The following is a 72,089-nucleotide window of genomic DNA, read 5'->3' on the forward strand; positions in this document are numbered from 1 at the left end:
GTTGATATTAAAAAAGTCTCTAATGCAGATATTCTCAACCATTTAGAAAGCAAAGATATTATACAATTTATTATCATACTTATTTAAAAATAGATTTTTTTCTTCTTAATTATTGATTAATATATGCATGCTTCTTAGGTCAAAGACTGAAGATGTTGCAAACCGAAGCAGTCGACGGTACCACGATCAACGCATTTGATCTATTTGGAATCACCTTATGGTGGAGAGGGTACAGAAGAAATTCTTGAGACTTCTTTACTTAAGGTTGTATGAATAGTATCCGTGGCTTTATCCAACTGACTTTCAATTAGGCATGCTTACATACTGCAGTCTGCAATTTAGAAGAAATCTTTATTTAGCTACGTATTTTTTTCGACTTATACGAAGTATAAATGAGAACTCTGCCATTCTGGGCAGCGTTGACCTGTGTGTCCCTGATAACTATCTTAGAAATAGATTTATTCTCCCAAGGTGCAGAACCAACCTGCCACTGGTAATGCCAATTGGGAGGGCAATAACTATGTTCAACGAAATTGCTTCAGGTGTTGATATATTCCACCTACGTGAGAATGAGTTTAGGTGGACGCTGTTTTATAAATTCACAAAATAGGGTCTGCTTAACTCATTCGGTGTACTTCCTTGTACCTATCTAATTTATCTACTGATGTATCTCTTTTTTATGTAATACTGTTATATTTATATATCTTTGTTTCTAAATGTCATGTTGTGAACGTCTTAAACTTATATTTTGTAATGTCCACAATATGTTAAAAAAATAAATAAATTGAAATGTGCTGCGCCAAAAATCTAAAGTAATTAAAATTTTCACCTTGCATTTGGTACAAATTGATCTATTGTTGCACGATTTTCCTACATAGAATCGTAGTTCATGCTATTATCTCAAAATTCAAAGGCCTTTTTGATGACATACTCATGGCGTAGTTAGTCTACCTCTTCCCGAGTATCTTTTCTTCCTTTGGAGTAGTCATACTCTTCATTGCTCTGCCTTCTGATATTTTCTCAATATAATTGGTTTAGTTAACTACATGGAGTCAAATAATGATACAATACAATATGGAAAATATTGTTTTAGTGCTAATGTTAAATAACGCTAAATAATATAATATGTACTTCAGAGCCAGTGTGTATCATACCAAAGTATTTACCGATTGCGTACATATCATATTATCTTTCAGAGACAATTTACGAGGGTGGGTCAATAAGTCCTTAGAAAAGCCGACAGGTGGCGCGACTAGTACTGTAAGCGGTTTGTTTTCATGCAGCGGCACTACCGATTCAGTATGCTGAGAAGTTTCAATCAGATTGGTCGGGTTGTTGTGTGTTTCTCGTACATTTAAAAAAAAAATTGTGGAAAATGGAAAAATGGAAAATGGAGAAAATTGAGGTTAGAGCTGTTATTAAAAATTTTAATATAAAAGGGTTAACAGCAAAGAAAATAAAAAATGAGTTGGATTTAGTTCACGGCATATCTGCTCCTTCACTTGCAACTATTTATAACTGGTTAAATGAATTTAAACGTGGTCGTACATCAACAAAGGATGAACCACGCTCAGGACGTCCTGTAGAGGTGACTACACCAGAAATGATCAATAAAATCCACGATATGGTGTTAAGTGACCGAAGATTAAAGTTGAGTGAGATAATTGAGGTTACAGGGATCTCAAAAGGTAGCGTCATTTCTATTTTACATGACAAATTGGGCATGAAAAATATTTCTGCAAGATGGGTGCCGCGTTTGCTTACAGTCGACAATAAACGCAATAGGGTGGTGGCCTCTAAAGCCCTGTTGTCGCTCATGCAACGCAATCCGGATGAATTTTTTCGTCGCTTTGTGACTGTAGATGAAACATGGATACACCACTATACTCCCGAGACGAAAGAACAGTCAAAGCAGTGGATTGCAAAGGCAAACCATGTCCAAAGAAGGCGAAAACCGTAAAATCAGCTGGTAAGGTTATGGCTACTGTATTTTGGGATGCACGTGAAATTATTTTCGTTGACTATTTGGAAAAAGGAAAAAAAATAACAGGGGATTATTATGCATCTTTATTGGACCAGCTAAAAAACGAAATTGAAGAAAAACGGCCTCATTTAAACAGGAAAAAAATCCTCTTTCATCAGGACAATGCCCGTGTTCACACATGTTTACGATCAATGGCTAAAATTGAAGAATTGAAGTTCGAATTGGTCGACCACCCACCGTATTCGCCAGATTTAGCCCCCAGTGATTTTTTCCTTTTCCCAAACTTAAAAAAATGGCTAAGTGGACAACGTTTTTTTTCAAATGAAGAAGTCATCGATCGGACAAATGCTTATTTTGAGGACCTTCCGAAAACTTATTTTTCTGACGGTTCAAAAAATATTGAGAAACGTCTAACCAAGTGTATTGAGCTCCAAGGAGATTATGTTGAGAAATAAAAAAAAATACAAAAATAAAAACTGTTTTAATGCTTTTTTCTAAGGAATTATTGACCCACCCTCGTACCTTTTGATCTATTCATAACATAAGTCTGAAATTCCTGAAAGGGTTTTTTTAGGACTAGCTCTCATGTGCAGATATATATTGTATACATATCTTATGTAGTGACATCAATTGGCAAAAATAATAAATGAAAGCTCGAGCGGTAATGCAGTTTACTGCATTTTTATTTGTTTAAAAAACGAATAGTCATGCTTTCAATTTTTATTATTTTCATTTGTTTTGAAACAAGTCACTTGTTCCTTTTGATCCTATCATTAAACGTCAATAATTAAAAATAGTTCTATCTTTTTATTATTTGCAAATATTCTTCAACACAATAAAAGTTATAATTAGTTGTAACTGAACACTAAACGTCATCTCAATACTACAACTGGGTGAGTTGATAATTAATGCAATATTTGAGAACCTAAAAACTACTAAATCTGATATATTATTTCGTCCCAATTCATCGTCGTATAACTTACGAGGAACCGTTCATACGAGGGATATCTAGTTATAACCATTGTAATATTTGAATGTGACATGAGAACTAATTAATTACAGTTGTATGCACTGTACTTTTAAACTCAATCCCCTAACAATGTCAAGAACTAAATATAAATAGAAAGTTCTCTAATTATTATTTGATTTCTTCTTTTTCTTCATTCGATCATGTCCGATCCTAATAGGATCATATGGACCTTCACAGAGTGGAGGTTTGTATTGACAGATTTTGTTTTTACGAGAAATGGATGTCAGCCACTTGCTCAAGCTATTAGGTCCATACTCTGACTCATACACAAATTGAAAAACAATATGTGTAGGTACTTGTCAGACCCAGGATTCGAACCTGGGACCCACGACGCAATAGGCCAACGCTTAAGCCGCGCGGCCAACGTGGGTGTGATGGAATATTATTATTATAAATTTAATTGAAATTTAAGTTTTATACTTTTCCATTTGAAATATTTTTACAGCCTGGACTTACATCTTTTGGCATTTTCAGATACCTACGTATTTTGCACATTCAAAAATGGAAAACGTACAACTGAAAGAAAATAGTTGTGTATTGTTTATATACGTAAGAAAGCACAATGGAAATACACAATTCATAAGTAGAGAACTTACCCAATGCATTTAAAAATCTGAAGTCTTAGTACATTAGAATGCTTACTATTTTTATAAACTGTCATAAAAAATAAAAATTAATAATTCTAAAAAAAATAATAATAAATGACAATATTATTATTGTGACGCCAGATTAAAGGGTGGCAGTGCCAACTGTCAACATTCTGGGATTTGGGCAAAATGCTTGTACCAAATATTAAACTATTATGAGAGTATTGTTTTCTTTCACGACCTGGTTAAAATAAACGATTACTTTATTTGCTTGTCAGTTTTTTTTTCAAATTTGGAATTTGCATTTACTTCTATGTTTTATCTTACCTTACTACTTTCAAAACGTCTTCTTCATGTCTTGCTTTCTATCTTATACATTTAAATATTATTTTTTCTCTCATGCTTTACAAACAGACGGAAAAAATAAATCGCGATAGATATATATTGTAATAAATAAACACGGACAAAACATACCGCAATTAGCTGATCTAGTCTCGTTGGGTATAAATAATTTTCTAACGTTTTGAGGTGTCCCAAATAATGTGTATATTACCACGTCGTATTAAATGGATATGAAGTAATTTTATGGTACATTTTTTAGATTGTTTTCAATGAAAAAAAGTCTATCTTTGTTCCGAATGTTGAGCGAAAAATATAATAGCGCAAATAAAAAAAAGATCCAAAATTAGGGCTAATAGACTCGGAATGCGGCGATGGTATTTAACGACTTGGATTCTCAGCCCTCAAATGTCACTATTACACAGTTTTACAATAATTTATCGCTCAATTCTGAACAATAAAAAGTAAATGCGACCCGATTGAAATAATTCGCCCTCCCCTGGCGAGAGGGTGCGGGACGGATGCGCGTCGGCGAGAGAGACGGCGCTATCGGGACGGTGGCGTGGGGCAGGGGCGGAGGGTGACCGATCAATTTATTCAAGGCTGTCGGCTTTAATGCCCGCAGGGGTTGTTAAGATTATTACCGCCGCGAAGTTATTAATTAGATATTATTGTGTTGAATTAAAAATCAATTTTGACTGTTTTCCACATCGAGTTTGTACAGCGTGTTCGGAAATTATTGATTAATGACATTTTGATGACTCGCAATGGTTGTTCAGGTTTTCGAATTACTCCTTTTTATTTGTTAACCATTTTAGTGTCCATAAACCAGACCGAATAATAATGTCTGCAGCTGTTATTGTAGTTTGAAATAGATACTTGAGTAAATTTAATTACTAAATTAAAAAGTAAATTACCATTTTCGCTACTATTATATTGTTTCCCAAAAAATAGAAGCTTTATTAACATAGGTTTTTTAGATTCTAATAGATTTAAGTTTTGTACGATTCCATTTGAGTGGAATGGAATAGTACAAAACTTAAATCCATTTAATTTTAATTCAAATTCCATCAAGTATCTTCGGTAGCTAGTATTAATATAGTTTTTTAAACGATTAATGGTTATTAGTCATTTGCCCTATCAATGCTCTGGGTTAAACGCACTGTGATAAATAGCACACGGTTTCTGCCAGACCACTGCATTATATGAGTATTTTAGCTAACTATTTATGTTATCAAAGATAAAATTTTTCATTAATACACTGCGATCATTTTAAGTTATTATCATCTTGCAAGACGTTACTAGTGTACCGTGTATTCATCATTGTAGATAAAGTATATATATTTAGTTAGAAAAACAGCGTTTATGGTGGGATGAGCTGTTATAGCGGTTTCAGTGTACATTTGATCGATGGTGAAAGTCGTCTGTAGAAGACCAGTGACTAATAGAAGAATCAGAGTAAATGAATCTCGATTCTATCTTTTCCAGTAATTTATCTAATACTATTTTTATCTTAATTTTCTTTTGACAAATATTACATTGTGTAAAATAAAATAAATAACATTTTATAATACGTAGATAGCTACTTGATTTCATATCAAGTATGGGCAGTTTCGTTGGCATAAAATAATCATCTACAACAAAAAATAATTAGATCGATTTTTCTTGTAATTATTAATGTATGTATGTATGTTATGAAGTATGTGTAGATAAGTGTCAGTACCTATTATTTATTTATTCACGCAAATAATATAATATATAAAATTACATCAAACAACGGTTATACGTTTGAGTTGCGCACGCCGCTCACGCCCCGCCGAACGCTGTCCACTCAGGTCGTACACTTAAGAAATGTATTAAAAACCAGGTATATTGATAATATATATATACATATTATATAAGATGTACATGCAAAATACTTTTAGACAAAAATAAAATAAAAACGCCACGCATATATCTTCGGGCAGTGCGTTAATGAATCGAATAAATAGTTGAAAGTGAAGAAAAGGTCATAGCATCGACCATGTGGATATTTATATGCTCCTAAAAATATTGGGATTAAAAAAACTACCCCTGAAAAAAATAAAAAATATTTTAAAAGAAGAAATTTCGAGATTTAACGAATATAATGAAAAGCACACCCTGAAGAAATTTAGTTGGATATTAAAAAAAATGGGGAAATATAGAATTAAGTATAATGGCTTTCAATCAAGTATGCTAGTTGATAATATTGTAGTAATAAGAATTGTGTCTGTAGTATGTTATAAGTAGGTAAGTATTTATAACTTAACAGCATGTTTGAATAAATTTCCGAGTCGATACATAATATGTTATTGAATTTCGTGTAATTTTCATTTTCAAAATGCTACTCGAAAACAATACAGCGCTAGTAGGTAATTTGAAATAATTAACTGTCTAATACCAAAGCTCTGCTAAATTATTTATTTTGTGTAGGTAGGTATTTAAAAATGACAAAAAATGTTTATATGTACATTCTGTTTCATTCAACTTTTTATTCGATGTTAGAAAAAACCAGTTGACGCCAAAAAATGGACAGGCAATAATAAATGTTTTAATAAAAAACTTTTTTTATGCATTGTATGGTACTCGTAGTAAGAATAATATTATATTCTAAGAAGTCTGTCTATGATAAGCTAAGTACTAAATATGTATATTGGTGACACTTGCACAGATTATATACATTGTAGACACCAATTTAATACAGTTTCATTTCGATACTTGAAAAAATACCAAAGTGAAAATAAAACTTTTCGAGAATAATGCAATTATTGGTAAAGTGGTCAGATAGGTCGGTTTTTGAATTTTTTAATGTCACATTTAAAATCGTGTTATTGATGAATATTTGGAAAGCAAATGTATGGTAAAAATACTTAAACAAAGTACAGAAAAACTTGCTGAAATTGTTTATTTTATATGGAATTTACGATCAAAATAAATCCGTAAATAGTAATATTAAATATGATTTTAATATTGCTGTAATATAAGCCAAGAAGACGCAAAAGGGTAATAAAATATTCTCTCAACATTAAAAAAGTTTCTTATCTTAGAAACACGTGCAAGCGATGATGCGATGACCGATAAAAACTCGAGCAACTTTCTTCAAGGCAGTTGAAAATTCCTGAAAATGACGCCCCCGCCCCCCACAACGCCACCCCTTGGTGCTGATGAATCGTGTCTATGGTAGGCAGGCCACGTGTTCGCCGATCAAATGCCCCATCAAGCGAGCGCCGATTATTTTGCGATACTCTATGGCTATGGTCAGGATCTCGCCCGGCCCGGGATTGATTCGACAATAATTTGTACGGAAGACAGCCGGATGGATGCGCGAAGACTAGACGGGAAATAATAGAGATTTCGATATTTATTACTGCCGAAAAGCTTAGAATATAACTATGTAGGTATATATTATATATATAATATAATATATGGGGAGTATTGTTGGAAGTACTCATGTCAGATTTAGGGTATGTCAGCATAGGTATCATAAATAAGCTACTTTAAAATGTTACTTATTTTAATGCTAACAATACTCTTTGTCATCAAATGTAATATGAATAAAATATGTAGGTACATAAATAGGACGAAAAGGGCGATTTATTTGACGCAGATGACAGAAACAATTCGTCTAAGGATTTAAAAAGGGCCTCGAAACAGTTCAAATAAAAAAATTGGAAAATAAGCATTAATACCTTTGACATATTCTGCTATCGTGCCCGCTTTAGGTAATATTGATATATTGTATGTATGTGAGAGTGGCCTGGTATGCAAGTAAATGATTACAACACTAGATGGCGAGTCATAAAAGTTTTTAATGTGGCCATTGGTATCCATAACAAAATTTATATTCTATACGTTGGCGCATTCAAAATGCGAATAGAAAATATTGTTTATAATATGTATATGACAAACAGTGTCATACATATTATTATGTTTTTTATACTTATGCAAATATATTCTATTACTGAGATATTTGTATTTTCTCTGTTGTAAATTTATTTATTTGCGGCTAATAATAAAATTTAAGATTAATCCTAAGTAATTGAAGACGCGGGTTATAAGAGAATCCTACGTATGGTTCGATAAACTAATAGTGAAGGCTATGTTTTATCTGTGATTTGAAATAATTAATCAACGAATATAGTTCCTAGTTGTTCGCAGTAGATGTTTACTTAAAGTTGGTAAAAATAGCGGTTTGCTATTTTATCGGGTAATGACTATATTAATTTAAAAAAAGCAATTAAATATTTAATTATTTTATTAATTAAGTAATTAATTAACTATTTAATTAATTTATTGATTATTTAATTAAACAGTATATTAGTTATTTAACTAAATAATTAGTAATATTATTTATAAATGGGGCATCCACCTAAGAAGGAAAATTTATGCAAAATATTTAGAGACAAATGAATATGACTATAAATTTATAGAAATAAAAAAAATACAATAAAACAGAGTCCATAATCCAAAAAAAATAATAAAAGTGAAGGTTAAAAAATCGTTTATTTTTCAAATTTATACATACACATACGACGTGATAGTATAATCGTATTTCATTAATGCTATTTTACGAAATAATATTTTTCACGTACAAAAATATGTTTTCATATTCTACGTAGAATTTCTACAATATAGTATATCTGAGCCAGTGGTGTCCGGACCATTGTCAGGATCTTTGGCGGGCCCCCCTACCTATCGCTAAGTATAAAGGCAGTATGACGCTATACAGTAGCGTTTTCCAAATGTGTATATTTAGTGTTTTTTGGCAAATTTTAATACGTCCATTTGAATTATGGAGTTGTCTAGTATCGATACATAATTATTAAAAATTTGTTGCACAACCACATATTTTTTAAATAATAACATTAATGAAGGAAAATAGCGCCTGACCTATTGTAACCTAACCGAATTTTTTTTTTATTTTTTTTAAACGGTACATGTTCAAACACGCGCGTCAATAATATCATTTTACTCCCTACTTCAATTATTGTTTGTCAATTTATGGCTACGGCCGTATGTTGTAGCTTAACCACTGGGGAATGCCAAAAGAAATGGCGTATTTAAAAAAACACTACCTTATTCTTAGGTCAATAATTATTATAAAGCAATCATTATTCATAAGATGTTTATCACACTTAAATGGTCAAAGACATAGCTTATAATAAATATCTTTAGAATCATCTTCAAATGTGTAAATCTTACCGATTTTTTGAATAATAAAATGTCTAATTCTTGTCAAATTTGGGATCACAGAGATTATCAATATAATTTTTTATCGTGTATATTTTACAAAAATTATCTCGTAATAAATTATACTAATAATTTTATAAATGCGTTTAAAAATTAATAAATGTAAAAAATCTTAACACCACTGCACAGTTATGTACCGAAATATGACTATATTCTAAAACATTAGAGCGAGAGGTTTAAAAGAATACTATTTTATGTAACAAAAATACTTTATGCAGTCATCAAATGTTTAAAATAACTATAAAGAATAATAAGGCTTTAATATTATATAAATAGATTATCTACAACGTTTAAGGAGTGTCCAGGATCATGGTTTGAAAATACAATAAAAACTCAATTTTGACCTTCGACGAGCACGTGGGCCGTTAAACGATCAAAAAAATGTGTACTTGATAGAAATAATACTGAAATGTCATATTGATTTCCATAGTAACGCACGTATATATTAATAATTTAGTTGCTAGGACCCCAGACCCCTAGCAACCAATAATGGTGTCAAAATAGCTTTTCATACAAAACAGAATTAACTGAAAATGAATTCAATTCTACTTAAAGATGGCTAAAAGTATTAAAAAAATGCATTGGCATCGTGTTCTGATAAATTCTAAAAGTTTCAAATCTCAAGCTAGTCGGGAAGTTAAAAATCGATTGCAAGATTTGTACCGGACAAAGAACCACCGGACAAATAAGAATACGAGCTAAGAAAAACGTTGTTATAGGTAATGTTGATTTTTTTCTCGCCTATTGTCAAATTGGTTTCTGTGAATTCTAGTAGAGCCCCTGACAGCACGTGGAGTCCTGGTTGCGAGTCGCTGATCTGATGTCTGCGATTTTATCAGTTTCTTCTGAATGATCCACACTAGGTAAATTTCTGACTATAGTTTTAATGTCTCAATTTATGACTGGTAGACACTACAAATATATACCTTTATGGTATTATTTACAGTAAGTAAGGCTGTATCTTGTAATACATACATACGTGTGCCTACTCATGCATTAATCCATAAAAATCGTGTTCGTCTCTCATTAGTGTCACCGGTTGTGTTATATGTAGGTACACACATATATATATATATTGATAATACATACACAATTGTTCTGTTATGTGTACCCAAATACAACACCACATCGACTGTTGCGTGATTTCATTTTTTATTATAAAATACACGACGTGTTAACTTTGGGTAGGTTTATTTAAAAATGCCATCCCACATATTTTCGATATGGTTGTTATATATTTTTTTCACGTCTTAAATGAAAAGATTACTCGATTTAAAATTCTGATTGCGTTCCAAATTTAATATGTTTACTCTACTGAAATGCTAGCAATAGTCATCGATGTAATAAATTGAAGATATCTCCATTTCATTCTAGCTATAAATTTATAATTAACCTCGAAATTGCAGTCAAATTTAATTGCCTAAGTTATAAAAAAATATCTGACATATGTAACAGATTTATAATAAAATTATGAATGAGTTAAAAAACGAATTTACTGGCACAATACAGAAGAGAATTTTTCCTCCGGTGTTTTATTTTATATATAGAAAGAAAGCATTTATTAATAAAGTAACAAAGATACGAATAATGAGGATTTTACGACCAAGTAGTATTTATTATCCGGAATGAAAAAAAACATAAATGAGTATAAAATTGTGTTACTGTAACGCGATTAACTTTTTCTGACTGACAACCTGTGAGATAAAACACGCGCACGGCATTAGAAAATTAAATTTTAATTATATTACTCTCCCTTGTTTTATACAGAATTATGTTAGTTTCCAAAAAAATATAAGAACAGGCTGTAGACAATAAGTATACTACGCTAAATCAAAATTTATGAAATTGAAATTAAATTTTTCGTGATCAATAATAGCGTAATGACTCCAACGTTTTAAATAACATTTTTTTTATTGTTTAATTTTAATTAACAAACTTAAGATAGTTTTAGGCATTAAACAGACTAAAACTTAACAAAGCATTTTAAATTTGAAATAATTTTAAACGATAAGTGTCACGTAGACGACACCGACCTCAGTTTTGGGTATCTTTTCCTGAGATATTCTCAGGCGTAAACAACTGCTGATGCTTCACGACCAAACGTAGGGCCTCGTGATACGCTTGATTAAGACTGAGTGTAGTGCGGGGCGGGTTAGTTTGGAAGGAACTATTAGGTGCTAAGACTTATTCCGTGATGAAGTTACAAGTATTTTCAGTAGGGTAGTTAGTATCAAATATTTAAAATTGCTCTAATATAATACATGCTTAGCAATCTCGAATATATATTTTTTTATTTATTATTTTATAAGTAAGTACCTACCTATCTCTAGAAATGGGGTTGAATTTAATATCGTATTGTCTTCAATATATTTTTATATTCGATATTTTAGTCACAAATATGTATTTCCGTAGATAAAAAAATGAATGTGGGTATATACGTATATAACATAACAAATGAAAACTTTCTAAAGTCTAAGTTTTTGGAGGCATAAAAAGCATTTTCATGCAAAATGCATCGTGTTTTCCGCACCTTTGGCGTAATTTGGCAGATTCCAATGCGAGCGCCCCCGCACGGCCTGAAAAAAGATGGCCCACTTAAAGAATAGAGGTAATACTGTACAAAAGGATTGGATAGGTTTTTACATAGAGCCAAGGTATTTCAGCGAGGGGTAGGTTGTTATAAGGGTCGCGTCTTTGAATCGCTTTCCGTGAGCTTTAGGCTTGATTTGGAAAACACACCCCTAAGAGAATCCTTTTTGTTGAAATGGATTATAGAGATGGCGCAAAAGTGGGCTCGTGGCTTAGAAGTTAAGCACTTTTCTGTATTGTCTGGGTTTTATGCTTCGTATAAATGAGAGGGTCTGGGTATAATTAAATGCTTGAATTAAATAAAGCGCTCTGCGATGAAATAGTGGAGAGCAGAGATATTTGAAGCGAAGCTATATTTTTAATACTAGTTTTGACTACACTGAGGCAATATAAATATTATATATTTACATAAGCTATCTGTGCTAAAAATGTATACGGCTATATTATGTAGAGTTGAACTTTCAGAGACTTGAAATTTAGTACACATATGCTAAAGTGATGACAATATATATTTATTACAATTTCAGGGCGGTTCGGTGCACTAAACACGTGATCCTCAAAAAACAACATTTTTTGTTATTGATGCTATTGATCTGAAACAATATTAATGGGACTTGTCATGGTTGATAAATTAAAAAATCCCTCTTTTATTACGATACCGTAGTTATGATGCATTTATATCTACATTTATTGTGTACATTAATCTTTATTTAACATAATATACTGTGATAATAATCGTACAAATTGATTCACTGAGAAATGGTAACTTTCAGTTCAACATCTGTCTAGTCTACGATGGTTTCATTATGAAATGAGTGGTTTGAAAATTATAATTATGTTTATACTAAAAACTACATATTGTTATATAGGTACTTACGTAGATATGTGACCGTAATGAATCTAGAGTCGAAAAAAATAAAAAAGATGACATTTTTATTTAAATTAAATTAGGTATACAATAGATCAAAACTGTAACTTCTTTAAGGCTTTAAAAAAATCTTTAAGGCCTTCCGAAGAACTTGTTAAACTTAATTTTATGATTAAAATAACAATAGAATAATCTTTAATAAGACGATGAAATCCTTTGAAGAACGCATATTTTATAACTTAAAAAAAATCATAATTAGTTTTTCTTTCACTTTAAAAATATGTAATTTTCTTTTTAATGTTTCATAAACGTACGGATTAATCAAAACACGTAAATGTAAATTATCGATTCATTCTATTAAATTGCGTGCTACGTATTCTACGGCCAGATAGCCCCAGTATTCATAACTACTTATTTTCCTTAGGGGTGACTGATAAAGTGTGCACAATCCTTTTCGGATACCAATTGTTTACCTATCTCCTGTAGGCAATCTTCATTATTGTATCTGTATTACTAAATAAGTTATATTGATACTTATAAGTGAAAAAATACACAACTATATTATTAATATTTTTAGCACAAAATAAATTACTTGAAAAACAAAAAGGAATATAAATTTTAATCAAATTATTGGTATAAAAAATATAATAATTCACTTCTTTAATAATATACTAAACGTAAGCTTTCAGTCTGATTGATATCGTAATATTTATTTATAAAATAGAATAAGAAATAATTCGAATAATTGGCAAGATAACGGGAAATAGGTCAAGTTTACCCAGATGCCTTCTTCAATGTTTTGTTTGTTTTTTTCAAACTAAAACACAAAATGCATTTAATATTAGTTACTATAATAATATACCCACTTTACTCCAGCATCGGAGCATAACACGAGTACAAAATCACGCCACCTTCCGCATATCTTACTATGTGAGACTTGCAGTGCGGAGAGGTTCGATAACAGGCACGAAATCCGTGCAGCTGTGCCACAGCATCTGGAGTACATACAGTCATAGTCTAGTCACGTGAAGCACCTCTTCGTTGTCACTTCCGTCACTAAAGAGTGACGTGTCAGCTCATGAACTTGAATTGAATCAGGAATCGGCAACGGATATCGATTTTCAAAGCTCTTATCTGACTCTTGTATCTAGGTGTGATACTACCAATGGTGTAACGCTAAACAAAATAGTTCCGAGTTACCGTTTTCAAAAACCCCAATCGTACCTTTTTTAAATAATATTTTTAGATATTTCAACGGATAGGTACAGAATTTTACCGATCTTTCTTGATAAATAAAACAATGGAAGCCACGATAAGAAGCTAAAGATTAATTTTTGTCACTCTAATTTAAATAGGCAATTTATTTTTACTTTGGACTGACTAATCGTTTCTTATGTTTTTTTTGAAGACTTTACTGTGTATTTATATTCTTAGTTTAATTATTTTTTAGTGGGTACTTGTTATACATTTGATTTTATATTTTGCAATTTCCACTGCTTTTAATAAGCATATATTCATTCAGTCATTCATAATGGAATAACCGCAAAGTGATTCAAAGTATATTTTCATAAATGATTGAGAATCATGAACCTTCAGTAAAACCCTTCAGGAACTTGGTTGTGGAATACAGAAGTACTTTAGTGGAAATAGAAAAAAACATATAGGTCGAGGTAGAGATAATTGTCAAGATAATCAGTCATTTAGCGATACCTGATACATGTGAAATATATACTTAGATGTAGTTGAATTGACAGTTATATAGTATAATAAAATAATATCAGATGGGTCTTCATCCAGGCAGTTGAACCACAAAGTAGGGAAGTTGGATCTATTCAAGAGTGAGAAAGATAAAATTTACATATAAAAGGAAATTTACGACAAGAAAAGTTTTATTATTCATATAATCACGGTGACAATGTAATACAGTGAAAGCTTGCAATCGGGAGCTCCTATACAATGAATAAATTACGAGTCCGCATTCACTGAACTGAACACAGCAATTATCTACGGGGAAATCCAATAACACATATTTTCTTCGTTGAAAAGTAGAGCAGTGGGACAAACCTCCTTTATAGCCTCACCCCTTGTGCGGATTGCCACTCTACCTTTTCCACTCACCCCCGTAGTGAAGGGGTGTGCCTAGTTGTGGGTTAGAGGTCATTTAACTTCCTCTAAATATTACAAGTAACCTTTTTATATTATATTCCATATTATAGTTCCAAATATTTTCTACCGCTTCTTTGGGAATTAATGAAGGCGGCTATATTCTTTATACCAGACAGAGGTAGGCAACATAGTATTATCAAATAAGTCGAGATTCGTCAAACGATGTAAAAATAATGTTGCTAAATATGAATACTAAAATTTAAAATAAATCAAGTGAAACTATAAAAATAATCAAGTGGATGATGACTAAATGTGTATATTTGGCATATGAGTAAAAATTAAATCAGAAGTACTTTTAAAATCACCTAAATGCTACATTAGAAAAGTTAAATGAACGCTTGTGTATAAAATGAACATATTTATTATTTTCATAACAACGTAAGTATGAACCAAACCTCATTTATAGAACCTCACATTATAAAACAGTTAGGTAGAATTTATAATAAACTTGAAATAGATGTACTAAAGTTGGATTTATTTAATCCTCAGTTCGATATTATGAATTATGCATTATTTATTTCAATGCACATACAATACGCTTTGACGGGTAGATGGAAAATTTTGTTTTTATTTTTTTGTAATGTTTTGGTGATTTCAATTAGGTACATAGCAGGCATTTATTATGAATTGGCAAAAACCCATTAGAAATATATGTAAAGGGGATACTTATTTTTGTAGAATCAACAATAAGACTTGTAAACGGTATGTGGTGTTGCGTAAACGGTCAAGCGCTACATTACTGTTCAAGTAAAATACGCATATATACGAGCAGTTACTGTTCATATGTTATTCCATGGGTATTTTTTTACTAACCATGCTTTAGAGCAGTGCTGCATAACCTATTTTATCGGTGATGCCAATTTATTATATTGATAATTGTTCACGGGTTGTATTATTTGATGTTTTTACATTCATTTTTCATACTGAAAGAGTGTATCCGTAATATGTATTTTCAGTATGTATTTTTTTGAGTCTTAATTACTAAAACTTTTTTTTCATATTTAGGTTCCTCAATTGGAGTAATTTATTTAGTTTCCAACCCCTGTGCTAATGTGGAACGCGGGTTGTATACAATTGATTTAGATTTTAGATTAACCAGTTATAACAGATGTTATATAATATCATGTAGAGAGGTAAAGATATTAAAAACTGAACAATATTTTATTTTCGATTTGTTTATTTATTCTATACAATAACATTATAATAACACCACATCTTTAACTTAATCAGGACACATCAAACCAATCGGACGTTGTGTATTGCTAGGATTTAATATGAAATTATACATAAATATCATCATACCTAATAAAAATAATAACATTCATAATATTATGTTCTTTAAATTAAAAAAAGGGCGAAGTATTTTTCTTGAATAGTGTAAGTAGTCACACAGCTTGTAGTAATAAATAAGGAGAATGTTATACATGGATTACAACGACTGAAACATAATAATTGTGGTGTCTAATAACAAAAATCGATAAGTTCACAATTTAATATTAATGGGAAATTACATTTTTGTGCGGCAGTCGTAATAATTAATTTGGTTTTAATATTAGTTTATTTGGTCTATCGTATTTTATTTTAAAACTTGATCGAAATGCACATTATTTATATTAACTGATTAACTTCTTGCAATGTATACATAAAAAATAAAATCGGACGTGCACTTAAATAATTGGTTTATGTAAACATTTTTTTCGGTTGATTTTAGGGGATGGAATTATTGACTTATTAAAATATATTGTGTAAAATTGGACAAAGAATATCGACGTATCGGTTTTTGTTATTTGACGCTTTAATTTCAAAACGCTTTTATAATTTAATCAAAATACTTTTACAATCAATTACCACACATTTTCGGAAAAATTAAAATGGTTCATCTTAGAAAAACTCTTTCTTTTCACTTATTGTTTGTAATACAAGTTGCAAGAGAATTTTCGATGCGAAAGGAATTGAAGATATTAGTTTTGAGTTGGTCTTAGAATTATCATTATCAGCTTCATTTTATATTAAGCGACCGTCTATGTAGAACAATATAATATTGATTTAATATTATTAAAAAAAATGTGTTTCAAAAGTACAGTTGGTACGTACATGTTTTATGTTATGAAACCTGCTGAAATGCAAATTACAGGAATAACGAATTGTTAAAATATTACTATCACCAAGAAATAAATATTAAAAATAATCAATCATTAATGGTAATCAAACATTAAGGTTGTCGTTGTTTTGGATTATAAATAATACATAAAAATATCACGTCATAATTATAGTCATAATAAATAAATATATTATATTTAAATTATATATGTAGGTACTTAACTAATTCATTGAAGCAATGCATCCGGTCAACGATTGGTTGTGAAGAGATCTTGATATTAATAATGTATAATATTATACTCTTTAAAAATAATCAAAATAAATATTTTAAATATAACACAAAAATGTTAGGACAGTTAAAACAAAGTAAATGATTAGTCATCACAAAAAATATACAAGTATCATTTGTTGGGTCAACATAACAATTATAATAATAAAATTATGTTTCAATATAATATAATACTTGCTAAAAAGATAATATAAAATAGTAAACTCTAAAACGGAATTACAAGAAATGTAGGTATTATAGAGAAAAGAAAAATAAACCGAACTAATGTTTTAACACTAATCTCACTATCAAAATAATTTTACAATAGATAAACTCTATTGGTCATTTTCAGTTCTCGTTTTTAATAAGATAACATATTATTTACTACTTGGAGTATTATATTTTAAATTAAAAAAAATGTACTCAGTGAAGATTGATGAAATTTAGTGCATATTTATACTGATGAGACAATTTTTTTAATACCTACCCACTTGTATGAAATATAGTATAAGTAATAGGTTGACTTTCAAGTGACCAATTAATTTTAATCTATTGTAAAAATAATATTTTTTTAATTTAGTAATTCAATAATAATTTAGTAACCATGTATAGAAGATGTTGCTTAATTAATAAACTATCACCACACAACTAACACAAGTAAGAATATAATAGTACGTCTATTTTATCTAGTAGGCATCTGTAAATAATATATAATAATATATCTTCAAATATATATTATTATCATAAATTGGAGAGCTGCGTAGAAGGAGGGCGCACGTACTGAACTATAGTTTGAAAAATATATATGATATTTTGATGCTGTTATATTATAAGGCCTGGTGTTAGAATTTGACTACTAGTTAAACTACACGTAGTCCTCAAGTTTCATAATACCGGGTCCTTCATCTGAATAGCTCGTCATTTTATGTATTACTGTATTTTTTTTAAATTCATTAAAATAAATAGGTTTTCAAAAAAAAAAAACATAATAATTTATTAATAGTAAATATATTTTGTATAATATTTTTTGCAACATATCCTAATAAGCATATTTTCAATATTATATATTTTTCGTCAAAATATTTAAAATGATTTAGGCCAGCTAAATCAAAATGGCTAATAGTAAATTTATTCATAAAAAATTATAAACTTATTTGTATGAATAATTAGTAATTTTAACTCTTGTGCAGATGAAATTCATAAATCCTCAAAATTATTTTTATCCCGCAAAAGCTAACGATTAAGTTATTTAAAATAAAATTAAAACACTATTATTATACTTTAATCAAAGTAATAAGATAAACTACATTTATATTCTATTTTACTTTCGGCAGTATTAACGAAAAAACTAAACACGTTTTACATTATTTTTAAGTTATTTTTTAAACGAAATTTTTTCACTATTCCGATTTTAAGTTAAGATTCAGTCTACAAGAAAGCATATCATAGACATTTTATTATTTATTAATGTTTTAAAGTCGTAGACAATTTAACATAGAGTGAAATGTTCCTGTATTAAATCGTTAATATATATTACATTTCTTTAATGCTAAGTGAATTGATTTGAAAATGTGGTTAAATGAAATTTAATATAAGATAGAGTAACAGTATTTATTTTATAAATATTAAGCTCGTGTCTGTGTAGGCTGTTCTAATTATTTTTTTGAGCCCATTTTTGACATTTTCTAAAAAGAATAGTTTTTATAATATTATTTATTTATGATGGAGTAAGTTGAAAAACCTAACCCGATCATAATAGTTTGTGCTCTGTTTTAAACATTTCTTTAGGAAGTATTTATTGATAGTCCATTAAGGGTACAACTTAAAGGCTATGAAAAAATATTACGAATATTCTGTCACGCGTGATTGATATGAATCAAAAGTCATCGATACAAATGAAGTTTCAATTTTGCATACCGCAATAATATATTTATAAACGTTTCTATAAAATTCAAATATCACTCATTCAAATGTGCATCTATAAAATATACAACTTGTTGGAAAGTTTTTTTTCAAATCGGGATTGATCTCTAAAAGTCTATCAAAAACTACACGACGCAAGACAATTAATAAAGTGTCAAAAATCATTTTCAAATCCATACACATTTTTAGTTTTTTTTTTCAGTTTTTAAAAGACATTACATTTGAATATTTTGAAAAATTAAACAGGGTGCAAATAATATGCATTCACGTTATGAATTTTGTAAAAAGAACTTTCTCCGACTATAATGTTACAACTCAGTGTAAGTAGATATATAATGGAATTTGTTGTCGGGATTTTTACTGATTATATTTAAAACCATAAGTATATTATATTTCAATTAGATTGCAAATGATTCCAAAATGATATTTTTTCTAATTCATTTCTAATACTTGTCGTTTGAATTTTAAGTATTATTTATTATTACAGTACAACACGATACTTATTTTTTTCTGATCTAATAAATCTGTTGTGGATTTTAAATCTGTACATTAAGATTTTTTATGTAGTTTAGTTTCGTTAATACATTCTCCTTAAAAATATAGTTTTTACGAAAATGTCATGCAAAGAATACGCGTTGAGTTTTTTTTTTACAAATATTTTGGTATGCATCGACTGTAGTATAAATATATGTTTTTCTGGCTGTACCTAACTACACCTGCGGAATTTCGGCGCGGAAAGCTTTTTGTGAAACACGGTTACAAAACCCCATAGCCGCACCAAAAAATATTCATTTGCAGTCCGTTGTCACTTTTGTGTGACATAAAAATCATATTCTACCATTTGAATACTCAAACACTAGATATTATTTGCACCCTGAATTAATGAATATGACACTGTTAATATATTTATTTCATAAATAATTCATAAAATACTTTTACTGCTAGTTCTAAAACAGATAAAAGGTACATAATGAAATTATGTATGTACCTACGTCTAAATTTTAAAAATTTCTTTTGGCGCATAATTGCAGTGTATAAATATCTACTTAACTAAATAATATGCTGTGACTTTTTTAATTTGTAATATTGTCTTGTGCACTGAAATATATGCATATAAATCTTAAATAATTATTTCAATAAGAATATTTTTACACCGACGTACATAGGACATATTTATATTATCTAAGAGGAATGACCGATATAATATTATTTTTTTGAGTAAGTACAACCAAGCTCACGTAAGATGACCGATATAAAGTTGTGACGGTAAATCGATTAATCAAAAATTCAAATTGAAAATAATATATAATATAGTAAGTATAAAGTATATGTCGATGATATCGCTTAAATGTTTGTCACCAAAGTACAACGGAAATTAAAAGAAAAAATATTAAAGACAGAAATATAAAATTTTCACAACCCTTACTCATGTAACAGAAACATTAAAAATATTAATTAGTTGGTAAAATAAAAATAAAAAAGTATATTGATATTAGCTATGAATTTCAAAAAATATTTAGGCTCTATTTTCAATGATTTAAAAATATAATCATCTAACCAGAAATATCAGTAGATACAAGAGTAGAGTATAATATTAGGCTTACATTAAGAGAAAACCGAGCAGCAAATTGTAAAATACTTCGGTTGTCGTCCTTAGGAAGACTGAAGACCAGATTACGATCAGAATTGAGATGGTATGATGGAATTTTGAAAAAAATTACACAATTTTACATCACCATAGGCAGTCGAATCCTGGAAGTTAAAGAGCAGTCTATATTATGTTTTTGCGATGTGGCTGTATCAGCATGTGATGAGAATTTACTGGGATGATCATGTCTCAAATATGGAGTTTTTAAGCCAATAAGCCAAAAAACTTATTCCTACCGCGAAATACGGAAAAACCTGTGTACTTTGGCCATGCCAATGAGAAATGTTATGTACTTTTTATCTCACATTGCAGGACAAGGTAGAGGGCAGAAAACAACTAAGTAGAAAGAGGTTTTCTGATATGATATTGATACAGAATAAGGAGATTATTTACTGTAAGTTATATATACCAACCTTTAAAAAAAGAATTAATAACAGACAAAAAAGACGTAGTTCGATGGATTGGTGATGTTAGAATATATCACTCAGTCAACGTGTATTTCTGGATACAAATCATCCGTGTGAGGAATTGGTCATGGCCACATGCTCTGTGGAGCTCTATACGATTCATCTGGACAGGATAGGATGACTATAAAAAATGGGTGTAGTGAAATGATAATTAGCTTCTCCATATAAGTGTATCGACTATAGATATAGTAAATAAACAAATGGAGTGTTTATATACAGAAATGCTATGAAATATTTAACCTTGAAATTTAAGTTAATCCAAGAGTCATAATGGTTGAGAACGTCGGAAGACGTCAACGTGGTATTTTTTTCATAAAAGTCAATTCGTCACACTACTGTCACCAGTCAATACAATCGTCAAACTAACACTAACTTGCTTAATTTTCAACCGATGTATGTTCCATGCTAGTACTTAACAAAAAAAATATTACATCAAGAGTGGATTTTGGTGATTGATTATTTACAAAAAAATATATTAGTTTATATACATTATTGTATACAATCGGTTTGGAGTTTTTTTCGGCAAGCATTATATTTATGAGCTTGATTAATTTACTCTTTTAAAATACTGGAACCTCTTTAAGATAATATACGAGTACATAATATACTTGTCTACAAGCCAACCTATCTATTAAGTCTTTATATAGAAAACACGAAATGAAAATCTATTTCCTATATTCGTATTTATGTGTTAAGTAAATAATAATTATCAATTTTCCAGCATGCACACAGCCCTATTTATTTGAATAATCTTTGTTAAAAATGAAGAGGATTTTTCTGTTAATTTTAAAATAACAGTGTTTTAAAAAAATCTTATGGCTTGTTTGTTTTTCACAAATGACATTTTATGCATTCTGTATAGGTACGATATTTTTTTCGAATAATTTTTTTCATATATTGCCAAAAGAAAATTGTTTTGTGTTGTTTACGTACAATCATAAAAGAAAATTCAATTACAATATCGATTGAAAACATTTCATGTTTGAGTATAAAAATATTAATTAAAATATGTTATTATAAGGATTCCTTTGTTTGCGTTTAACAATATTATGAAGCTTCTATAAATAAATTAAGTATATTCATAAAATAAACTTCATCCCTCCATAGGCGTAATAAGACAGTATTTAAAAAAAATATTATTTATTCAAATGTACTGTAATAGAAATCCGAAATATTCGTTTTTTATATGTTATTTTTAAATACCTACAGATTATCGTGATTATTCAAAGAAACAGTGAGATTATTTTTTCAAAATTTCAGTGCTGGTAACTTGGAACCATCTGTCCAATAATTACTCAGTCTATTTTATAATTATTGACAGAAATAATTTATAAATTACTTAACTGCCAATTCTTGGTAGAAAAACATTATTTTAATTAAAATAAAACACAATTCACGGACGGTACTTAATTCATATGATTTAATAAACAGCAGAATCAGATTTTTCGCTTAAAGGAACATCATCAACTGATACAAAAATACTATAGATTATTGAATGATTTTATTTTTCACCATTTATAAGTATTTTTTGTAAAAATAACTGTGAATACAGTTGACACTGTTCATTTATTTGTGTGAACCAAACGGGTAATGATTTTTATTAAATTATATGAAATAAAAGTACTGTTATATCTTGATTAAGGTAAATATTATTATTTTCTGAAGTTTTAATCAAGTTAACATTAGATAATAATAACCTTTTATCATTAAAATAGCCGTAGATATTTACAATAATGAGAACCAAATGTTAACTGAAAAACCAGTTGTTCAACAGTGTAGTATTTTTGAGTAATATTTTATCTTTATTAGAAATTATTAATAAGTCTGATAAGTACCTATATATTATTATTATCATTTGTTTGCGAGTTTGAGACGCACTGTATATTATAATAGTTTCTCAAATATGTTGTTGCTCATTTAGTTGGTGATGTCATTAAAAGACCGCATAGTTATTTTCTCTCTGTTAGGTAAATTCTTTGTATGTATTTGCAAAAATTTCGCTTTGCGCAGAAATTATCAGTAAATTAACCCTGACGTCCATTTGTCACGAGAACATTAATAAAAACTTTTTCGGTTGCCTAAGAAAAAACACAACGACGTAATAATGCCATTTTTTTGCCGGAACGAAATAAAAATTGTCGTCGCGATTTGTGAATTTACTAATTCATAATGATATTACGATTCGAATCGAGACTATTTGTAAGTAATTATAAGAGTAAATAGATTACAATAGTTATATAAATTATTTTAATATGAAGACATATTTATAAAAAGTGTTTGAAAAAAATGAGATACTATTAAGAATGCATAAAAAATCATTGAGAAATCCTAATTTTTAAATTAAAAGGAAGATAATATTTTTTAATACATACAATGATGCGCACGGGTAGGGCTGTCATATTATTATTGACAAAAACATAATCGATACTTGGTGTCGGTGGCGGTATCGAAAGAAAAGTGTCGATATTTTTTAATGGCCCTACGCAGAGGTATTTTTATTGCACTCAAAGTTTCGAAAGTTAAAAAAGTATTTTACAATTTTGGGTGCTACGAGATAATTGAAAATCTAACATCCCTGAGAGGCACTTTAGATACTTTCTTTTGATAGCCTTTGGTCAGAAAATGTAAATACTTGAATACAAAAAATGTATATGATTTAAATTAATTATTACACGTCGATACCCCTTCAATAACGCAACAACTCAAAATTTCAAGGTTTTGAATTAATACTGCCGTTCGATGTAAAAAGATCTTCTCATAACAATTCAACAATAAAAAGGTCAACAATTTCTTCAATGTGTCATAAAACGAAACAACCCTTTCTGAGATAATTCATGAATTGAATTAAATAGGTACTGACATTTCTGGGTTAATTCCTTATTGAATTGTAATATTTCATTGTGCATTGCTGAATTCCACTAAACTAAATTACTAATACACCACTTTATCATTGTATTATTCAGTTACATTGGAAATGTCAAAAAAGTAGGGAAAAAAATACCACCAACAATATATCTCAAAATATTAGTGTTGTTGTTGTTTCTCTTGTTGTCAGTAGATAACTGTAGATACTTAATTGTATAAATTAAAAATGAGGGTTATGAAAATTAAATACCTATGTTTTTTTTCCATATTGTATAATGTGTTTCCTATTGTGCTATGTGCTGCATGTCTTACTTAGAAAAGGAAAATATAATGTATCAGATTCGGTACCTAATATTCTCAACAATAAAAAAATATAAATCAAGTCATATAATCATACGATTGTGGTAAAAATATAGTGTGAAGAATTTGTATTGTTTTTTTCTCACTATTTTTATGTAATATTACTTGTCAATAATGTTAAATGTAGGTTTAGATGAAAATAAATAAAGGATGTCGTTTTAGTTTTCCGTATTATATATTGTGTGAACTGAAAACATAATATAATATGCTAATTAATATTGGAGGTAGCCTCAAATGTTAGTCACCTGTTGGTACATATATAATTAGATATTTTAAAATTAAAAATTGTTTATAATTCACAAAACCATGCAAATTACATATTTTATCTAGCTCTTCATATTGTCTGGTGTTGACGATTTTTTGTGTACAGAATATTTTTTTAAATTACGAATTTTATTTTATTGCAATATTATTTTTCAAAAATATTCATTCATGTTTTGGTTATACACGTTATATTGAAATATAAGAGCGTACAGTTATTTTTTTTTTTACTAAGTAATAGCATTTTAAAAAACAGCAAAGCTGTTTTGATTTTTATCGTGTTACTTCAATATTAGAACATTTTCTGATTTGTAAAACAATATAAATTTTTAAAAATATATATCAAAATTCAAAAGTGTAAATATGCAAAGTAAAAATAATGCCTTTCGTTAAATTGAAAATGCAATTCATTTTTTCTAAGAACAAACAACAGTCAACATTCATGTCATTAATTATTCTAAATAACTTTTTAATTGCGTATTGTTATCAAATCCATGTATTTATGCTATTATTATAAAATGTGAGCAATAAAAAATAAAAAATAGGTTTATATTAATTGTTTTAAATTAATCTTTAATTAAACCGCCGTTTTGATTATTTTATAAACAATATTTAAAATACAAATGTTTATAAGTTTTTTTTTTAATAAATTATGACATACAAAGGCTCATATTTTAATAGTTGTAGCCAACATAGATTGGTGTTTACAGTTACCTAGTATTATTTTGATATAATAATACGACATTATGATTTAGATGGATATACAATCTTTTAGATTCCATAGGCTTATTTCAATTTATCAGAATCTGATAAAGTTAAAAAATACTGTGTTGAAATATTTTTAGACAATTTTTATTAAAGAAAAGCTATAATGATTTTTTTAAAATTCTATATATATATATATAACAACGAATTTAATCTAGATCAACATAAAAGGCCTTTTTATATGCCTTATTTTTCGAGCATAAAATAAACATAAAATGTGGTATGTAAGAGCGATATTAAAAACCAATGGAATTTAAAACTACAGTCCACTTTACCATAATGTCAGTTTGGATACAGTACAATAATTATCAATTACAAATTCATTTAAATTGGGTAGTTCATGTTCATTCAATTTGATAGCGTGTTACAGAATAGAAATAATTATATTATAAATAAGTGCTCAATAAAAGTGATATAAATATAACTATTATTTAAAAAAATAAGTGAACTGTAAAATGGTGATAAAGGTAAATATAACTATGAATGAAATTTTGATTTATTCTATATAATATCATTTCTATGTAGGATTTTATCATATAAGCGTAATTGTGATAATATCTTTTTAAATATATAAAACCATCGTTATATTTTCAATGCAGGGACGTCAAACCTTTATTAAACACTCATCAATCATAGTTACATGCTAACAAATAACACCACTACTTCGATTGGCAATACAAACAAACTAAAAAGAAAATTTATTTCATCAATACGTTTACCACCACTTAAAAATAGCAAACCAAGTAACATCGATTTCATTTAATAACTGTCATTTTTTATATTCACTATTACATTTAAAATTGTCTGTTTAACAACATGTATATTAAAATTCGATTAAAAAACTACTTCATTTTAATTTGAATAACGTTATCTAACATTTTGATATTGTAATCGTACGTTTCCACTTAGTGGATACATTTTTAAATTGTAATATGTTTATATATTTTATAATCTTTGATATATCTATGTTTAGGTGCACAAAGCTTTTTTAGCAATTTTTGTATATGTCCATAGAATAGAAAAGTGTCTTTGTCTCGCCCCAAGTAGGGAGCATAGAAAGTAGCAGCCACGAACACTAATATTATGCACAACGAGGACTGATGCCAACCGGTTTGATATCAATATTTTCACTTTATAGAATAATTTAAATAATTTATTATTTAAAAAATAAATCAAAATCAAATTTATATTTTAAGCACAGCTGAAAACACAATATATTTAACGTATTATATTATTATTATCAATAATATTTGCAACCATTTATGAAATCACAAAAAAATAATTATTATTAAATCAACGAATAAATTTATAGTTTAAAAATAAAAATATTTTAATTGTATCAGTTATTCCTTTATATATATGCTTAGTGTACCGTTGTTATAGAGTCGCTTTTTCCATTGGAGTAGTATTTTAAATACCACTTACAAAAATCAATTATCATATTCTGCTTATAAGAATTATAATTGCGCAAATAAAATGTGAATGTGAATGTATTTTTTACCCTATCTCCATTCTACAGGTAAAACTAACTAAGTACATTTTTGAGACTTATTACAATTTCTGCTAAAAAGAGACGTAGGTTTGTATGATTACGTAAATACAATACGTAATTTCCAGACAGTAGTTTAAAATAATTAAATTCTACAAATTTATCAAAATGATAAATTTGTCACTTAGTAAGTTTTGCCAGTAAAATATTGATATACCTAAAATGCTGATCATAAAGTTAATATCACGATTTTGAAATATATATGCAAACAGTAATTAAATTTTAGAAACTTCTATAAGCCAAGTTTATATTAAATCTTTGATAAAATTAGTCAAAAAAGTCTAACAGCCAATTTGAACGAAGCGTGTTTCAATTTTGGCTTTTAAAATATTTTGTGTTCTAGTTATGGCATCGTCCAATAATGAATCATTTTGAATCTAAATGGTTTATAAACATGTGAAATAAGTAGAATTATTACTATTTCACCTTTTTTTCCAACGAAAATATTTTTTCATTGTATTATTATGTTTAGCACTATATATATTATGCTCTTTTTCCCACTTTATTTGTAGTAATATAGGTAGGTTATATATGTACGTTTTGGAGTTATTTGTTTCGTTTTTATACTAAGTAAATAATTAATTTTACTTTAAAGGCATCAAATTCTCTAAATAAATGATTTGTTTTTGAAAAAGCGTACACTACTGATGTATTTTAAAATTTTTAATTATTTATTTTGGGAATGTTAACATGTTTTAATATTATTAATAATGGTTGCAAGAAAAATATAAACGCTTAGAATTCATATTTTGCATTTGATAATTTATTTGTATTAGGCGTCGATATAGTTTGCAATAATTATTTAATTATATAGATAAATTGTATAATTTATTCTAAATCATTTGGCTTTGCTAAAATTAACAAACAAAATATCTCCATGCGGTTGATTCATTCGAAAATACATCGCAAGTATAAATATATTAATAAGTATAAGATCAAAATCAAATTACTTATGTAATATTTTATAATATTTTCCCTCAATTGTTTTTAGATATGTGTATTTTTTATATAATTTATTAATAAACCATAGATACATGCTACTTTATATTTGTATTATAACTTGCTGATGTAAATACTTGACCTGTCTTTCACGGTATGGCAACAATATTTTGTCGTCATGGCAATAATTCTTTGTGAGTCGTTGATGGAATGGATGTAGTAACGCACAAACATCAACGTCAAAGAGACGACATTAAACAAAAACAATGGTCGCCCAATAAGAGTAAATTTATTATATTAATTATATATAGAAAAATCGACAAAAAACAACAGGTTTTTATATTTTTAATAATGTTTCGTTTTTAATTTCCTTTTTTTATGAAAAGTTTTTATTTAAATTTTAATAAAATTTATCAAAGATCATGATATTTTTTTTTCGAAAATCAAAATCAATTATATATGTGTATTATTTTGAAAAGCCAGTATGTTGGGTTGAATACAATTTGAATACTATTTATAATCTATTGAAGTCTTCAATATAATTTTATGTAGGTAATTTAAAGTGGCTATAAAACATTTAAAGTCTTTTCTGTATACATACTCTTTTTTAACATCAGCAAGTTAGTATCAAAATATGTTATTATTAAAACATAATAAATTGTATATCGAATGATAACATCGCACGGAAAAAAATATTATTCTATTTTAATTATTAATTATTTAGCGTCAGCAAAGTAGTCTTAGTCCGGTGTCACATTAGTGTTTGTATTTTATTTTAACTGGCGTCGAATTTGATATTAGGTTACTTATCACTATGGTTATGGATGCCGCACAATCCTCTTGCATTATTTGTACATATATAAACTGTATTGGTGCAATACATCAACATAATACATTTAACTATAGCAGAGATATTGTGAATAAATTATTTAAAATACAAACACAGATAATCATGCAAAAGGAATATACACTATAATGCACGATTAGTATAATATCTGAGTGGCCTATTTCCAAAATTGACCTTGTCCATCTTGTTTTATTTTCAGGTATTCACAAAAAACCAGTATGGAACCTCTACATAGAAAAATTTATCTTGAGTCATTGGGCGGGTGATTTTAATATTTTAACTTCAAAGCTTTTCCAATTAAACACTTGAAAGTTATTTGAAACATGATGTACTTTTTTGTATTGAGCGAAAAATTCAAAATACTCGCTATGTAACAATGGAAAAGATGATATCTGAATATTGCCACTAGACGGACAAGATGCATTTTGAAATTGGATGATATTTTTCAACCGTTATACTGACTGCAAACGACTAGTTTTGGAAATGTTTATAGAACAAGTATGTGCCATTTTGAATTAGGAATAAAATTGCATATTCAGTTCATTTTTGGTCAAAACTGGACAAAGATGATTTTTGTAAATAGGCGACTCCTGTATTCACCTGAATTGAGTTAAAAAAAAATTTACGAATTTACTATATACAGTTCCAGTTATGTGTACAACTTTATTTAGATAACTCCACTAAAATTTGTATGAAAATTAATTTTTGTTTGTATTATTTAAATTAATTTATTTTTCGTATCTCTACTACATTTGTATAATACACAATAGACAGTTTTATATTATAATATATATAAATATATTATTATAATGCAAGAGTTTCATGTAACTGCTATACCATGACGTCATTAATCACACTAATGTGACAGATTCCTTATATTTAGATGAAAATGATACTCGAATGATATCATACGTGACCGCATGGATGAAGGTTAAACGGGGGGAGCATTGTTTGAAGCGATGTCGAACGAAAACGCAGCGTGATGATGGAGTAGTGTAGGTCCTCAGAAGATGTGCTCATGGCTGTTCCACGTCTAGTGGCAGTTGGGGGGCAGGGGTCAGAGGTCTCCGGAGTGCGAAGCGGTCACCATCAGGTGTGTCTCCGCCGTGTCCTCGTGTCATAGGACTCCGCCCTGCGCCGCCATACTGTCCACGCGGGTGCTGATAGAGCCGTCACTGTAACAAAAAGAAAACGTTCGCTATTAGATATAAAAAAATAAAGTATTCAATATAAATAGTGAATACAGTTCCAGAATACATCAGTTCAGAGATTCACATCGAAAACATAGACAAACAATTTTCGATTTCCATTTTCTCCTAAGTTCCCTAAAAGGGTGACTTTGTTCCCAAAGACGATTTTTTGACTATGTCCGATCCTAAGAAGATCATATGGGCTTTCGCAGAGTGGAGGTTTGGATTAAAGATTTTTGTTTTTACGAGAAATGCATGTTAGCTACATGTCCAACCTATTAGGTCCATATTTTAATGCCAAACACCCATTGAAAAATAATATGTGTATTTGCCAGATCTAGAATTCGAACCTGGGACCCACGACATTATAAACTGACGCGTTAGCCGATTGGCCATCGTGGTCAATTTATTTGAAATTGTTTTATTTGGTATATGGAATATTCACTTTAAGTGTTATTAAATGTGGATTCAAATAATTAATAAATATGTTCAATTAAAATGGTATTTACTAAGTAGAATATCGTTTTACAATAGTATCAAATTATTAATTAAAATAATACAATTATTTATGTAGTATTTACTACACATAATTAAATGATCATCAGGACCGGTTTATCGTGTAAATATATTCATCAGGTAGGAAAGCCTCATTGAAACGGACGAAACCGGTTCTAATAATTATTCAATTAGATTTAATGGCATTGAAGTGTGTGTTATATTATTGAATTCCGCAGATTTCGTTTTTTCGTTTGTAATCGATAAATATTTCGGTTGTAACACCCTTATCGTGACTATAGTCTAGAGTTATTAAAGGTAAAAGCTGAAATGAACTACATTAGTGGAGCATAATATTAGTATTGTACCAAATATATACGACCTGAATGGGTTGCCACCCAACAGACAATCAAATGTACTACACTAAAAACTTTGCAGAATTGCCATCAAGTGTTATTATTTTAAATATTCTTTTTGGTTGAAACGAAAGGTATTTTTATTAAAGGTTTAGCCAGAGTCTAGACGTAAAAATCCATGCTTCCAAAGTATCTGACATGAGAATATAAATCTGTATTCAAGGAAGCGTGAATAAGCACTCGCGAGTCGGACTTCCTCCAGGATATCCGCTTTGAGGGGATTAAACTAGTCTAACTAAGAGGCTTTATTTTTCAAAAAAACAAGATAAGACGTCTCGAGTAGCTGAAATTGTCATTAATAAACATTTTAGACGCACGAAAAACCGTGCCATTTAAATTTTTGTCAACTGATAGGCGTGTAGCTTGATGAATTCAGATAACGTTGAAAGAAGTTTTGTTTTTTGTAATATTTGCTTTATTTATTATCATCATCAGCCTAAATTAATCCTTTGCGACGTCTCTCCAATTAATTGCATTCATCTGGGCTTTATACCATGTCACATTATCTAGTAGCGATAATTTAAATATTTCATCGATCCAAACTTTTCCTGCGATCGAATACTTCGCAAATCCTGAAATTTTAATGGAATACCTTATTTATTTTGTAGGGTAGGTAAATAATACATAATCAATATATATATATATTTAATGAGATAAAACAATAATTTTATTATTTTTAAAACGTAAGACATAAAAATATAAGTATTAAAAAAATGCATATAATATTAGTTAATATAGTTCTTAATATCTACGATGATTTTGGGTACTTGAATTGCAAATTTTTTGATTTCAGGCACAGCATTAGAAAGTTAAATTCTTATATTTAATGAACATAAAATAATATTAGCTTGTTTTGATACATGGGGTACTCTTCTGATAAATTCGCGGAACATAGTTTGGGAAACCGTGCTCTAGGTCGACATTTCAGACATTATCCATCTTTTAGGTACCACTAGATGACAACATTTATTCAAGGGTTGTCTCGTATTCGAGTTATCTGTGGTGCTTATTTCCATTTTAAGATTTTAGAAAAATTGTGCATACTCTGGTTTCTTCGTTATATAATTATTTTGTTTTTCGCTCTTAACATAGACCACGCTTTTGATATAAGTTCATAAACCTCTCTTTAACTGAGAATTCATCTTTATTATGCATGTATGATTACTGTAAGTGCACATTAGTAGAATAGTTGGCATTTTACGTACAACGGGGACTGTCATTTTGAATACATTATTCTGCACAGCACTGTTCTGTGAATATTTTCATTAAATTTATAGACACTTATCCCAGATAGACAAATTTTCAGTTCTCCAACATGATATTTGGCTCTTGAATCCCATGCGAATTGTGAGTGAGACCGCCTTATGAGGTGGTTCCTTCATAATTATATAATCGCGTAATACACTATAATATACATGTATGTATTACTTCAATTAAATTCATCTTAAAATAATTGGAATATCGAAATGTATTTATGTATGTACTTAGTATTAGTTTTTATGCGACATAATATCTTTTTGCGATAAATTATTGATATAAACTCAAAATCCAAACATATGATGGAGATTTGACTCTACAACTAACGTCTTCAGAAACGAATGTCTTACTACTAGTAATTCGTAGATGACTTGTTTTCATTTTTATTATAACAGGGTTAGACCGTAACATTTAAAATTAATGTATTATTTATAGTACATGATCTATTTTGTTTTAAACTCTTTTATTGGTTTTGTGCTATTTTACATTATAATCGTTTTTAGAGATTGAGTTTAGAGTTTCGGATGATTTAATTATAATGTTAATTACTTGATATACATTTGTGCGCATGTGAAAAAATATATGAAAATGTGTTAAAGAGAGAAAAATAGGGAGAAGCGTATACACGTATAAACGCAACTGATAAATTTGAAAAATCGGAGGAATTGTTTATTTTAATCGGATCGTGAAAGAAAACGAATTACACTCATAATACTTTGATAACTGCTTACAATACGGTAATAGCATATGAAATGGTTCTAGTTTTGAGAAATTAGTGTGTCATCCAAGAGATTAAAGGGTAGGTTTTTAGAATATGGATAGATTAAGTAACATAAATAATCGATCAAAAACAGAAAGATTATGGGTGAGATAGAATCATTTATTAGCAAGCGTCACCGCTTGATAAATGAATGAGTATAGCGATAGCGTATACGACAAAGTCAGGAGACCCTATAAACACTCCGCCAGGTTGATGCCAAATAATTGTGCCTGACACACCAGAACAAAGACAGAACATAGACAGATGTAGATAGGCAGAAGACGTGTGAGAATGTAGATATGTGGTCATGGCCCTCACATCTTGAACCAGGCCCCCAGGTTAGGATATTTGGCACCCCCCCTACCTATCGCTAAGGATAAATTCAGTGTGATGCTCTACAGTAGCGTTTTCTAAATGGTATACGCGGTAAAATTAATGTGTAGGTATATTTAGTGTTTTTTGTATATTTTAATACATCCATTTGAATTATGGAGTTGTCGAGTATCGATACGCAATTAAAAATTTTATCGTACAACCACATAATTTTAAATAATAACATTACTGAAGACTTTTTTTAAAAATATTAAAACAAATTTGTGATGCTTGTTTATATTACTTATCTGGTCGACTCGCCTCGCCGGGCTCCTTCTGAGCCTCAGCCCCCAGGCTAGAAGCCTGTCAGCCCCCTCCTTGTGGGGCCATGCAGGTGGTACTGCCGCTTGGAAATATTTGATAGTAGGTAGTATATAAGTCGTAAGTAACTATTCTCCGTCGAGTGAAATGAGACGATATAACATAGTCAGCGATAGAAACGTATTCGGTAGTATTTTTAGTCATTTTTAAGCGTGTTTTTGAGGTTGTTTCAAATTATGTTTGTTAAATAATCATTCATTATCGAGTCTTCGCTACTGCTATAAAGTTACATCAGATAGTCTATAAATATATCTCCCATAATCTGTTTATCATGATTCCATATCGACAGCGTCCCTATAAGCACGATTACGAAGTAAACCTTAACCCTTTCATTGCCGTCTCACTGATACTCCTCATAACATAAAGACGCACGTCTACGCGGGCGACGCTATATTACCGACTGGATTCGGATCACGTACCATAGACCCGAGTTTGGATATCCTACATAACATATTTTAGTACTCGCAAGATGAGCAGAGCGACAATATTATATTTTGTGACTTTATACGTAAAAATAATAAACGTTGGGGTTTTATTTGGATACGGAACGACTTGCTGTATTTCAGGGAAATCATTCAAAATAGATAAAAAACAAAGCATTTGGATTCTAGATAGAAGAAGTTTTATATATATTCCGTATTAGAATATTTGAAAGTAGTTCGATTTTCAAATCGAACAATTATACGTGTACTTCTGTGGTTGTATTGGTAAAAAGTTCAATATTTTATTCTTCTATTGGCAGTCCCAAAAACAAAATGGCGGCTTGTATTCTAATTTCAAATGTATTATTTTGTTTACATAACTTACGTAGGTACAGACCTACAAACTTATCTTAAGAATAGATGGGGTAGTCACAGTCTACCCTAAAAACTAAAACTACCCAATCAAGACTCGCAACTGGACAGAATCTGACATTCGAATAAAGTTTTCAAAATGGCGTCCATTTTTTAGATAAATTTGTAGGACTGAATGCATTTCTCGGAGGTTTAGGTGATTATTAATCATAAAATTAATGGTCAGTACATTGATTTAGGCCTACTTATGCTTCAAATACACTCTATGACGATCGGTCATATATATGTCGAAAAACCCGTTTCTTGTGTTGGCGTCCTGTGTCACAGGGTGTCACAGAGTGTAAATACGATGTCATAGCTGTCATAAAATATGTATGTATAATATGTCGGAAGGCATAGATTTGATCATAGACACTAAATCGCTCTTAGCATATATGTGCCCGATCGTCATGTAGTCTATTTGAACCTTTAGTAGTGAAGAGGGGGTATTTTTTCACAGGTTCAAATATCATCTTTAAAATTTAAGTCGAATTTATAATCCTATGAATTTAAGTATTTAAGATTTATTTTGGCCATATATTTGTACATAGATATAAGCCGTTTCATTTGAGTTCTGGCTTTCGGGATTTTTTAGAAATAGGCAAATGATTGCAATTTTCGGCTTCGATGAGAGAATGTTAAAGAAAATAAAAATATTCACATTCGTTCGTCTCACCTACCCGCACTATAATATAATAATGACATCAATTATCGTATAGTTGGTTGAAAAGTTCTTTAAAATTATTTGAATGCCTAACTAATCATACCAGGTCTAGTTATTAATAAACAAAATGGTTTTAATTTTTATAAAAGTAATTCTACTGACAGCTGCTGTTTAGGGCTATAAACAAGGCTGCTCCTAGTGAATGCGGGGCATGATTGAACCATGTGGAGGCCCTTTGTTGCAGTACATGGATACAGAATACGATTTATGTCACTAAAGATAAATTACGGCATAGCATGTCCAAGATTCAATTTTTATTTTTCCTCCGTTTTTTCTCGAGCAGCTTCGTTTTAGGACAAGTAAGTGTGGCACTAAAATATTTTCAGTCAGACATGTTTAGAGCATCATATAAGGCGGCCGTGTACTGTCGGTGAAAAAATGGTGGTAAAAATTACCTTCAGTCTTGGTTATAGTAATTAGGGATAAGACGTTCTTTAGGGTTGCGTGCAACGGTAAGAAAATCCTCTAAGATAAAAAGTTGTCAAATAAGAAAAAAAATATAGGGGTTGATGAAAATAAATTTCTCCTGTCATTGATTTTCTGTTTTTTTTCTTGTCACAGTTTACGGCCAATTTCGTCTTGTCGAGTCACACCGTGTCTTGTGCTCGATATGATCTTGAATCAAACTCAACTTGAATTCATCTCGAAATCGGAAATATCTAGTTCAAATACATTAAAATAACTATCCCCGTTCCAAATATTATTTAAAAATAGATCAGAGCCGGCTTCGTTTGCTTGACAAGGCATAATTGGTTGACAATAAATGCCTTGATATTTTTTGTATTTATGTAGGATTATTAATATATTTTGTACATGTATAAATTAGAAAATCTTCAAAAATATGCACATTAGAAAAAATACATAGAAAACGGGCGAATAAAACTATCGATAATATGTCCACTGATCATGCGGAAATTTCTTAACAACTGTGATTTTTTTGAGGTGATATTGAAATTCCGATAATATTGGTGACCATTTTTTTGTATGTATTATCAAGGCAGTAAAAGTACTCAATATTATTTATAGATGGCGTAAAGATCTCTCAAATTTTTAATTTTAACGTATTTGCACTTCCTAATTTTTTTTATTAAATTATTTGTTTATTCAATTCACGATTAAATAATGTAACATTATTTATTGTTCAGAATTATGTATGTTTGATAAAGAATTTTGCATTATTAAATCGTATTCGATGAGTATATATGCTGCGTTATTAAATTGTATGCCTTTCCAACAATAATTTGATAACATCTCATGCATATCAAGTGTAATTTGATACGTATTTCATGTAAGAACTAGTAGTTAAAATCATCTTAATTAAGTAGGTTACCCGTAGCTTAATTGGAAAAGCATACTGGCGCAAATCCAACGGTTACAGGTTCAATTCCCGTTGGGTGTCGTTTTTTTTTTTGGTAGGTACATGCATGATATGTTTTCAAATTATGTATGTTCAATATATAATGGTATATTTTCAAATGTTGTGAATTATTCGTTGAATAAAAGAAATAGTTTATTAATATAATTGAAAATTAACCTAATTAAAGTTATTTAGTTTCGAAAATTGGCAGCAGTGTCGATTCACCTCTCGAATAAGCGACTATATTATATTAGATTTGCATATATAATTCGGCCCACCTTCCCGCGCGTCGTCGAGTTCCATATTTAAAACTTCATCAAATTATCCCCGCCATGCCAGAGGGATATGACCCTAACTGCTCTTGCCCCGGCATAAATTAAAACTACGGCTTTATCAAGGCATTCCATCTCATCTAGGTCCTAGGTCTAGATAGTTGTCCTCGTACGTACATTCGTATCATGAAGGTATAAGCAATAACTATAAGACGACAGTTGTCATACATCCATTGTATATAATAATATGTTCATATAATTATTAAATTATATAATTTGAGGTAATGAAATTCGAAATAACAATTTTACAAAATTGTAAAAAATTTCATAATATGCTGTTGTATAATAGGTATACAAACTTAAATAATGAGTACATGAGAAAAAAAAATAATGAGTACATAAAAGAAATACCTAGCTAGATTATTTAATGTATAAAAAAATATTGTAAATATAACAACATTCTTTGTAAGTTGAAATGGAACCCGAAATGCCGATGTGTATTGCAAGTTCACTAGAAAGACATCAACGTTGCTAACCGTGTCACCTAAGCTACATTTATTATGTAGCACATCGAAAATCGTCTCGACTGGGATATGGTCATACATTAAATTTGGGCGCAATGTTGGAACTCTCCTCCAAGAAATAAAAAAAAATATTTATATATTAATGTATAATAACATCTGATCAGGGTTGATTACGTGACGTAAAACCATCAATCTATTTTAAGAACAAAATACAATGCATGAACACTATTGCCGGAGCATGGGTTTTGAAGATTTTATTAAAATTTCGTAGACGACCGGTTAGGAAACACTGCTCTAAACTATGTCGCGGCTAATAAAACGATTGAAAAAGTAGCTCTGCATAATATGCACGATGTGACATTTTGCAATTTTATCTGCGCCCCATGTCAAGTGAAAATTATTACACGTGGCAAGCAGTTGCGCACCGACGCTATGTGTGGCAGTAAATTAAGTTATATGTATTTTGTGAATGACAACAAAGTCAGATCAACAGATTTGACGCGTTGACGTGTTCCAATGTGTGGCCAGGCTAAGTATTTACACCTGGTTACCAGTTCGATAGGCAGACCGGAACCCAAAAAAGCAGGAGACACGAGATGTGGCAAATGAACGAAGGGGATGGCGCGATCTCTGCTTGCTCTATGTTCGATATCGGAGCGTTTTTTCTAACATGATGTAGTAAATAAGAATATAAGCACGGTTACAATGTCATTAATTTACAAAACGTATATTTAATCTTCTCTTTATAATATTTTTTATATCTCCATGTAATTTGTTCAACGTCTTAAAATTATAGTTTAATTTGTTAGCGTTGTGTTAATTGTATTTGAATTAAATTAACGGATTTTTTTTGTATATTTGAACATATTGGTCATAATATGATTTAGGCTATTGTTTCAATCAGCTAAGCAAATAATTAAAAAAACCCCATTGGAAATGGTAATTTATTTACCTTTAATCGATATGAACACATGTTTAATTGAAAATACTCGCACTCTGGCGGATAAAGTTTAAAACTCGGAAAACTTATTAATAACCGTGGCCTTACATACTTAGCAAGTCATAATGATATGCTGTCAATTTGTTCGTAACTTTTAGTTATAAATTTTAATATTATATACAATATGAAAAAAAACATTATAAAGTTTCATGTAAAATTGGGTTGATTCATAAAAAAAATCGAGGTTATTGACTATAATACCCATATTAAATTTTTTTTAATGTTAACTTATAATAGGTACTTTCATAGACTGGATATTTATTCATTTATTATCATTTTTGAAAAAAAATCGCGATGGTACGACCGGTAGCAGGAATCGTTAATTAAAAAAATAGAAGGCTTTATATTTCGCGAAGAATATTCCAATTACTCAAACGTAATTACGTATTTTGAAAGGCTTTATGCTTTGAAGCGCTCGAAAAAGGAAAGTTTTTGTATGAAGTTTTTCCTTCCTGGCAAATAAACGCGTCGTTTGCATTTTTTAATGAACCGGTAATAATGGTGATGTTACCTCGCGTCATATGGCACATTTTTAATAATGATAATATGTCGGTATTTTTCGCGACGGTTCGTCATAATGCAACTTAAGGGGAATGCTCTCATTTGTCCAATACTGAAAACGTATATTATCTTCCAAGCACAATAACAGCTAACTATAGGTTGTGATGAAATAAACAGAACAGATGAAACTGAAATCTCGAAAAATTAATTTCACGTCAATAAAATTCGAGAATTTATTATTAAGCTAACTTTAATTTAAAAAATGCCGGCAAAAAAGCACACGATTAACAAAATTTCTTAAATATGTTTATGTATTGAAATAAATTTTGGTCGAAATAGCTAAAGATAATGCTCTCGACTTTGCTTCTGAATGGAATCCATTAAATATCCCAGTTAATAAAATGACATTTGCCAAGAAGTAATTTGACCATATTGTTGATTTCTCGAGAATTCTTGAAATTCTCGAGAAAACCAATAAGTATATTTTAATTCGAGAATTCTCGAATCTTGAGAAAGAAAAAACTCGAGAAATATCAAGCACGAAACGAACTAATTCATATTAGTCACCTAGTCTTGATATAGGTACATTAAAATGGTACCTTTTCCGCTTATATATATTATTACGCTTATTTAAAACTTAAGTAACATTTTCTAATACTTACATGGCAAACAACCATAGGCATTTTTATATTTAGTCTAAAATTTTCTTCAAAATTTCTGTATATATCAATTAAATGGTATAAATAAGAGCAAAATAATACCAATATACCCAATGTATTTAGCAAGTAAGAAATATGTCGAAATTAATTTTCATCAGGCTCGGAAGATGTATATTTATTAGTTGATAGCTATTTCGATAACCGATACGTATCACCTAGTACAGGGGTCGCCAAACTGCGGCTCTTTGGGTATTGGCGTGTGGCTCTTTGCCAAATTCCCAATTCCCAATTTTTACAAAAACTTTGCAAAATTCACAATTTTTATTTTTTGTCATTGATTTGTACTATATAATTATTATATTATATAATGACATTATCGCGAGCCTTATTTTTCCTTCGTGATGGTTGATGCAAAAAGGTATGAATATTATTGTTTTAAACTCTCCCATTGTAAAAGCGGACAAATTAAAATTTTCTCCATTTGATATTGACATGAGCACTTTTGAAATACAATTTTATTGGTGGATTTAACAAGCAAATAGTTATAAAGCTCCAAATTTGTAGGTCTTGCCACCAAAATGAAGGATTTGGAGAGAGAAAAGTTCAATTTAATTTCACAACACAAGTGGAGCGCACTAAAAGATCTGCATAAGGTAGATATTACGATTTTTATTAAATGGAATAGCTTTCCGAACTCATATTCGAGTCTACATAATATGTATGTGAACAATCATTTTCAAACATGAACAATATAAATAGCATTTAGAGAAGCCAAATAACCGATGACAATTATTTGGAGTCGCGCCTGAAATTAAAAACTACAAGTTACATACCGAACACACAAAAACACAAAGAAATGCAAGGAAGGTCATTATTCACATTAATTTTAAGGAATGCGTGAGAATTGTATGTAATTCATATTCTGTATAAAATATATTTATAATTTCAACAATAAAAACATATATTTACGTTAGTTTTATTCGGGAAATCTTCTTTAATTAATAAATGAACAATTACAAAATGTAATTAATTCATTTAAATAAATCATATTTATAAAAATATACGTATGGCTTTCGATTTTTTAACTGTTGTGCCACTCATATTTGGCTTCTTTGGTCTAAGAGTTAGCCGACCCTTGGCCTAGTAAACCAATAAAATGTATAATTTTATTTTATATTATTATTTTTTAAAATGATATTCTAACAAGTGAAATTCTATAAAACATAACCCAATTAATTTCTAAAATATTACTTGGATATTAATAGGGCTTTGATTTATAATTAAATACCAACCTGAAGTAAAGAAGGCCTAAAAATGAATGAATAAAAACTTAAATAACTTGAATCAAAATATGTAATTGATTGATTGATGGATTGAGTTTTTTTTTAAATTTTACCAGCTATATCATATTACTCTCAGTTTTAAAAAATATAAAACATGACTGCGCTGTCAGATATTACATGGTGCCTTTGTATAAAAGACATACTGTATGGATTTTTATTTTATTTTACTAGCCACATATTTTTTTTTATTTGTGTATAGAGTAGTTCGACAATTTTAATTTGATTTTTGATATTTTGGAACTTTGGAGTGTATTTATGCACATTGCACATTACACCATGCAGAGATATTTACGCATTGAGCTTTGGTCGTAATAGACAATATAATCCTATGGCTTCGATATAATATATTATATCGCCGAATTCGACATTGGAATAACTATCATTAACTTATCAATATAATCAGTAATACTTATATACGATCAGTTATAATTTACTAATACTGCAAACCTACATATTATAATATTATGTATATGTCAACAACTTAATATTTTTTACCCATTATTATTGTTTAAATTTAGAACGTTCAACATTAAAATTATTCGAAAGAGATTTTTGGTTGATAAAAATTTGAAATCATTTTGGATAAACAGCGATAAAATTTATACTTTAGGCAAAAGGCGATTGAACCGGATTGTGGACGGTGAACTATTGGAAACTTTATGTAACTTTTGGGACTCAGTTAAAAGATAAGGCTTCGCGCCAGTGTTTGCATAGGTTTATAATATATCATATTTAAGCCATTGATTTATGTATATCGTTCGGTTTATATAAAGCCGTGAGCTCGATTCAGGTGACGCGTCACATCAACTGAAGATTGATCACCGTAAACAGCATGGGGTTTTATGGCTTATGACAGGGTTGCCAATTAAAAATAATTTACCAAAAACCAAATTGAAAATGAACAAAGAGAAAAGCATTCAGGTATGCAACTGCTTTTCATAATTGGCAGTAGAAAAGTTGTTGAAAACGTCATTGCAATTATAAATTCTGCTTTAATTAAGTTTCAAATTAATATACAATATAGTACGCCCCAAGATAAGACTGAAACTAGACTGATAAGAAAGTATTTTAAATAAAATTATAATAAGAAATGTATTGCATTTAATTGCTTAAAGAAATGAATGAACCCTTTTTTTAAATTATAATTTGTATTTTTATTCATGAAATTTAAAATTAACATAATTTACTTTCAATATTTTGAAGTAGAATTACGTTTTTATAATCATTAATCTATATCGTCACCGCAATGATTAAACTTGATAAAAAGTGTAAAATTAGTATAATTTATATAAATAAAACCTCTGAAGAAATAAACACAGTGAAAAAAAAATTCACCGTGTACATAAAATGGCCGCTAAAACGCAGTTATTAAATACTATTTTACCCCATCCATCCCGCCAATATTTAAGGTTCGACCAGTTTACTTTTGATATTTACCTCCAATGGACTCCTTTGTCTAAATATTGGCATAGTTTTTGTTTGACCATGTTAATTTCTTCAAAAGTTATAAGTAATTCTTATGTGACAATTTTTGGGACATCATTGTTTCTATACATGCTAATTAAACCGATATTATGTAGGTATATATTTATTTAATAAACTAATGTTATTATTCAATGATTAATTCACGAGATTTGAGAATATAATATTCTTTATATTGAACATGCATAATATGAAAACTTCGTAGATAATATATACGTTTAACAGCTGATGTCGCAAGCAACAAATTTCACAGGTCTAATACCAACATATCGCATCGACACATGTGCAGAAGCTGCTTTTTCATTCGTTTCGATAGCCGCGTAACCTCACCGTTCCGTGAATGTAATTCATTGTGCGCAAGGAAGACAGTTGCACCATTGCGCCCGATTTTAATTTATGACCATATTCCCAGTCGAGAAAATTTTTAATGTGCCACTGGGTGAGACAAGGTCTGAACAAAAACGAACCACACGTGCGAGTGAGAAAGCATTCGGTACACTTATATCTCCGCAATATGCGTTAGAATATGATACAACTTCTACGGCTGAATTAAATATTCTTTACACATCGCGCGGTAGATATTGATTTGGATAAATACAGTCATTTAAAGATTTAGAAGATATAAAGCTGAGCTCTACGGGCTGTACGAAGATTGCAGCGCAGTTCAATCAATTAAGATTGGGAGACTGCGATGGCTAGGTCATGTACACCATATGAATGACAATGAACCGGCAAAAAGAGTGATGTCCAGCAATCCAATAGGACGTAGAAGAAGAGGGAGGCCAAAGATTCGCTGGTTAGATGAAGCTGCCAGTGACTGCCGTATTCTGGGGGTACCAAATTGGAAAGCGGCCACACTGGATAGGGACAGGTGGAGGGAGCTATTTGAGGAGGCCAGGACCCACACCGGGTTGTCGCACCCCTGATGATGATGATGACAGTCCTTTAAAAATTGCGAGCACGTGTTGCAAATTTATTGTTTTGGTTTTAAATATAAAGTTAGTGGTAATTATTTTTAGTAAATTTGGTTGACTACTAACTATGTTCTTAAATTTAGTAGCCGTACTGAGAAGCAAAATGATGGTATAATGTTTCATAGTTAAGTTAATAATAATAAAATTGAAGTTCTACTATGCGTTATACGCAAGAAACACGGCTTCATTTTGCCAAACAATACCCACTCTCTTTATATTATTACTTTGAGGGGTAATCACATTCGAAGTGGATTGGTATTGGTATGCAAGATTGAAGCTTAAAGCGGATGGGACATGTCCTGGTTTGTGGAACCATAGATTATGCTTATGATTCTTAAATATTGTAATGCAGCACCCCTGCTCCGAGTGGTGGAGCACACATTCAAAATCAAAATTTCACGACACACGTCGCCCGTTATTTTACTACGGCTTGCTTTGCAAATAAACTCTCGCTTACGAGGTTTGCCGGAAGCCATTATAAATAAATCGTTAAATTTACCCGGCAGGTGAAATGCATTTGGGGAAAATTCATTTTTATTACCGGGAATAATGCAAAAGAGGCATGGTCGTGTTTGTTGTGTGTTAAAATAATATTAAATCCTGAAACTGACGAGTTTCATGGACGTCCACGTTGACCAAATTGCAGCTTTAATATTTTACAATTTAAAATAGTTCTGGGCAAGACGTTGGTGGCAGTGCTTTTGTAACATGCTTTAAAAGTAACATAATTCCACAAAAAATGTATTTTTATCAAAATAAAATAACTAAAGTGGTAATTGGAATGTGGAATATATAATGGAAAGTATAAATAAAAAATTTTCTTTAACGATGGGGAAAAACAAAAATGTTTTTAATACTAGTACTTGCAATGCAATATAACAGGTGCGATGTTAGTCCGCAATGACAACTATAAAATAAAATGAATACAATTTCCCCATCTACTTATTGTGTATTGTTTAAGCTGTTGTACTTTTTTTGAGTTATTAATAACCATGTTCTTGCTTTTTCGTACAAGATGGTTGTTAGTAATTTTGGACAATCACAAACACCCAGGCTTTGAGAAAAACACATAAATATTATGTCCTCACCGGGAATCGAACCCAGAACTCTCGAGCGGAAGGCCAGTGCCTTACCCACTGCACCACGAGAGCCGCCTGCTGTTCTATTATTGTAGAAAATTCAATAATACGACGTAATATGGATATATTGTTTTCACTATATTATGTCAATAGTATATTATGTTCTAAAGTGTTGAACCAATGTGTGCTAACAGTGCTCACAAATGCGTGTGAAATATCCACCATCAATGTAAGTGAAATAAAAAAAATACGAGTAGCGCAATGTGCCATGGAAACATGCATGTTGCGCATAACGCGAACCACAAATGAAACCAAAGTACGCGATGTGATAGAGGTCACTAAGCAGATGAAATAGCAATGGGCTGGACATATCGCCCGGCGAGTGGACAACCACTGGACAAATGTCTTAAAATAGTGGTACCCAAGGGGTAGTAAACGACCACAGGGATGCCTTAAAACCCGCTGTATTCACGAACGCATAATGCTTGGTGAATGTACGTGGTAGCGAATATCTATGATCGAGAATACTAAAAAAGAAGCCTTCATACAGTAGTAGATCGACCCCGGCTAATGATGATGATGCTTATTTATATTGGAATTTTTAAAATTCTTTTTGCTGGTGCATATTAAGAATGTTTATGTAGGTGGTTTATACGATAACCATAATGTTTTCATATTCCATAGGCATTATTAATATTCATTATTCATTTTGTTGAAACATTCTCGAAGCTGTCAAATCCAGACACTGCAGACTGAATCAAAATAATGGTGATTGATCACTAAAGTTTATAAAATAATAATTAGCTTAAACCTATTGGCCTATTATACATATTATAATAACTCACATTCAATGTATCTATGTTCTTCTGTCTTTGATTTTTTTCAGGAATGGTTGTCAGTTATTTCGTTATATAGTTGAAAAGATATGTTAACTGTTCCAGAAATTTTTAAATACGTAATTCAATCAAATGAAAATACCAGAAAACCTCAATGTAAAGAGCAAACATTTTTTTTTTTGATTCTTTAGAAATCAGAGAGCGACTTGGCAGAGCAAAGCTTTAGAATTTTTATTTTTTTCCTACAGCAGCTGAAGTCAGTAGCGTAACGGATTTATATTATATACCTACCTCTATAAAAATAATTAAATTTATATTGATATTTTATTTGATTTAAGTTTTTTAATATAATATTTTAGTCGTTTTTGGCATCCCGGGTTTTACCTTTTGACATTTTCATGCATTATGCGCAGTGCCAAAGGACTCAAATAGAATACTACAAAATTTAAATCGATTAGAATTTAAATACATACAAATTCTATCAAATACCCTTGGATGATGGTATTAATTTTACATTGCTATGTTCTGTATTTTCCATTCTGCCATTCAAAATTGCATGTCAGTTATAAAATGCCATTATGCTGCCATCCAACTATTCATAAACATTGTTTTGTTCTGTTATAGTATTCTTATTTATATGAAATAAAAAATATTTAAAAATAATTTGTTTTGTTTTTATTTTCTAGCACTGTAGCTCGAGGTGAACATGGACCACATGAAGTAGACTCATCTACTCCCCGGACCTCCATTATTTTTTTTCAGTCAACGTGCTCGCAAATAACTCTGCAGACCTTCAAGCCACCGATGTCGTGGTTTTTCCGTACTCCGTTAAACCTTGTTTATCCACCCGTTACTTGGTCGGGCGATTGCATGCATTAGGTTTTCATAAATCAAACAACGTCACGCTCATCAAAGGGCTAAGGGAGCTGAAGACTATTACGACGATGCCAGATATCATTCACGCAGATGAAGATAAATATCATATGCTCAAATCCAAATCCGACTATATATAAACCATTTCAATAAATTGCAAATTACGATAGTGCTAGTTATTGGTTCGAATGCAATGCGGTAACTAGTTCACAATAAATTAACATTTTTGATTAAATATTTTGTTCAAAGTATTATCAATTTATGCAATATTCAATAATCATCATTTTCTATGAAAAGTTTACAGTATTACATTCAAAGTATGAGCAATAAACAAGCATTACTGGGTAAGTAAGACTGACTGTAGTTAGCCTAACGCCCACGGTGGCCGCGCGGCATAAGCGTTGGACTATCATGCCGTGGGTCCCAGGTTCGAATCCTGGGTCTGGCAAGTACACATATTGTTTTTCAATATTGTGTGGGTCAGGGTATGGACCTAATAGGTTGAGCAAGTGGCTGACATCCATTTCTCGTAAAAACAAAAATCTGTTAATACAAACTTCTACTCTGTGGAGGCCTATATGATCCTCTATTAGGATCGGACATGGTCGAAGAAGAAGAAGTAGTTAGCCTTCGTTCAAACCATAGATATCCGACTACTAAAATAGAGGAATTAATACGACATATGATTGAATTAGTTATTATTGAAAAAATAATATTTACTGAAATGGACGTATTGCAAAGATTATATTTGAAATAAAAAATAAAATGGCGCGCATAATTTGGTAGTTTATTTACGGACTGGTATTAATTGTAGTTCTTTGTTTACATAATTATGGTTCATTGTGTAAATCTTATAGAATTGTAATACTAATACTCAGTGTAGCTTTGATAAATAATTTCAGATGCCAAGTATGAGGTGCGATGCTTGTTAAAAATGAATCTGTTATGCGAAATAATTTGTAGTAAATTTAATTAGTAACATTTTCAGGTTAACTTTCTTACATAAAATATCTGTATTAATGAAACATCGGTATTCTTCAACATATTTGGAAAATACGATTGTCAGATACCTAGTCTTTGAGAATTGATTAAGGCTATACTTCAGTTGAGGCATGGTTTAAAAAGATCGTGACTAGGCGATGTGCAGATTGTGCAAATGACGCGAGCCGAACGAAATATAATTTGTCATAAAAATTCAACATGCGTCTATTTAATGTTATGTTATTGTTATATTGTTACATGTTTTCTTTTTCAAGTAAATGGGTAACGTTTTTTAATCATCTTTACAGGATTTAAGAATATATTCCTCCAACGCCATCACAAAACAAATTGACGTGCTTACACCTCAACTGTCGGACTCCGATTGGCGACGAGTGAAAAATTTCGTCCCACCTACTGTTGAAAATTATTTGACGTTTCACTTATCGCACCGTGAGTGTAAAACCAAGACATCTGCAAATTTTTCAATTTCGAGATTAAATGCAAAACAACTGCTAAAGTCGTGAACTTGATAATATAAAAGTGAAGTAACTGAAAGAACATGCAATATAATGTAGATATAAACCAAATATTATGGTTTTTTTAGAAACTCTATTTCTTCTAACAAAACGAAGACTTCAAACCCTAATATATCCAAAATATGTCTTTTGCAGATGCCTTGGTTTTACACTCACGGTGCGTTATGTAATATGTTCTTTTAAATATTAATACAAAATATGAGACTATGTAATATATATATTTTGTGTTTTAATGAATATAAGTACTACCAGTTAATTAAATTTTCACTATAACGTATAATATATTATTAAAAGTTTTCAATTGTTTTAGTTTAATAATTGTGATACAGTACCTACACCACTGTTATGCAATTTATCCCGCTGCGACTGTATTTTTTCCATTTGAATGAACCGACAGAATGCAGTTTTATAATGACATTTCTCGAAAAGAGATTTTTAACATTTAAAATCCATTATTTGCAAGAGAGCTCATTTCGGTGACTTTTTACAATTTTTGGTGCGCTTTGAATTTTATTTATCATACATGGTGAATTTATATATATATTATGCAATTAACGATGTTATTAAAATATAATAGAGTTATTATTATACTGTTAATAAATACTTTTAACCTGTCTGTCCACGATTGCTAAGCGATTACGCGTCAGGCTTATAATGTCGTGGGTTCCGGGTTTGAATTCCGAGTCCAGCAAAAATTTATGTTTTGTTTTTCAATGTGTGTTTTGTATCCAAAGTATGGACCTAATAGGTTGAGCAAGTAATTGAAATCTATTCCGTATAAAAAATATGTTAATACAACCTCCATTCTGTGAAGGCCCAATATATGATCTCGATCATAGCAGAAGTCTAAAATAAATGCAATATGCAGTGATTGTCATAAGTCATTAAAATAGTTAATAGTATACAACTTTACTATAGAGTTATATGAATTGTAAATTAAAAGAAAATTTATGTTTGACCAGTTGTTGTCATGTATGGCTCGGAGACTCGGTGTATGACTAAATCATGGAAATAGTGTTGGGCTCATTTGAGGTAAGCGTGTTGCGCGGTATTTTTGGACCAATCAATGACACGTAGTTGGTATGGAGACGAAGATACAATTACGTGCTGCACACTTGGTACGAGGCCTGCATATTTTACGGTTCGTAACATTGGGTTGCCTTAGATGGCTGGGCCATGTACACAAGATAGACGAGTCACGCTACAGTGATAAAGAAAATGACATTCAGGGAGCGTGTTGAGTTGTATTTAAAGATTTTGTGCATCATAAACTGGATGGAAGTGGCTATGGACAGAACTGAATAAAGACAGATGCTGGATGAGGCCAATACCCATACAGGGTTGTAGTGCCAGTAAGAAGAAGTAGATACAGTTATATATACTTATATAAATCAATACAATTTCATTACAATGATTGTTGGGTGGAACAATTTTTTTAAACGCTAATAAACACTTTTATTAATTATGGTCAAAATTTTGTAATGTGTTTGATGAAAAAAAAACTGCGATGGCATGTGACAGCAGAATGAATAAAGAAAAAAATGAAACGAGTTATTCATTATGGGTGGGTTTATGTGTATAAAATATTCAGAGTTCGTGTGAAATTTTTAGTGAAGCCCGACACGTAAACAAAAATGGTTAAATTTTTCATAAAAATGCAAACTTGCGTTCTTTTCAATTTACGGGTAAGCCGAATGAAATGTCAAAAAAGCTTACCCCGGACATTTTAAAAGACCAATATTCCTGTCAAGAAGTGAAACGCTGTTGCTAAGCTCACGACTTGAAATGGATAAATGCCACACTCATATAAAACGCTCTGAATAAAACGGTATAAGTATAACCGAAGGCGCCTACTGGTTGCAGAGTCAGTTAAATTCACATATCTACTTTTATTCCGCGACATTCACAAAAAAATATTTTATTAATGAATTTAACATACATTATTTGAAAAAAAACCTCAGTTTCACAGTTTATTAACTGTTCATTGATCATTTTCAACTGTCGACGACTTAGTATTAAATATACGGTGGCTAGATATATTTTATTATAGCACAGGGATGGCGAACCTTTTTACGTACGCGTGCCAAAATTTCCCAAATAATATTTTTCGACTGTTGACGTGCCAAGCAGTTTTACATGGCGAAAAAAAGTTTTTGATGATTTTCTAAAAAAATGGTTTTGAAGAATTCCATTAAAAATTATAATTGAGTTCTTGATATTCCATCTTTCACCGTATTTCTAGCCGAATGCATAACTTTTACTATTTGAATATTTTTTCCTTGTTTTAAAAATTCTCAAAGTGATCGTGGAAGCATTTAAACCACTCTTTTTTCTTATTATATTCTCCATCACTGAACGGTTTTCCATTTTTAGAGATTATGTTTGAGGCAAAACAACAAGCAGTTATTAAATTTGAATGACTGCCGATAATTAATTTCATAGTTGATTGAATATGTTATGCAATTCTATTTTATATTACTTAAACTTAAACGTAATGATTATTCTCGAACAGGATTTGCCATTTATGCATGAATTTCGTCGTTTCCGTTTGCGCATCGATTGGTAAACACAATATGAAAACCCGAAGAAAATACACATGGCTATGTCGTCATTTTTTTAATATTTATAAAATAGTACTTATGTAATTTATTTTCTCTTCAAAATGAAACATTCCCGTGCCATGAATAATCATCTCGCGTGCCACTAGTGGCACGCGTGCCATAGGTTCGCCATCCCTGCTATAGCACAACACATTACTAACTGTGCGATATCGGTACATACACAATTAATTGGAAACACCTCAGATGTACGCCTACAATGAAACGAAAAATATATGACACCCGATGACACCCGACTAACCCATATCCACTGGATTTGCGTCAATGTGCTTTACCATTCCTATGTAATTAAGCAAAATTAACTAGTAGTTTTTATAACTTGAAGTGCTTAACAAATTGCGTTAATTTAGGCAATTGGTGTTAGAAATTAAGGTATAAATTTTAATTATTTACCGACGTCAGGATCTCTCCAAAATTTAGCTTACTTGCACTTGCTAATGCTTTAATAAACTATTTTGTTTCATAGAATAATTCACAAGTGAAACATTTTTTTATTGAACATATATTGAACATAATATTATGTTCAATATAATAAATTACATTCTCAAATCTTTAAGTTATTCGTTTAATAAAAAAATATTAAAATAATTTAAAATACATTGTTATAATTATAAAAAAGCTATATTTTGATAATGATTAACAATATTAGCTAACACATGTTACCTAGCAGCTAGACTTAATAGTTAACGCTATGGTATAGCTCAAATATTCGCCCACTAAATGCTAATATCATTTTTATATCATTGTTGGTGCGTCACTAGTTTTTTCATAGAAATTTACGTTAAGGATTAAAAATTATTTAGGAATGTAATAAAAAATCAATTTGTAACAGTCAAGTTGAACCTTAAATAGTTGTTTATAATCAAGTCTTCTTGACAATTTGAATATAAATAATTGCAAATAAATTATATGTAAATTTGAAATAATCACATGATTCGAATCCGTAGCCCACCAGATAATAAATATGTAAGCTTATGCGCTACCTTATATGCTATTGGGCGTGTTTTATTTTTAAACATAGGTACATGCGCCGTTTATAAATGAATTCATTAACATAATAAATCAATATATATTTAGGTCATTTAAAAATGCCCTTGATCCTCTAATTAGTCTGGCAGCCAACAAATTGAGCCCCGATGAGGTAAAGAAAAACAGAGGTTAGGTCAGAGATCGTCACATCACAGCTCGAAAACCGCAGGCATGTCTTTGAGTACATAGAGTAAATAAAACTATTATAATATTTTCAAATTTGAAAGATATATTTTTACACCCAAACCTGATTGAAAAAAAATGGGAATGAAAGCTGTCGACTTGGATAAACTGTATTTTGTTTAAATTCTAATATTTCTATTTATAGTGAAAAAGCTACTATATTTTCTCATTTTTTCACTTTTATTTTATATGTCGTAATTTAAATATAATTTCTAAACATTCTTAAGTATTTATTTTACTTTAATTATTTTTCTTCAACATTCTACTGTGACTAAATGTTAAATGTGGTAAATACGTATGAAAACGTTGCCAATCCCAAGTATTTAATATAATATAAACACGTCATACTATAAATGTTATAATCTAAAAGATATTTTATTTTATTTGGAAACATTTTCCTTCCGAATTTATTGCAAAATAAACTGATGGCTATACTCGTAATATAAAGCGTGAGAAAGATACGAATTTACACATTATAACTACAGTGTTCCGGAAGGCTCTTCATACGCGATACAAAATGTTATTACATATTATAGTATTTATCTATTTCAGATAACAGCGTTTACACTTTTATACTGCGACATTAAAAATCAACACAACGCGTGCTGTAATGTTATATCCACACGTAAAATTTTCCTTAAAATGGCATATGGTTGTCAGTGGCGAAGACTACTAGTTGAAACAAAAAAACAGTTGATGTACACTTGAAAAGTTATTGGTAAAACATGATAATAATATCATACTGCTTTTATCCACGTGATTATAATATGAAATTTGTGTAGTTTTAAAAGCTCATAATATATTGATATAAAATTGTTTTCTTCTTCGGCCCTTGGTTGGAGTATATAGACATCACACGGCGTCTCTCAGAACTAGTTTTCTTGCGTCGTGCTGTATATACTCTATAGATAATATTTAGCGGCCTTCTAGGACGCCGGACGTTGAATTGAAAAACAGGTAAGCCAGGTTGAGGTTATCTTCTGGTATCCATAGCACGTGGCCGAGCCAGGTCCAACGTGACCTCTTCACTCTAAACGTGATAGAGGCTGCTTGGTGCGTTCTTTTATCTCCTCGTTACTCCTAAAGTCATACTACCGCACATCCGGTGTCCATGGCAAACACCTGTTCTCAAAGCTGAGTATATGGTTGTACGTTAGTAAGATGCCATGATTCGAGATCGTAAAGAAAGCCAGAAAGTTGGCTTTGATTTTCAAACCAACGTGAGACGATTTGTCATGCAGCCTGTCGATTGTCTCTTGAATGCTCTTGATTGTTTTATCAAATAGGACAGCGTATTCCAGGTTGCAAAGCTTCACCGAGGAGGTAACAGGTGTGTTAGATGGTATTGACTTTTGTCGTATAGTTTATGTTAAAAAATCATCGTGAAAAAAACCCGAAATCAATCGCATTGAAAAAGCAAATAAGCCCACGTAAGTAGTAAATGTTGCAGTCTCAGATATAATTTTGAACTCAGTAATTCCGGAATTAGTATTCCTAATACCAATTCCGGGATATGTAATAGCAACAATACAGTATCTATATGTTTAAAAAATAAACACATTTATAGCCATTTATTTACTGCATGGAATGTGTTTTTGAATTGCTTGTCTAATTACTTATTATTAATTTATTTAAAAAAATTCTAAAACCAGATCTTCAACAAATAATTTTAAAAACGTTTAGAGAAAAAAACAATGTTGATTAATTATTATTAGAACAAGAGTCCCGAAAAGCGTCGTAAAACTTTAAAATGTCACAAAAATACGATATTTTGTTATTATATTCGTAATTCCTATTGATTTTTTAAGCAGTCACATCCTTTTAATTATATTTCTTTCGTTCATGAAAATTCAATATTCTTGTCAAAAAAGCATACACAAAATTATCCAATAATGCTTTCAACACTTTCAATCACGGGATTTTGGAACCAACCATGAAATAGGGATGAAAACTGTGGTACCCATGTATGGAATAACTACGCACACTTTAATATTCCTCTATCTAGTAACGCTATATTGCTAAGTATTTTGTAAATTTAGATTTAGATGTAAACCACCAGTATTTAATAATTTCAAACAAATTCCAATCAAAATAATCTAAAGATACCAATGAAATCATATAAATCGATTTGCATCATTTATAGCCCAAATTTCAAATTTTGGTTAAAAGGTGCTTGTAATTAAATGATTATGTTAAGGAAAGTGTTTAATTAATTATGTAATAATCGAGTTTTTGCCACTGATGGCTGTACTGCGCACAGTTTTTGTTTGTGCCCATAGAAAGGAAATTGTGTAATGCGTGCAGTATAAAACATATACCACGAAGTTGGTTCCTTTCTGACGGGACCCTTTATAGGTCGGTTTAGCAGGAAACTGTTGTGGAAAGTTGCGTACGGATATCCGTAATCCGTAACGAGAGAATAACATCAATTAGCCGAAACACGAAAATCCGTAAGCAGATGTTTCCAAATTACAGCGGGACTTTTTTAAGGTCTCCTGTTGATTAAAAAAAGTGCGTGCATTTATGTGCCTCGTAAAGCTATTTATTGCCTTTTTTATTCGAGTTAAATATACATTTTTTTACGCTTTATAATAAATTATATTTACCGCCTCCTGTGGCATTTTGGATAATAATTTACATTTGCATATTATGAAGATGTTGAAAATCAAAGTTTAAATCCCATGCTCTATTTTTCAATCAATGTATGTACCTATTCATATAGGTATTAAAAAACTGGTGGGTGTTTATTTATTTAGTAAAAGTATAAACATATATTATTCTAGTTGATTTGAGTTTTGTACTATGTTACTTTAGTCATTTTTTTGCGACGCGGGTTTCGTCATCTTCAGGCACCATTGGCAAATACACACTGCCAACGAAAATAGTTAATAATTCTTTATATAGCAATTTAATGGAATAAAAGAAATTAAAAACCTAATTACCAAACTAACCAACCTAATTAAAAAAATCAAACATTTTTTTAAAAATATTTTATTTAATATTTTATGTGTCTGTAAAACTCCATAGTAAATAATTTATAGGTATACCATTAACACATTTAGTAGGTAAGCACGTTAAAATATCATTACTCGTAGACAATGCAACTAGGTAAAGTGTTGGGAATCTAATGAAATAAGCTAATGAAAAATATCACTAAATACGCTTACTTAGGTAAAAAATAAAATCAACCAAAAAAAAGGAAAACAAAAAGAAGAAGAAAAATTCGTAACCTGTAAGTACGTATGACACTACAAATTGGAAACTTATATAGGTACCTACCTACCTACTTACATATATTTTCTCGGATTTAAACATGTCTTTGTTTATTGCATTTTTCATGAATATATAATATTACTACTATCGACCGAAGGTACATGACGGAATTTGAATTCTAATGGATTTAGGTTTTGTACAATTCTACTTGAGTCGTTTTTTGCGACCCGAGTTTCGCCTTTCCGCATCTTCGGGCACTATGTGCACTCACCAAAAGATAAATACATACTGACAGAGAATAAAATTAATTCTAACTAAATTAATACAATAAAGTAGGTGAAAATTTTATCACCCACCTATTATTAAGTCAACAAATTATGAATAGTTGAAGTGTTTGGTAAAAAAAACCCCTATCACTAATAATACAATCAATATGCGTATACATCGTCAAACCCTAATAATAGATCATTAAATAATAATCAATAAATACTACATTCAAGAGGTCTATCAACTGTAATTAGTCCAACGATCTCAAGGGTACAAGCAATCCGTACATTTAAACATTCTTTTTGGTGAGTCAATGTTTCCAATAGATATTTATTGTTTTTATAATGATACAATGATAATATTATAGGTAAGTAGATAATAGTTTTTAAATATGTTTGTGCGTGAAATTATCCAGATGCATTTAACATTCAAAATAACATTTAAAGCCGGTAAATTTACGGTACCTACCTATATCATATGAAAGTTCTCAAATTTTGATTTATCAAATAAATTAATTTGATTATCTGATAATAATGTTTAATATTTATGGACGCTACGTAGGGTTTACGGCCTACGCCGATTAATAATAACGACTTAAGTTTATTAAAATGTCATAAATACCAATTGTTATTTATATGCGTACCTAATCGAAAGTTATGGAAATGTTTCGCAATATTTCATTACGTCATAATAATGTTGCCATAAATTATTTATTAATAATTTGTATAATCAATGATATCATTTAATTTTGATTTTATTTTTCGCACCGTGAGTGTAAAACCATAGTAAGTACAAATGACATAGTATGGAGATAGGAGGGTTTAAAGGTTTCATTTAGTCAAGAAAAATAGAGCTTCTAAAATTAAACGTCAATAGTTGGTTTAAAAGAACACTAAGTCTATAAACCTCGAAATTTTTTCAGGTAACTCAAAAATTATAACATGTCTCACATTTTAAATCTCGATTTTTTAATAAAATGCATTTTGGTACTATGGTTTTAAATAGACGGTACAGACCTACAGAATTATCTGAAGAATAGATGTGGGAGCATCGTCGAAAACTACCCAATCAAGACTCGCAACTAGCCAGAATCTGACATTCAAATGTCGTTTTCAATATGGCGTCCATATGGTAGTTTGTAGTTCCATTTTCGACCATTATTTAGATAGTTTTGTAGGACTGTACGTAATATTTTTAATATTTACAAAAAAAAATCTGTTGGGTTTGTATTCTTATTTTTTATCCCTCATTCATCTAAATCATGTGGATACCATGTGGCGTCTCCAAGAATTCTTTTTCTTTTTGCTTCGTCCCAGGTCATGACAGCATCGAATGGTATCGCCAAATACAGCTATTAAATAATATTTATCCACTTTTCAATACCTTGGTTTCTAGTTACATTGAAGAAAATACGAACCAATTACGTTTAATTAATACAATACCTTAGTGATGCATGGCCCACTTTTATATAGAATCATGTATATTTAGTTGTAATAAAATATGATTTCATTGTGATGTTGAATGGGTAGTAATGACCACGGTTAGCCACAGGGGTGTAAGAAAGAGAAGATGTGAGTAATCGTGCCTTAAACTGAGTTTCCCTTACCGTTATGCAATAGGCTGTTTCCACAGTAGGATAATAGTTTGATGATAAGTGCCAAACAAAGGTGACAAGTTTTGTTCTTTATTTTTGTGACGCTTCAGTGTCCTCAGTCAAATATTAACACAATGCTTACAGGCCCTTTTAATTAATTTTGTAATTAACGTGTTAATTTGCATTTGAAAAGTAATTAGCAAAAACAAAATTTTGTGCGGCCCGTAAGCTATGGGTTAATACGTTTGTTTAAATTGAAGAATGGCATTGTCAGTTTTGATACTGGATAATAGGACACATCCTACATGTAGTTGAGTATGTATGTAACATACCATGGATAGCTACCGTAAAGCAGTAGGTACAGTCAAAATGTTAGCGTGATATAATATAATATATATAAGGCATTGTTAACGTATGATAGGTTTATTGCCTGTAGTCAGTTGAACTTCAAATTAGTTAGTCTTGATAATGAATGGTGTTCAAGAAACTAAAAATTCCACAAAGTAATCTTTCCAGTGAGTATTGAGAAACTTTTGTTGATCATTTAGCAACTTTCTTTAGTATATCCATTTATATAATATTATGTAATATTATTTATGACATAATATTAACACATAATAATGTAATGAAACACCACTGTTCTTAATAAACATGAATATATAAATTTCAGTTACTTAAGTTGGATAATGATTCTAAGATCCGCTATACGTCAACAGCCATTATTTGTTGGATTAACAAGAAATATAATATACACACATGAGTGGCGCATACAAATGGGAGGTTTATCTAAATTAAATCTATGGAGAAGCGCGAATACACTCGTTTTGTTGGTTGGCGAGATGGAATCAAAATTGAGTTTTAAATTATTCTGTCGTATACGCGAAATAAACCATCGTTCATGTATGTATTGGTATTGGTACGTGGTTACAGTAGTTATATAATAATAATGATAATGTATTAATGTATTGTAATACTTATTTCATTATGTGGACTTATTCATTATTCAGCCGATTATCGGATAAATAAGACAAAATAAATAATGCACAATGGATGGTGCCTCCTGACAGTTAAATTCAAGGAAAAGTGATAAGTCCACAACTAGTTTACAAATCCAGCGCATCCGTTCTATACACAAGACTTATATTGGCCACTATTGGCAGCTATCGAGGGTAATTTATCATATTTATGTATTGAGGTATTATAATTGTTATAATCGGTTAGTTGTAATTATTGTTACAAAAAGTGCTATATTTTAACAGCACATCTCTTGACTGTGTTAACTTTTAGAGCGAGTTAGATAGATTTGACAGTTTATAGGGCTAACTTATTGTAACAATTATAATAAATAAACACATAAATATGATAAACTACCCTCGGCAGCCGCCGGTAGCAGTCTTGTGTATAGAATACATGCGTTGTTTACAATGTGTCTTTGAAGCGGACGAAACCGGTTCTGACTGATATTTAAATCAGTGGATACTACATATTCCTTTTTTTTATTAATCCATCAAAAAAAATTGACAGTTAATACCATAAAAGAAAAAACTGTATATACAATATTATAAATTGTGTATAAAATATTACCCAAATCATAAATTAACGTCGAAAAGAGCTATAACAAACCCACTCAAACAGATAAGTACTTGTACATTCGATAATATATATATTTACCATGTGCGATACTAATAAGATAATTTTTGTTTCTACGAGAAATGGATGTTATCCACTTGCTCAACCTATTAGGTCCATACTCAAACACAAGTTAAAAAACAATATGTGTATTATATTGCCAGACCCAGGATTCGAAATTTGGAACCCACGACGTTATAGGCCGATGCTTAAGCCACTCGGGCGTTACACATAATAAATATAATGTATAATATTATAAACTTGTGTCATAACTGTCATTTTCAATAATATTAGTATAGGGAGAGATAAATAGTTATTTTTACTAGGTAAGTTGGTAGTCACGCCCACGGTGACCGCGTGGCTTAAGCGTTGGACTATAAAAAACGCCGTGGGTCCCAGGTTCGAATCCTGGGTCTGGCAAGTACCCATATTGTTTTTCAACTTGTGTGTGAGTCAGGGTATGGACCTAATAGGTTGAGCAAGTGGCTGACATCCATTTCTCGTAAAAAACAAAATCTGTTAATACAATCCTCTACTCTGTGGAGGCCCATATGATCCTATGAGGATCGGACATGGTCGAAAAAAAAAGTTGGCCGCTGTAATGTATAGTTTTTATTTTATTGCTTATATTGGAAGGCCTCAATATCAGTATGTACCTTGCATATCTAAGTCTACTGGTTGCCATCACTTGTTATCATATAAATTCATAGACATGTCAGTCGTTAGAGTCAAAATTATGTAGTAATAATAATTACGCTTAATTCTATTTAAAACATACTTACAATATTGCGTTACGGTAGATGTCTCGGCTGAAATATATTTAAGTATTTTGAATACAGCATTAATTAGGCGGTAATTTGACGGAAAGCCGGGAACAATATTGGGTTAAATGGTGACGTAAAATTTCGTCTACAGTTTGTCTGAGTGAATAATGTTCGTGGTGTCGCCTAAAATGGTGCAAAAGTGCCGCAGGACTTGTTGGAAATCTGACATGTTTCCGCCATCGGGAACTTACACCACTTCACAAAGCTTCCACAAAACTGTTCTACAGCAATATGGAAGTCAGTGAGGTAGGCAAATGTGACAAAAAGCTGTACGGAAAAAATCGGTATTATGTAAGAAAAACTAATTATTTTATAAACGACTTTTTAATTCAAGCCGCTTGGTCATTTACTCGTGGCTGAAGATCGCGACAATTCAGTCATATGCTTATCTCAGGGCAGAATGACAGCTGCTCCCAGTAAGTTTTCTCACGTATGAGTCGAAAACACTATCATTAGGTTATGTGCTGTCACAGTAAGCTGCCGCTACGGGAAAAAATGTGAAATATAATAATTATAAGTATTTAAAATGTTATCAGACTGATACTCCCATACCATAGCACATTTTGAACCTTTAAACAAACATTGTCAGCAAAAACTGCTGAAATCGCCAGAACAACAGTGAGTTCACCTCACGTGTACTGCGCTATATCGGCAACCGCATGACTCAATGAACGTTTTTTATTATGTTCTGCATGTCTACACATTTTTGTCTCACGTCAAAACGCGCGCTCTTTATTTTTATTTTTTTCTCTATGGATTTTCTATTAAATTATTATATGTCTGGTGTTTACGTCTATTATCTATGGTCTGCTGGTTGGGTTCTGCTTAAAATATTATCTATGGATGCAATATCGCAAGTCATTTTAACGTACGCACACGTAGAAAATGAATTGAAATTACCATGAATAATGAGTAATAATTCAAAATACTAATAAATTAGAGTTGGTACTTTCTATAATTGAATTTATAGAGTTAGTGATCATTCAAAATATTCTGCGGAATGACGAAACCATAGAATACATTTGTGGCCGTATCAGCATGTGACGGCACGTGATGTGATCATAATCTAATCGCAGAATAAGTCACTTAAGCACACCAACTCGCTTCCTCTGTTTCGCCTTCCATGGAGGCTACCCTAAACCACCTGTGTACAGGTTATCCGGTCCGTGTCTAATAATATGTCCATAAAAATACAGAATTCATCTCAGACATATTGTCGAGAGCCGTTCTTTTATCTGTAGTTTCTGGATGGTTGGCTTCTTTGTCCTGTGGTCTGTTCAACAATATGAAGAGTTCAGCGCAAATAACTGCATTTCGAAGGTATCAACACACGACACCGCGCTACAAATGGAAAATACTAATGTTCGCAAAAGCATTTTCGTGCTAATTAAAATTCCTTGATTCTTTGATATTTATAGTGGTCGTGTTTCAATGCTTCAATCAAGTACACAATGAACTGAAAAGTGACATAACCGGATTTGCAAGTTTCCTTTATAGCATGCGTATTCTACAGATACGTCATAATAATTATTATCTACATCCTGTACATACGTTTTATTTTTACCGTTATATTATAAACGGTAAATAAAGCTGTAAGTATTGATTAGATATTACGTAAAGTTTCTTTTTTTAATAATTAATTTGCAATCTTGTAATTATGTAACTGGCACGCCACTGGCAGCTTAGCAAGACCCAGCTGTGAAAATTGCACCAGTTGGAGAGAAATTTCAACTAAAACTTAAAAACAAATGTTCAGTTAAAAGTTTCTGCAATGCCTCATTTCTTTATTTTTATCCATCTTGAATTGAAATATTGGCAAAAACGAAGAGTTTCTTTAAACTAAATATATAAATTATTATTTCATCATTGAAGTGGTTCTTGGCATTAGAGATTATCCAATTTACTGGATAAATGGATGGCCACATTGATATTATAACTGTTAATGATGTATTTACAAAAAAAAACTAGATTACAATAATTAGATAGTTCTTGAATACCTAATTACATATTAGCAATGAGAATAAAATCATTTTTTTAAGTCATGAGTTCCCGTTCGAATGACGCATCTGTCAACAATTAAGTACATAATTATAGTCATATTGTTTTTTTGAATGCGTATTTAAGATACAGTAATGACTGTGGACAAATAGTTAACAACCATACAATAATAAAAAAACATTTGTTAATACTACCATATCTTTTTGAAGGCCCAAATAATTCGCTGAAAAGCAAAAAGATAATTTTTGCTTTTTTATTTTGCTATTTCTCGAACAATATTACATGATGAATGCGACCGAATTTACAACAGACTTAGGTATAGTTAGTTAGTTAGTTATTGAACTAATGCAATATGGTAAAAAAGTACCTACTTAAAGAACAAAATTCTTAACAAAATCTTAAAATGAGAAGACAGATGACATTGAAACTGATAAACTCAATAATAATAATTGTCGTATGGAAGTATCTGCATAATAAATAAAACACATTTAATTTGTATGTATACATAGGTATATTATGTAGTATTATGGTATTACTACAATTTTTTAATACTTATTCGTAGTTCAAAATATATTTTCATTGGCCATAATTTTTTGTTTAAAAAACAGAACATTCGAATGTGTTGTGTATTTGAATTATAAACACGGATGTCGGTATGTGTTTCAAACATTTCATCACAAAGTCAAACATTAACCCTTCGTGCTATGGAATTCACGGTAGAGCAAATATTTAACATGCCAAGTGTATCCGATCAGTTCCGACATTAATTACAGCGGAGATTTTCCAAGATGGTGTCTAAGCAAATTAGGATCGCGCGCAATTTTGCTCGGATCCACTTTTACGAGCTCTCCGCTGACAGGTGACAAGTCTGACGTTCTTCATCTACATGCCAAACTTAAACTGACAGCAAGATGGCCGCAACAGAAGACGGTTTAATGAAGCATTGTTCATAATATACTTTACCAAGGATGATGAACGGCTTTCGCTTAACACTTTATGGGTGATTATGTAGATAAGTTTAGTGTCCTAGCAGCGGCTTTAGATAGGTATTATAATACTTAATCGATGTTTTTATTGCACGTTAATGTGTCAAAAAATTTAGGTGCAAATTATCTATCTATCTATGAAATGTCAGATTTCAAATTTAGAATAAATAGTTCGAAACAATATACAGTTTTTCATGAAAATGCAGGGGACTACAAAATGATACAAGTAAGAAAACTAAAACTTATTTTTTTAAATAGTGGTCATTTATATTGGCAATGAGATAACAATAATTGATAATTTTGTTATGTGTCTATTTCTATGAACTAATTATATCGATAACTCTCTAATACTATTTAAGGGAAATTTTTAATCGAATAATTAAGTCCATAAAATTTATAATCCGTCTTATGCATGTATTTATTTTAGTATTTTATTAATTATTCTTTACAATACTATAATATATAGAATCTGCAAATGATAATTCCATCTAATACCTAGCGGATTTCTTCTATATCGTCGTTTTGAATTCTTACATGTAAAATTATTATTGATTTAACGCGATGTCGGCAATGGCGTATTTTAGTAGTGTATGTGACTGGTAATTATTCCCGTCGATTGGTCCAAGGTTCGAATCTGCGTACTACCTTTTTTAATTTCATACACGTACAAGTATATCTAGTATTACGGTGTATGGCAATAGCGTATTGGTAGTGTACGCGAATGGTAATTTTTACTACCAACATTCGAATCCGATAGGTATGTACGAAATTGTGACACTACCGTTGTTCGATTTTTCAAAGTATCTCCTGGGAATAATTTTATTTTACGATAAAGCTAACCTCATTTTGGGACGATAATTAAAGTATGTAATTGTTCAGTGTGCTCCGGATAACCTGGAGAGAATGGCGGTTTTGGGTAGCCTTCAAGGAAAGCGAAGCAGAGGAAGAGTGTCGGCGCGTTGGAGCGACCAACTGAAGGAGCTGACTGGGGGCAGTTTTCAATCTGCCCAGAGAGAAGCAGATGATCGAGAGAGGTGGTAAGCCTTGGTCGCTTAATTATAAATGACCACACATGAATTAATAAAGTACTCCCATAATAATAACGAAACAGTAAAATGTATTCATATTTTTTTATAATCAAACGGGTAATTAATTATGTCAACTATAAATTGGAGTATATATGTATACATTTTAACACTGATTGGTTATAAGCCGTTTGATTACCTATTTGAGTTAAATACTTTACAACACAAATAAAAATATTGATTAAGAACAATGTAAATTACTTAATTTAGTAGGATTGAAACACATGCTCGACGGGTAAAGACATACATATTATAAGCGTGCTGACTGTTAACCTATGTTTGATATCACGGAAGGAAAAAATGGGGATTGTAATAACATACAATTGAAATTCATTTATAATCTATTGCCATGGCGCATTATTTTCAATGGGTACCTACTTTAAAAACTCAAACATTAAGTTTTTTTTTTTTTTTTTTTTTTAGAATTATTAATAACCATATCCTTGCTTTTTCGTACAAGGTGGTTGTTAGTAATTTTGAACAATCACAAACACCCAGGCTTTGAGAAAAACACATAAATGTTTTTGTCATGACCGGGAATCGAACCCAGGAACTCTCGGGTGGAAGGCGAGCGCCTTACCCACTGCACCACGAGAGCCGCCTATTACGTTGGAACCATTAAGTTGGAATTATTATTTTATCTAATTATATGCAGTATAATCAATGAACTTAAACTCCATGTTTTTTGCATTGCAGCACTTGATGGCGATTCTACAACGTTCATAATGTGATTGTATTGATAGCCATAGAACAATTAAATATTATTTACGTAGTAGCATTGCAATATGGTAATTATAAACTCTAATTTATAGCCGTTATATCTGGCGGTACATTTTGACGACTTGCTATCGTATAAGTATGACATGCTGATATTTGCAATTTTTTTGTGATTGTTCATCTAAAAATAATCATGTATATTATCAATTAGGGTGACTTTGGAATCATCGGATGTTCTTTCATCAATCATCACATTTTAACTAACATCGTCTATGTTTTCTTACGAATTTTCCTACCCTGCGGAGACCCATATGATTCTATTACGATCGGACATGGTCGAAAAAAAAAATAATCATAATATTACGTTTTATTGTATAAAAAACTTGTTAAAAGTTTTCAACAATATCAGGCATTTTTATATCAGTACAGCCCTGGAAAATAAATATAGGACATACATTTATGCAAAATTTTCGAGCTTTTACGTAATTGTTCATTTAAATATTAACGGTTCACTAATCGTCATCCATCATACATTCGAGTTTTAGCGATTATTTTTAGAATATACGCATTTAACAATTTAAGGGATTCGATAATTATATTGAATATTACGTTGAAATTCAGGAGTGTGAAATTGGCTACAAATGAATTAAAATAAAAGAACATTTAGTCATTATTATTAGTAACATTTACAGCTTAATTTCTATATATTAAGGTGCCGTCTATATCTTTTTTTATTCTTTTAACCATGTCCGATCCTAAAAGGATTATAATATGGGCGTTTGTATTAACAGATTTCCTTTTTTGAGAAATTGATATTAATGCTTAACCTAGCATCCTCTGACTCCAAACACAAATTGAAAAATAATTTGTGTAGTGCCAGACCCAGGATTCGAACGTGGGACCCACGACATTATAAGCTGACGGGTACACTGCTTGGCTATCGCGGCCGTCTATACGAAAAAGGTTATTTTACACAGTTAGTTAAGTATTTATAGTTATGTTAGTTATAGACATTTTCATGGTGTATTAGATTTTTATATATATTTTATAGTAAAAAGAGAAATATTATTTAATGGTGGTTATAAAATATCGACTACTTTAAATTAAAAATTCACCCTCATTCGAAAGTTTTTTTTACGTTAAATTAAATTCTGTAAGCCTGTAAGCTTGACTTAGGGTGGAAGTTTATTTAATTCAAGATAAATTAAGTTACAATCGATATTAACGTTATTTTCATTAACTGTTATCGAAATAATTAATCGGCGTAGCCCGTAGACCCTCCATAGCGTTCAAAAATATTGTACCATTCAATTCATATTATTTATTTTCAAGTGTTTCAAGAGACGTTTAATTTATTGACTTTAAAAGTTTGTAAATAAATTATGAATAAATATTTATGCTCAGAGTTTTTTTTTACTTGCGTACTTCAGTTCTGGGTATATAGGTATCTACTTAATATAAAGCACCCATTATGCGCAAGTAGGTAGAAGATGTTCTGCTTCTGAAGCCATATATTTCGGATTAGAATCCCGTGTCATTCATGATACAAAATGTGTTTCACGATTAAACGTACTCACAGATCGAGTCAGAGGCAATTTTCCTTAACACAGATGATGCAATCGATTCATCAGAATACTTAAAAAGGGACCTCGAAACAGTTCAAACTTCTTATTAGTCAAGAAATCTTTGAAAAAAACATGTATATTTTCCATAAATTGAGAACACAAAAAATTAAATACTTTATGATGTGTCATCACTATCAATAACAGCTATTTTTAGTTACATACTATGATTCTAGGAAAGAGATTATTTATATTGTACTACGTACAGTAGTACCTAGTTGGAATTGATGATATTAATTTTATTTTTTTGTCAATTTCGGATTTAAAATCAGCCAGTGCCTCAGGCCTCCACATCCATAAACCCGCTACTGGATTGAGTGAATAACTAAAAATCAATTGTTGTAATGTATTGTTGTAACAGTGAAATATGGTACCTACTAATTGGGATATTTTTCTAGATTAATACCGCGTTGACACGTTCATGGATTTACTGTTGACAGTAAGAAAATGTATGCGTTAACGTGCATTATCCTGCAGTTGGTAAGATTGCATGCATGAATCAAACAAGTTTGGAAGTTTCTGAATTTTCATGTGACAGTAAGATTATTTCGATCTAGAACGATAGTGGCAACCTGCCGGCAAAAAAACGAATTTTCTGGTTGTCCGATTTTTACTAGCTGTCAAATAGTACGAAATAGTACCATAAAATGACAACATCGCGTCTCGCTCACTCTTAAGGAATGAATTTGAGAGACAGTCAGCACTTTTACGTGTAAACAGTTATAGTCACGATAGTTTAAAATGGCCACTATTGCCGCCAGTGAATCCATGCACGTGTACAGGCGCTGTTATGACAGCACGGATATTAAAAACTAAACTTTTTCAGAAGCTACGCGATAATTATATTGTGGTCATCGTCTCTTTTGGTAGACATACGTTCAACACGCGAAGTTAAAAACAGAATAATTACAAGATAAAAAGAACTTTTTATACACTACGTTTTTAAATTTTTCTGTTGAATCATATAAACTTGACAATTCTATGTACTTATTAATAATTTAGGACAAATAAGGCAATTGTCACCAAATCATTTTTTTGCTATTTTGCAACAAACAAACAAATATAGAATACTGAAATGTCATTTTGATTTCCATAGTAACGCACGTATATATTAATACTTTTGTTGCTAGGACCACCCCCTTAGCAACCAATAATAGTGGATTGAATTACGGATTTCTTCCACCACCGGACAACCACAACCACCGGACAAACAAGAATACGAGCCTAGAAAGACGTGGTAAAAACAGTGGCAACCATGGCGTTAAACGGCTACAGACTAAGTTCGTTTAAAATTTGTCATAAAAAGGGGAAAAATATGTTACACAATGTAATATATGAAACGAAACACGGTCGGTTTTATACGAGTGTCTCATTCTGCTGAAAAATATTAAAAATTTCCGAGCACGCCCTTTGCTCTCTATTTAATTGAATCTGCCGCACCCGGCACGACACGAAACTCTGTGAAACTCTACGAAACTCTACAAAACTTTGTGAAAACCAGAAAAGTTGTTTACTGGGGCCGCTTTGTAATGAAAATCTTTTATATAACTGGAGAGATAGAGAGGCAAAACCGGGAAAACAATAGTCTTGTATATTAATCTATCATTTTTTCGGGTCGGTGATCACAAGGAGGTATCCTTATTAAAAATGAGAAAAGTTTCTAAGATATTGTGAGCAAGCAATATTATCATTAGTGTACGATGGGATGAGTGTATCCGTGCGGAATTCTACTAGAAAATTTGGTTACCCGACAAAGATACAGCTGATAGGAGATATGCTTTAGGGATAATGGATTGACAGAATGTATAAACTTATTAATGCTAATCAGTCGAGGTTGATAAGTTATATTATATTAGTCATACACGATTAAATATTGAATTTATATAACTATGTTACTACTGTGCGGTTTATAATAATATATTGACATCTACGTCATATTTTAAGTACTTATTACGCCACGCGTTTTTTGCGTCTTAATAGTATTGCAATGGTTTTAGTCCCAGAAACGGCCGCTGTGACGTGTATGTCTTGATATAGAAGTCGAAGTCTACTATTTTATAAGTATTATGAAGAATAATGAATTTAACAAAATAATCAATTATAATTACAAGATATATTTTATATACAACGTTTTTAAATTTTCTGTTGAATCATATAAACTTGACTTGACTAGCTTAAGGGAGGACATGCTCAGCGTAGGTCAAGATGGAGCTTTTTTCTATTTTCAAAGCATGATCCTTGACATACCTTAAACGTTGTAGATAATATTATATTTATATAATTTTTAAGCCTTATTATCCTTTATATTTATTTTAAACATTTGATGACTGCAGAAAGTATTTTTATTACATAACATAGTATTCTTTTAAACCTCTCGCTCTAATGTTTTAGAATATAGTCATATTTCAGTACATAAATGTGCAGTGGTGTTAAGATTTTTTACATTTATTAATTTTTAAATGCATTTATAAAACCATCAGTATAATTTATATCGACATTATTACAGTGAAATATTTACGATACAAAATTATATTGATAATCTCTGTGATCCCAAATTTGACAAGAATTAGGCATTTTATTATTCAAAAAATGGGCAAAATTAACACATTTGAAGATAATTCGAAAGATACTAATTATAAGCTATGTCTTTGACCATTGAAGTGTGATAAACATCCTACGAATAATGATTGCTTTATAATAATTATTGACCTAAGAATAAGGTAGAGTTTTTTTTAAAATACGCCATTTCTTTTGGCATTCCCCAGTGGTTAAGCTACAACATACGGCCGTAGCCATAAATTAACAAACTATAATTGAAGTAGGGAGTAAAATAATGTTAACGCGCGTGTTTGAACATGTACTGTTTAAAAAAAAATCGGTTAGGTACATGTTCAAACACGCACGTTAACATCATTTTACTCCCTACTTTAATTATCGTTTGTCAATTTATGGCTACGGCCGTATGTTGTAGCTTAACTACTACAGCTAATACAAGCAATTGGGTACCTAATCATCATGCTAAAAACATTCTAGAATTACTATGCGTGGTTGTGTTAATATAAAAATTCAATATCTTTGAAATATTCGAGAGGAATGTCAATAATAATTATTCTTCATTTGTATTGCTGGATGAAGGCATCTGCGAGTTCAATATCTTAAATAGTACTAAAAAAACCAAAAGATTGATAAAAAATATTCGATCTACCTATATAGGTCCGATTCGTGGCTCTATTGTGGGGAAAGAACAAAGGTCGAAAAAATATTCGCGGGGGAATATAAAAAGAACTTTCACGGCAACATTTTCATTAGCCGTTCTTCATAACACAATATGAGCTTTCCAATACTCGACAGTATTCTGAGCAAACACGAGAACCACTTGTTTTCTCTCTCTCTCATGTTAGGTAAACCTTTTATCCCGAGGGCCATAGTGGAAAGTTTCTCAATGCAGTTTGCAGTTTTATTGTTACAGCGTTGTTAAGCCATACATGGAAAGATTTCAAATTAATTATTGTCTAGAATGGCCTAAGTGAGGTGAATGTTACGTGGTCACCATTGTGAAGAGAAGGACATTCACGTTGTATGGCCCATGGCAGGATTTTTTTGCCGTATATCCATACGGCATACAGTGTCGGTGTTTCAACACGCGTCAAAAGAATCCAACATTCGACTTGGTTGGGCCATTGTGAAGAGGGAGCAATACAAATAGTCATTTGGAACCCGAATTTTATCATATGTATTAATTTTACATTAATTTACATCATTATTAATTCTTCATTACCGAGAAACGTGCTCTCCGAGTATCTTAATTTACATTTTAAAGACACTTTTTAAGATAAATTAAATATATATTTTGAAGAAAATATGTCTGGGGTCTTTGGTTAGTTTTTTTAATAAAGTAAACTATTTTTTAATCATTAAATAATTCACTTATCTCAGCCACAGATAAGTTAAAGTCCCTCCACCAAACCCGCCCCATACCACCCTCGGTCTTAATCGAGAGTATCACGGGACCCATCAATTGGTGATGTGAAGCATCTAAGAATTGGCCTGGGAGTGTCCTGGGAGAAGATGCCCTAGACTTAGATTGCTACGCTCAAAGTGAGCTCTGACTGAGTTTACTGAGTTTACTCCAATGCAAAGTGCCAGGGAGAGAAAAAGCACATGGAAATTACTAAAAAGAAAATGAACCTACTTGTTTATTAAATTAAAGAACGAAGCTAATCATACAGGCAGCAAAATTTATGTGAAGAGATCTTCACGCCCGTAGTAAGACGCCGCAAGCAAGATAATTGGCCTTAGTAGCAACCAGGTCGGACGGGCCGATAGGTCCAACAGCTGGTTGGACCGACCTGAGCATTTCCTCCCGTTCGGAGCACATACTCAGACACTCCCATAGGATGTGGTTGGCATCCTGTATTTCCCCTCCGCATGGACATGTCGGACGGCTTGCAAGTCCAAGCTCGAAGAGCTTGCCAGCGAATCCACCATGACCAGTCACAAATTGACTGGTGTAATGGTCTGGAGTCAGGTATTTGGTTATCTCCATTCGCCACTGTATGTCTGGAAAAAACGTATATGTGTGCCGGCCCTTGGTCGATTCGTTCCACTTTCGCTGCCAGGTCTTAAAGGCCGCATCGAGCGAAATGAGTCTAATTCTGCGCCTCAATAATGCTACTCCTTCGCCAGCTAGCCGAGGGGGGGGGGGGACGAGGTGAAAATCACCAACGTCGGCCTCCTTGCCCTTGAGGAGCAATATTGAAGCGCCGCTGACCTGAATGTGCAGGTCAAGTGGAAGAATGCCGGCCAGGACCGGGAGCGCGTCAGTTGAGGTAGTACGGTAGGCCTTGGTAATGGACAGGAGCGCGATGCGCTGTCCTCTTAAAAGAGAGATTCTAAGTTTGACACTTTTGGGAATGCGCGGGCACCAAGCACTGGCGGCATAAGCCGCGATTCCCATAAAAATGGCGCCGTAGGCGATCTTAAGCGCCCTTACTTTTAAGCCCCATCCTTCACCAGCCATGCGGCCGATCCTCTGGAAGGCCACCCCAGCCTTGTCACTGCTAACCTTTTAATTACATTTGAATTACCACATTAAAATAACAGGTTAATTATATATAATGGCCATGTACTCCAAACGCGCCAGTCGCGGTGTTAGCACTAAATGAGTTAACAATCTTCATAGAATATTAAACGTGATTTGAAAAAAACTTACTAGAAAAAATTATATTACATTTTGGCGATATTTGTGATGCGCTTCAATTCTATGAATACTAGATAATTTTACCGTAATTAAGTAAAATGCAGGTGGCCTAGTTGGTAAAGCATATTCGCCGGGATTCAATGGATGTGGGTTTGAGTCCCGCCCGGCGTCGTAGTTTTTTTTTTTCTAGTAGTTATATGGATATCTGAGATTTTTTCAAATTATAGATATATATTCTTTTTATCATTACAACAGACCTAGAGGCCCAATGATAGTAGTGTAGATTTTAACGGTACCTAGTGTATTTAGTAACAGAAGTGAAACAATGACAAACACCCAGGCTTTGAGAAAATCACATAAATATATTGTGTACTCATCGAACCTGGAACTCCCAGATGAAAGACCTGTGCCTTTACGCACTGCTACAAGAGAGCCGTGATAGCTCCGCTTCCTAGCTGTGTGATAAGTATGGCTTGGAAATATGCAGTCGTTATCCATTTTGTGTTGTCAACTGAAGATGATGATGATGGATGTGAGTGAAAACCACAAAGATCCTTTATTGTATGGAAACGTAATCTCCAATATCGAAAACGCTTCATAAAATCCGGAATATCTATCTAACAGCGCTCTATATTTTATTGTGTACGAATTTGTAAGCCTTTTCTCTCTCTACCGCACTGCTCACAATTTCACTATGACAAAAAAGCTTTTACAATAACGAAATAAAAGAGACGCATATATTTTTTTGTGTACATTTCAACTTTGCATCAAATAATAAAGTATAATATTGCCTTTAATATGAAATAATGTGAAATGAACGGAAGCGTATATTGTAGTAAAGAGCTACTTTGCCAAATTCCTTTTCAGAAAAGAGATTAAAAAAGTTTTTCATTGAATTCTGGGTTTGGCGGATGACAATGTAGGAACGAGTTGACAGTTTTGTAGCATTTAACTCCGCTTCGACAGATGGCGCAATATTTTAACTCTAACGACTGATATGTCTCTCGAAAGTAATCCGGGTTAAGGTCTATGTATATTCTACCCATTCTAACCACCAAAACTGTATGTATTTTTGTATGTGTATATTATTATGTTTGTGAAGGTTTTTTCTTCAATTATTTTACATATGAAATTCATCCAATTCAATGGTATTAACATTATTATCGGCACCAAAACCCAATCTTGTTCTTGGACTGATTCAGGAATCATCTCAACTCCTCTATGCTACAATATTTCTTCAATATTTTAACATCAAGGGTGCTGTATTTCTTTCTTCACAATTTAACAATCTTAACATAGGTTTCCCCCAAGTCCGTATGCAGTTCGCCGTATCACAATTTACCTTGAAGTGTTGTATCGGAAATATATGGACATATATTAAAGACCGACCAACCTTTTTGGGTCGTATAGTACTGAGATAAAATCCATGTCTAAATAAAACAAGGTTCATGTCGGTTTAAAGGAAGCCGGCGGCAAATAATTTTTGAAAATAGCCGATATACTGGATTAATTG

This window comes from Rhyacophila brunnea, unplaced genomic scaffold (genome assembly GCF_057557595.1).
Source record: "Rhyacophila brunnea isolate RB1 unplaced genomic scaffold, BYU_Rbru_1.0 scaffold_6, whole genome shotgun sequence".
In the NCBI taxonomy this organism is placed as follows: domain Eukaryota; kingdom Metazoa; phylum Arthropoda; class Insecta; order Trichoptera; family Rhyacophilidae; genus Rhyacophila; species Rhyacophila brunnea.